The 60,887-nt window shown below is 38.4% G+C and overlaps 1 protein-coding gene across 1 annotated transcript; it reads right to left on the bottom strand.

Moving 5' to 3' along the window:
* Positions 1-521: 521 nt before the first annotated feature.
* Positions 522-49,463, bottom strand: prima1 (proline rich membrane anchor 1). The gene is made up of 4 exons (XM_036581946.1): positions 48,104-49,463; positions 45,794-45,944; positions 23,701-23,833; positions 522-2,681 (listed from the first exon to the last, which is right to left on the bottom strand). Exons 1-4 carry the CDS (start codon positions 48,194-48,196, stop codon positions 2,579-2,581), a joined length of 480 nt encoding a protein of 159 aa, XP_036437839.1. The 5' UTR covers positions 48,197-49,463; the 3' UTR covers positions 522-2,578.
* Positions 49,464-60,887: the final 11,424 nt, after the last annotated feature.

A 60,887-nucleotide genomic window follows, 5' to 3' on the forward strand; every position in this document is an offset into this window, starting at 1 on the left:
CACTTTTTCAAAATCATTGACATCCCAGTCAGGCAAACATGAACAAGTGCTAAAAAGAACAACATCAGCATCTTGAGGAAAAATCAATGGAATGAACAGAAATGATACAGTGACTGTTTTTTTAAAGAATGCCACAGAAAGCAGCTTAAGAAAATATATCCATAAAATATAACCAACCAAAAAATGCAGCTTGTTTTTGCCAGTTATGGAATGCCAGTAAAATGCCTATATAAGAGCAATATTTGTAATCTTACTTCATTTCTTTGCAAAGGCAGTCATTTAGTATACTTCTTGCTCTGTAATTGGCATATAAAATATTTCAACTTAGCTGAAATTAATCAGCACTGATGGTAACTGAAAATGAGTAGTTACAAACAGATAAATAAATCTGTTTTATGAGTCTAATCATCTGCAGGCTTCTCTGTGCTCCAGCAGTTTGGAGTAGCTTGAAAGTGCAGTTTATAACATGATTTATCCAAAGCAAGTGAGCACTTCATTACATTTTTTTGTAATAATGCAAATTGCAGAGACCAGGGAAGTGAGGGTGCTGTACCACCCCCAGATTTCAGGATTGTTTAACTATAACTGCGTAAAATAATAATTAAAAATAAAATAAGTAAATAAATAAAAGAACTGAGTTTTAAAACAAATCGACTGTGTAAATTGGCGTCTCTTGCTACATTATAGCGCATTATGACGACAAATAATTTTTGCAGTACATCAAGTATGTGCTGCCTAAAATGGTAGCACCACCAACTTAAAGGGCCCATATCCTACATCATTTTTGCAATTTTACTCCTTGAAGTACACTCATAATGTCTGTGGGCCTTTAGGTACCAAAAAAACAGTCATAATTCATTTTTCCAGGACCACTGTCTGACGTTATGCCTTAATTAATTAAACAGGCTGTTTTTGTTACTGTGCCTTTAAGACTGATATATGTAAATAAGCTCCATTCAAAAAGTAGTCTGGGATGAAACACTCCTTCACTTCAGCATCAGTGGGTGGGCTAAACTGCTGTGGTAGGTGTATGTAAATGGATTGTTTTCTGTGACATCACAATAAATTCATAATGGGCTGTTTTTGCAGCGTAGTTTTCATATATGAACTTTACAGACTTTGAAACAGTGTTTATATATTACTACATCAACCTTTTCTATTTCAAAAAATGAGGAAAATGTAAAACACCTTCCTGCATCCCTGTGCAATTATATATTTTAAGGAATTAACTTCTTCATCACATGGGACAGTCTGCCCAGGCTAATGCCTGCACTCAAAAACAGATTATTAACTCATGGATGGTGAATATTACATTTTAACACTTAATTTAAATTCTGTTGTGATAATTTAGTAAAATACATCATGTAATAAGGTGTAAAGATCTTTTAATTTGTGTGAAGAATTCCAATTACAAAACCTAAAATAATAATAACAATAATTTCACTGCTGTCAGAACAAAACCTCGCATCTCCAAAATGGTAACTTTACAGGAGAAGGAAAAAACATACTTTTAATTCAATGTAAGTCAATGGAACCAGGCTTTTTTCCAAGTAATGGAAACATGGTATGTTTTGGGCCATTTCTTTTGGTCCCTTCATCATGAAATTTGAGCACAATGTAAAAGACAACAGACATTTTTAAATTATGTAAAAAACTGAAAAACAGCAAAAACGGAGATACAAGGTTTTGTTCAGACAGCAGCGATTTGCTTCATGATGTAACTCTAGTTAAATAACAGTCTTTAATTTATGTATATGTGGCATGTATTCTAATCTACTTACTGATGATAAGCAATGACAGCTTAATTAGTCAATTACACATGTACAGTAATACCATTAGAGCAAGTAATTGGCCACTTAGTATCAGACTGCTTGATCGACATTAGAAATTAGCAATGCTGATTAGCAGCAAATGATGCTAACATTGTGTTTTTTATATCACGAACATGCACCACTACGTTTCAATCCTTTCCAGTTGCATAGTCATACAAAAAAAGCAATCAACGTCCTGCTTCTCCTTTAGCTTACACTTGGTACACAAACTACATCTCAGGATGCGCTCCAACCAGAACTCACAAAGCAACATGGCCTTCTTTATTTACATGAAGTTGGGAGGGAGGAAACTGCAGAGAAACAGAGACAGAAAGGAGAGCGAGGAGAGGAACCTTAAGACGTCATTGCATTCAACAGAAAGTGCATGCGTTTGATTTGTTGTTGGTGTTTACTGGTATACTGTCCTCCAAGGAGGCCTCGAGGTGTCTCAGGGCCTGACAGCCTCAGCCTCAGGATACTGACAGCTGTCATCTGGTCCAACATAACAATGAGTCTCTGGGCTCCATGGTTTCTCTGATCCTTTTTTATACTGTCATACTTCAATCATAAACCAGCACTTATTTGTCATTTAAGTGTTTTTTTAAGTATTCATATCTCCCACTCAAGCAGAGTCACTGTTTAAAGTTCCTTCAAAAGTTCATTCTCTACCTTTCATCCATCTCCAAACCCTTTCAAAGCTGGGAGAAAGAGATGGTGTCATGGGGTCAGGAGTTTTTACAGTGTTCCACTGCTTTGCTCTGGAACTACTATACGCCAGTGTTGTTGGTCTCCACCACCTGTTGCTTGCAGCGAGAGCTCATGGCGTACTCTCCTCGGCTTGTGCCGTTCTCTTCTTTCCGCAGTGGTTTCCTGTAGAGAGAACACAAACATTAAGATCCAGGAAGCTGATTAGACTGCTAGTGTATGTCTTATGGGATATCTTAAACATCCCAGTGTCTGTTCAGCTCTCTCCAGTGTTGTTGTAAAGCCTAGGGTAATCTGAAAAATGAATTTAAACTGAATGGACATTTTCATATTAAATTATGTAAGTCTACAGAAGGGGCTCTGTATTAGACCTGTTTCACTGCTTAAATGGTTGTCTTGCATTACGTGAGTGATGGCATAACAATATACTGTTATTTATAGGACCACTTTGTTTTTTATATAACACGTTTGCAGAATAATAACAATAATGTTAATAACAAAATCTCATATTTCATATCAAAACGGTTTCCATTTCCATTGGTCAGCTTGTTAGGAAATGTTCATATAATATATAGGGAAATAAACCCATGTCCCCCACTTTACACATGTTGATGCGATTAATATAAATGCAATTTCCTCATATTACACCTGTTTAATGGCAATTAAAAGACTGATAATGAAAAAAAGACGTTAAATTAATAAACAAACAAAAAAGCATGCATTTGATCACACTCCTGGTGTTTTGTTTTTTATTCTTTTTATAAGCTTGTGGATGATACACATTGCTCCTTCAGACAGTTTCCCTCAGAAAACCAAATTTTCACACATCAGAAATTTCCTTTCTATACATTATATATCACATATATTATTTGTATATTTTGGGAAAGTGCTTGAATGTGCACGTTCCCCAGAAGCAAAATTATGCAACAGTGGAATAGAGTCTACAGTAGCAAGTAAGTGTCACACAGCTATAAGCTGAGAGAACATTACAGATATTCTACAGTTCTTTTAGCATTTTTGTTTATTTGGGAGCCAACTTGTTAAGTAATTAACTTACTTATTATCTAACATTACTAAATATATAACATTTGTAGTAGTTATTTAGGATGTATGCACAATTTATAGAATCTCATTCTGCACAACTGTCACGTAGCAGTGAGCATATAGTATATTTACTAGTGTAATTAGGTTTGTTCAGAAAATAAGTGCCTATTCTGACTATTTTTACTGATTGTTAAGTGAGCTGTAAGTTGAAACATAACGCACGTTGCAAAATAAAATCCAATTGTTCTGTTTAACATTTAGTATTTAAACATTAACAAATTGATAATTATATTTTGATTTTTTACATAAATAGTCTTGTTTTTCATGTAATGCACTTTATAACTTCTTTGCATTGTTGCACAACGTTGCTTCAATGCAACAGACCCCACAGAGACCAATAGCAATTTCTTCTTTAAAAGCTACTAAGCTTTAAAATGAACCATTTGTATTTGAAGCATTTAATCTGAAAGTAGGTTATCATGCTTAAACTACTCAAACACACTACCACCCCAGAGAAACAAACAGACAGCTTACAACATCACATCACACAATGTGAATAAGTGCTATTTCAAACTACATCTGTAATAAGATTGGATCAAATTCATTCTATTTTTCTCTCTGACATCCAGTCCAGCATTTTCTGCTGATATCGGCCTGATACCCATCGATACTGACATCTCTAATATACACGTTCAGACTTAGCATATACATTTTTGTGTATGCTTCAGATGTCATTCTGTGCAGATTCCAGAGACAGCCTTAACAGAGTGTGGGTGACGAACAGCCGAGTAGGATGCCACCGTGAGTAATTCTCTGGTTTAAATGACTTCGCACAAGCTTTAATAGCTGATAGGCTTAAAGTTGCGGCATTTATCCCAGCTTGGCCCAGCTATATATTTGAAATGATTTGCCGCTCGCCTCCAGCCAATTAGTGTAGCACCCTGTGAAAGACTGTCTAATCAAACACCCAAACAGACAGACGTTATCCATCAACAAGATTTTGTTGAATCATCGCATCAGTGTCACCCAGTGCATGGGGGAGCTCCTAACTAAATATGTATGAAGGACAAAATCATTTGCAGTGAAATGTGAGGACTGACATTTAAGGAATATCCCTGGAGAAATCCCTGGTAAGCACAAATTACTGTTAAACATGTATATACGAAGAATCAAAAAGAAATGCACTGTGAAAAAGACACAGAAGAAGACCTTTTTACTTTTAAAGATTTTACTTTTACATAAAATAGCAATTAATCATCACCTAGAAGTGACTGAATGCTGACTCTGCTGATTGCACTTTGCTCTGGTTCCCTTCGACAGACAGGGACTTGTAACATGCGGTGCATTTTCTTTTTCGAGCGAAATGCCTCCAATAACATAAGTAAACGCTCCTTCCAGTCTGAATGAGATGCCACTCCTCATTTTGGCAGTGAGACGACAGGGATGAAAATGGACATGAAAAAGAAAACAACCTGACCTTTCGAAAGGCTTCTTCTACCGCATGATGGTCCTCTGAGATCTGTCTGGAGGCCAGGGCTAATTTCATAAACAGAACTACGGCTCATTAAAAATAACCTGCTTATTCCAGTTACGCATACAAGAAGCCAGCGACTTGTTGGATGAAGGATGTTCCTTACTGTCTGACTCACTAAGTAAGATAAAGAGCATTGTTTTCAGGTGACCCATCTTAGATCAGTATGTATGCTAAAGGAGTGTGTAACATAGCTAATGTCCATGTTTAGTTCAAGAACGTCTGTAGATCTATTCTATGCTCCAGCAGGCACAGGGTACCTGTTGTGGTGATGAGCCAATGAGCAAGTACATAGGAGTGCACAGTTTCAAGCAGTTATTTTCTAGACAAGAGAATGAGAATGGGGGCTCTTTGTATTATGCCAGTTCTTTCTCAATCTCTCTAAGAGAAGGCTGAGAGATTCTCACTTCTCAAATTCTGCTTGGTTTGAGAACTTCATCACAAAGATCATTATCATTATTATAAGTGGACAAGTCACAAAGCGGCAGTCGTCTTGTGATCAGCTGTCTTGTCCTCTGAAAAAACATACTGTGGCGTCTGCCACGAGCGCCGCTGTTCATGGCAGCTCAAGGGGTGTGGCGCGCAAAGTAGCGCTTGCACACGCCACCAGCTCCTGTTAAAAGGACATTTGTTGTGGTTGTTGTTGCTGTTGTTGTTTAATTAACTGAACCAGATTTTACATGTTGGTTGTGTTTTATTGGGTTCTGCTGTGAGTTAATTAGCGTGGTTGTAGTTTTCACCTTCAGTGGCTGTTGGTGACCTTCCTACACTATTTTCCCTGTGAGTCAGTGGCCTTTTCTGCTTAAAGTGATTTATTTAAAATGACTGTGAGTCCCTAGTTTAGCTTTGCTACTTTGGTAAAAAGCTATTAACAAAGCACTCAATAATCCAATCATAATCAGATAATCTGCAGTTACCCGACTATTCAAATGGTCATGTAAACGCCATGCTTTGGTATAGAAATCCAATTAAGAAATCCGATTAAGAGAGCTGAATTTAGCTCAGTAATCAGATTTCTCAGTGCATGTAAACTCATACTCGGATTTCTCAGTCTGTGCATGAGCAAGAATAGATGGTGGATGTCGTGAGATGGCAGTAAAACACTTTTGAAGTGGTGCTGAAACCAAACACGAAATAAAGGATTTCAATATTTTTCATCTTCTAGATGATGTATGTTCATATTTTCAGGTAAAGTGCCGTCATGTTTTAAAAAAAGACACAGCATGAAATTTTACATTACATTTACGTCACGTCTTCTTCTGTAAGTTTATTGGCTGGTTGAAAAGCAGAAATCTGATTACTGTCTGACTCTTGTAGAGGCAGACTTTCCCCATTATCCGATTAATCAAGTGCATGTAAATGTGTTGATCGGATTACTGACAAAATCTGATTTTCTGCAGTTATTAGATTATTAAGTGTGTTTAATAATCAACGAGTCAACTCAATGAGTGTGTTTAAATTAAACACACTCGTTGAACTAACCTGAAAGAGGTAGGGAGTGTCTGGCAGCTATCAATAAGTTTCAAACTTTAACAAGATATTTCTGTATGTTCAAAACATTTCAAGTCAGAAGATTTAAAAAAGATATCAAGTTTATGAATGGGCACCAAATTCAGATTAGGCTTGATCTTTCTGTGGACCACTGCTGGTAAGCTAGTATGGACAGAAACATCACTGCCATGGAAGAAAACCTGAGGTGATGTAGGCTGTCTGTAGGTAGCACTGCTAACTAGTGAATGCTTAATATACTAATATTACCCACATGAAAGATTGCTCACTTGATAACATTGATAACATAACTCGACTCGATCTGGAATACACTGAAGCAAATTTATTCTGCATTCTTAAACTGCCGTCACAGACAGCACTGTGCGTTTCCTTCTCGTACTGCAGCTGGGCCCTTGTTTTGTTGGTTTGGTCACTTCAGAATTTAATGTTCTTCCACCTCTACACCTGAAAATGTAAAGGTGTTGCTAAATGTATAGAGTAACTCAGAAACTACTATGGCTAGTTCTGTATTCTCAGCTGCCGTTTCCAATGTTTGTAAGTTTAAAGGAAACAGACTAGTGCATGGGAGTGGACAGACTGTGCTTGTCATGCTGGCGTGTTGATTCTTGTGAGCTGAGTCCTCCCTCTGCTCAGTACAGAACCAATGATGTAATTGGTTTCTTTTTTTTTGCTGGCGTTTTTTGGCTTTGATAGTAAAGGTTCTGAAATGACGCATCACTTTCCGCTATTAGAAAATAGCCGAACATGTGACTTTAACAAGAACATGTGGTCTTTTTCAGCTTTTCTAGCACCTCGGTTTCTATGCGCACAGCAACTAAACATTCTGTGGAGCTAAACTTTAAAGAGATTGATTAAATGTTTAAGAGTAGCTTGTGCTAGCCTGTCGTGACAAACACAATCTGTGTCCCTTGAGCAGGACTGATGAGACAATCCAGTTGCTCTGCAGGGGACATCTGTCATGAGAAAGAGTGGGAGCAGCCCTGGGGCTGCAGAGTTTTCCTATAAAGACTTCCCCCACCTCGCCTGATTTACACCAGGGAAAAATCCTGCCTCATCTGATTTCTCAGGGGAGGAGGCAGATGATGGGCGAAAAATAGAAGGAGAGAAAACTAAGAAGATTTTTTTTTTCAAAATAACCTGAAATGTTTAAGGCATACAAAATCTCTCAGCGTACAATACAATATGATGTGATGCAGCAAATAAATCAGTGACTAAAAGGAAGATGATCAATCCTGAAAATGGTAGAAATACTTTTCGGAACTGTGGCTCATATATGGCCTATAAAGAGGTTTGGTTTGGCCTGAAAAAATTATCTTTGATACAGATAAAAATTTTTAGATACACAAGAATACTGTACATTCTTTAGCTACAGTCATATGCAAAAGTTTGAGGGCCCTGGTCAAACTGTATGTTTTGTTGATTTTCTAAGTGAAAATGAGATAACACATCCTCTAACACACTTCTGCACATCTTAATGCACAATTACTATTTGACTGCTGAATATAATATTTAATACTCAAATAAAATGAAATTGTGCATTAAAAAAAAAATATATATATACATATATTTATATATATATATATATATATATCCATTAAAACAAGTCAATTGACAAGAGATATTAAAACTTTTGCATATGACTATACAGTTTTTTTTGTCTGAATCATCCAGTCCAACCTATTGAACTCTTAAAGCTGCATCAAAGCTTCGAAAAAGTTTTTTGTGTATTTTCATGTCATTAGTATTCATGTGTCTAGTGTCCTATTGGCCCACAAAGTGTAACTTTCCAGGTCACTACAAGATATTGTCCAACAAGACAATGCTGACTCATTTGTGCTGCCCACAGACAGTTCTGCAGGGCTCGACTGTGCTATACATGTTGAAAGTATCAGGTGTATCCAACGACATCACTGCTCACTGCTTACATTAGCTAATTATCACTCATTGAACTATGTCAGTATTGGAATTACTGTTACTGATAAACACACGTAAGTAATCTGTGAGTATCTGTAAGTAAGTAAATCTGTAAGTAAGCTGTGCCTCTCACAAGTAACATCCAGAGTCATTAACTTTCCACAGTGCTTGTTTTTGTCATTTGCCAGCCAGAAGCACATGCACACCAGCGGCTCCCTCTGATCTCCTGTTTCGTATCGTGGTGGCTGCGCTGCACTACGCACAGACGCGCAGCCAGTCAGCCAGTCTCTCTCTCTGTGGAACTCTCGGCTTATGTAACGCAGCCGGACAGGGAGCCAGCTCCCTGCCCCTAAATACACAACCCCCTGAATCAGCGCCACACTCACGCTATGTTCACTCGCAGCCCATCTCACTGTCAGCTTTTCTCACTGACTCTTAGCAGCACCTGAGAGTTCTCTGGTCCACAGGCTTCTCTGTTGTTGCTGCCCGTTCCAACCACGTAACCTTTTCTCTGAGATCAGTGCACCAATCCACCAGGGAAATATGGGCCGGGATGTCTCCCAGACAAAAAAAAAATGCTGATTTGAGTGTGCTGATAAAAACGCTGAAGAGAAGGCAATGTTTGTAAGACTAGCTCTCACTCCAATTTGGCAGGCCTCTTCCTGTAAACAGCGATAAAGCAAGCCGCAGTGACACAAACACACATGAAATGAGTGATTCAGTCTGTTCTGTCTAATGTCACACAAAAACATCCTTTGAGATACCGGAATACTGGTCAGTTTCAGAGGTCTGCAGCAAAGCTCTGGTTGTTTTAAACTGCCTACAGAAAAAAAGCAGCTAGTCCTGTCTTTTAATCTGCTTCATTAATAATGTGATGTTTCAGTGTGATGTTGCATTTATATTGTTATGTAAAGAACATGGTCTAATAAAGCTGAAAAAAACATAGGTTTAATTTTATTCATGTCACAAGTTATTGTTTAAAACAAGCAAACACATGAATAGGATTATACAGACAGGTAACAAAATAGAGGAAAAGTCAACATAAAGTGTTTTAGTAACATGTTGGGCAACCATAAGCCACCGGAACAGCTTCAGTGCGCTTTAGTTTAGATTCTACAAGTCTCTAGAGCTACACTAGACAGACGGAACACTGTTCTTTCAAAAGATATTCCCTCAATCTGTATTTGATGATGGTGGTGAGAGCTGCCAAACAGGTCAGGCTAAAATCTCCTAATGGTGTTCAGCTGAATATAGATCTTGTGACTGTGAAGGCCACAGCATTCGAACTACTTCCTATGCTATGGCCTTCAAAGTCACCAGATCAATACTCAGGCGAAGGCCATAGCATATGGTCTACATAATCTGTATACTCCTCAAACCATTCAGTGACCCTGCATGCCCTGTAGATGGGATAACTGTCATCCAGGAAGAGACCACTCCCATCAGGATAAAAACAATCATAGGTTATAGAGGATCATAAAAACCACACTGAACTGTGAAAATGGTATGGATTTGCAATGACCCTTCCCTCTCAGGGGTGTAAGTGGACAAAAACAATGCCAGCCAAATGCCCCCAACAGCATAACAAGGCCTCTAGAACCCCTCACTGAAAGGGTCAAACTTTCAGGCCTGCACACTGCACATGCACTCTCCCGCTTGTGGAAAATATGGTGAAGGATGACTCATCTGACCATATCACTGTTTTCCAAACCTCTGTTGATCAGTGCTGACGGTTTTTACATCACTGAACTCTCAAAGGTTCATTTGTCTTTGTAATGAGGTGCTTGAACTCTTCTTGATGACAGTCTGATCACATCCTGTACTTACATTCTTAGTTGCTCTTCCATTTTTCGTCACAGATTGCACAAAAGCATGAATATCATGACCACTGAATGTCATGGCCATGTAATTTTTCGGATGTTTTTCCCATAGATCTAAGCATTCTGTACACTGAATATGCATGCATGTTTGCTACAAAACTATTGCTGCACATCCAACAATAAAGGTAGTAATAGAAAACACTGCAGCATACAGAAAGCTCCAGTTCCACATACTGATCAATATTACTGCCCAATATGCACATACATGTCATAACTAATCTGGAGGCAGATTTTAGCAAGTTAACAGGGACAAAGCCAAGATCTCTGAATGTACCTTTACATTAAACTACTCGTGTGCAAAAAAAAAAAAATTTTTTTTATATCCAAAAATACATGTGCAACATATGTCAATATATGTGATGTCTTAACACTGAAATTCCACCTTTCCAAGCTGATACCTACTTCAGAAATTGCAAACATAATACAATCAGTCCTTGAACTGTTTCCAAATCTCTACCCTTTACAGGCTTTTCCCCAGTAGAGAAATGCTGTGTAGACTAAAACCAAATTAGCGGGCTTACTAATAGAGTATCAGTGAAAATTCTAGTGGTATTTGGCAAAATAAATGGTTAGATCCTTCCTGACATCAGTCACACTTGTTTGAAGAAGCAAAACCTGCTTGAGTAATCTGTTTTTAGATCCTGTGATTACAATAATGTTTTATTTCAGTGCTGTTAAATGTAATTTGTTATTAATGGGTAATTCAGTAAACTATTAACAGCACAATTTTTAAAATGATGTTAACACATTTTCCTAATGTGACCCATCGAACCACCCAGAAGTCCAGCTGCTCATGCTCTGTATGTTGCCATGACTGACTGTGTGACTGTAGACCTTTACTTCAAACACAGCTTTAAAAACAGGTTCCATTTATTTATCTTGCTGTGAATTTGTTTATCACTAAAGTACACTGAGTCTGAAGCATCATTTACAAGAAAAACACAGTCCTAATGCCAGCAATGCCAATAATATCAGTACTGTTGGCACTGGCGTATGCCTTTGACAGAGTTTGCTAGACAGTGCCTGTGGGAGAACTATGGATAAATCAACCTGCAACGAAAGCTCCAGTTCCCCTCGAAACAAGACTTTACATACTGGCATGAAAGCTAGAGACTAAAATGGCAGAGCAGTTGGAACATGCAACCACTGGATGTCGATGATGAAAATTAGAGGTCTGCACAAGGCGGGTTCACCCGCGGGTCCCACGTGATCTGCTAAATAATTTGAAGGCGGGACTCATTCTAAAGCACACTGAATCCTTTTTTACTTGGTTATCCATCTGAACTATTTCCACTGCCCTGGTATGGAATTTCATCAATCAGCCATACTGCATTATTCTGTACTAAGCATTTGCAAACAACAAAATATAGATGCTTTAAAAGCACTGTAGGAAGAATCTGGTGTCCTTAAAATACATCAAAAAGTTAAACACAGTCTAAGCCAAATCAAATTGGCAAAAATCCTGCAGCAAACTTATATTGAGCACATCTATGTAAGACTGAAGCATGGCTCTGCAGTGCACAAGGGCCTTTCTCATTGAGAAGAAGCTCAGAATATCAGAGCAGAGCCTAAAACAGGCACAGCCTCACCTCCAAATGAGGCTCTGAGCCATCAATAATACACGCCGTGTAGTACACACATGGCAGGTGGCTACACAAAACATCATAGGCTGATATTAATATTTCATACACAAGCTCTTTGGAATGTACACCAGAGTGTATTCACCCTCCCCTGAAACCAGATGGGGCTCGGCTGAGATTGCTGTTTCTGGGTTCAAAGTTGGAAGCACCAGGCTGTGGGCCATCTCTATGAGCTTCTAATAATGTGGTCAATTTAAGAGTGACCAAATGTGACAAGCAAGGATTTTATACTCAAATGACAAGGAGATGCACTAATGTGTCCTGATTTAATCTACCATTAGGAAACATCAACAAAGGAAAAGTCAAATGTGTGCTAACAACGAGTTCTATGGAAATAAACATGACACTCAATGGCTGACGTCAGGGGGAAAATACTAACACTGAGCTTCGTTCCAAAGAAGAAGAGTTTATTCTTTTAACATGGATTCCAAGTAAAAAGAGCTTTTCTTATGAGACTAATAATGTCATGTTTCCCTCAGGCCTCCTACGTAGCCCTGTCTGAAGCGGTACAATTGTTGTTGTGCACAGGCATATGCACAGAAAGACTTGGGGTGTCAATGAGGAGGGGCTTGAACCCCTGTCTACTTGCCCTCAGATGGTACAAGTGCCTTATTGGTTGGTGTGTATAATAACTATATTTTACAATAAATGTTCTTCAAGATCAGTTTCAGCAAAATAAGGCTCAGCAATAGAGCTCATGGGTCAGCTTATATTCCATAATGTGGAACATAAAAAAGTAGTGTTAATAATAAACTCCAAGTTTTCGTTATTGTAAAAAACAGGGATTTATACAAGACTCAACAGAGTCTACAAGAATTAACAGAGTTATAACTAAACATGGCATAGTGGTTAAACAGTGAAGCGAGCAAAGCCAGGGCTGTGCATGCTGAAAACTAGGTTTCAAATCCCAGTGTAGATATTAACTTTAGTGCCTTTGACTGCTTTCAGAAAAATCTTAGCACTCTGTTTGTTTTTATCTGAAACATATTTACACTGTCTCTCTTAATAAGAGAAATCACACCATATAGTAAATTAAATTATGCTGAACTTATGTTGCGTTCAAGCCCCTGCCCCCCAAAATGTCTGTGTATCTCATTTGTCCATGCCCACATGGTGTTCAAAGGGGTGCTCATTAGCTCCCTTAGTGCAGCCTTAGGACCACATCAAAGTGGACGGCGACCCAAAATTCTTTGAGAAACAGCAAAGAATGAATCTCAGTAGATCAGTTTTTACCATTTTACATGTTAGAGAATTTTTTTACATGTTAGAGAATTTTCAGATATTCAGGTGTGAGTTAAAATGCACTTGTTAATTCAACTTGTCATTGAGCAGTCTAGATGGAGCCACCGTAGATAAGCAGATGAAATCTTTTAAAAAGTAATGTAGGTATAGTGCTGGAATCTTTTGACATTAAGCTGGCCACAACTATCAGGAATTTGTTGGTTGCATTCTGATTGGCTACTTGTACATCTGGTTATACGTGCTTCTGTGCAGTGGGTTTTATCAGTCTAGGGAAAACATTTACACGTAGTTACCCACTCTCTGCATCAACATTTCAAAGCAAGACACTGTCATGAGACTGGAAAACTTTTGTGAAAACATACCATCTTTAAAAAGTGTTTAAGAAGTGTTTTCTCTGAAGCACGTAGTAGCTTTTAGGGGAGAAATGCTTGTGTTTGCCGAAAGACATAACAATCGGTCGGTGTGTTTTGGTTATAGCCGCACTTCAAGCATCGCCTGCACCTACAAGCCACACTCAAACAGCAGCCTGTGTTTGGTTATTTTGCATGTCAGTCAAACAGCCCTTTCCTGTCAAAGTCAGTGTTTTTTAAGTTAAGGGATAAACAGACGTCTGGCTTGTTGGACTAATTCGCTACTGACTTAATAAACAAATAATGCACATGTGCCTCCACGCCGTCTCTATGGTTACAAGTACAAAGACTTTAGGGAATATTGATTTTTTTTTTGTTCATTTAATTTTACTTTTGTGTGATGTTTCACAGTCTTTTGTACAAATCAGCTCCAAATGGCTGCCATGATTAGTCCAATAAAACGTTATTTGAGTTGTAAAAAAAACATTCATTAAAATTTCTTAAGAAACTGGAAATGCTTAGTTTGTTTGATAATGCATATTTTAAATTCTCCTACTTGTCTCTCTTACAGCAGAATAGGGAGCCTTATGGTCACACTGAATTATATGTATTTTTGCCACATACTGTGACATGCAAGTCTTTTTAAAGGCTTCCTAGTATGTAGATCATTCTACCAGAAAAAAAAATATGTATTCAGATATTTACATAGATAATTTTATAATCTATTTAAACTCAAGGCATTAATTGAGATAGTAATAAGCTAAATATATACAAAATAATATATACAAAATCATCATTTATAGAGTACTTTCTACTAGGAGGTGGATGTCCCAAACCATAACCCCTAAACTTCAACTTGTGAAAATAATACTTCTTTCTTTCATTTTGATTTTTTGATTTTACATTTTTTAAATGTAATTTAGCCACACCCCTGCAATCTACAGCAGGAAGTGAGACTGCATCCCTGTCCCTCATGGCCACATGGTGAGAAGTTAGATTTGAAGAAAATGTGTCCCAAAATCTGAAAATTAGTGTGTAACATTGAGAATTCTCACTACTGAAACAATATTTTCTGCAATTAAGTAAACATTTTAAACTGAACGATTTTATTTGTGTACAACATGACTAGCAAACAAGATGTGTTTAGCTTTTCTGAGTTAAAATTAGCTAAAACTGTCACTACCGGAACAGTCAGTTAGTAACAAAATGGAATGTTCAATCACTGGGTTAAAGAAAATAAACATAATTAAGGTATAGAGTAGCTCAAAGCAAAAGGATTTTAGTCTAAAATCCAACTCAGTTTAAAGTCTAAAATGTGTTTAAACCAATTTGGTAGAGTGGTCAATGTTTTTCCAATTTTTGGAATATTGTGTACATTTTTATTATATACAATTCTATACAATACTTGATACAATAAAGTATGCAGTCTATGAAAGGCTATGCATGATTTGTCACTGTACATTATAATTCTATTCTATTGTATGACCTTTTTTAAAACCCTGATTACTTAATTGTTAAAATAATATGTAGTTTATTCTGTTCTTTATATAATTAATAGTGACAGCCCTGCAGCTGCATAAGAAGAGCAGCAAAAAGCCCAGTTCCAGCAGAAATTCCCCCCACCTCTATGTGCCCCCACCCCACCCTAGACTGCCTGGCAATAGCCTGTCTTATTTTCATTGGGGAAGCCCATATCTGAGCTGCTGCAGTGCTATATATAACCGCAGCCTTTCCACTCCGCAACCTTTTGCGCTTTGTTATTGCCTGCGTGCATCCAGGCATCCAATTATAGTGGAGACAGAAAATGAAACTGTCTCCAGGATCCACCCATTTGCCATATTTATTCACAAGGAGAAAAGATTTACACAGAGAGAAATGCCCTTGTCGTCCCCAGGGGTAGGGCTTTATATTTTCAACGTCTGCATGTTTACACCAAAGATCAGTCATACTGCTGCAAAGTGAGGATGCACGTCTTTAAGAGGAAAATAGCACGGGATATGGTGGGTAGTTACGCTGTGATGTTTTACAGAAACAGGCATGATCACTTTAGCAATAATATCTTCTCTGAAGTCACTACATCAATACCAAAAATATGCTAAGCCTCATTTGCATTTCAAATGTAATGTAGTTCACCCAAAAAAAAAAGAAGTTATTTTAGGCCACAGAGCTGACTGTAGTGTCTAATAGTACTGCATATTCAGTGTGCTGTGAGGAGGAGGGAACAAGAGCATAATATCCAGCTTACCTCACCAACAACATGCAGAATGTGAAAGACATGGGTGATTCCATGACAGACAAAAACAGCCCTAAACATTCCAAATCTCAGAAACTCTAAGTTTGATTATATATATGTGCGGAAATCACAGCGCAAGGGAGCAAGGGAAACCGAATTGTCCTCGGCCTTTCTACTGAACCGCTCACCAAAAAAAAAAAAGCTTTGGCTTTCCCCTCCAGTGCCTTTAATTCCATTAAACTCATTACAATAAGTGATCCACACCAGGCTCCAAAGCACAGAAGCCATAAAGCACTGATTGGGGTAATAATCTGGGCCTTCTCTGGGACATTTCAGCGACTGTTTGAAGAAGCACCATTTGCAGTGCTTCGGTCAATGGCCATGGCTAAATGATGAGTTTGCATGCATATAAAAGCAAACATTAAACATGTTTCTCTCTTCATTTTGGCAGACTGGGCAAGCTCATTAGTGAGGAAATAGCTGCCAGCTGGGTTTCCCATCGGGAGTCGATTTCCTTTCACCAAGTTCTCGGGCGGAGCGGCAACATATGACGAATGAACTCGCCCGGTCTATTTCAAATGACTCCAACATGCAGAGGTAATAACACTCGCCTATTTAAAAGCCAGGAGGGGACTCGACAGCTTGCGAAAATAAATAATTAATTTCAGAAAGACATGCATGTGTAAACATTAGCTTGGATCCCATCTAGTTTTCCTGTAACATCTGTACAGTTTCACTTTAATGTGTTTGAGAGGTGGCCAAGAAAAAGGACGGCTGAAAGACCACATGAAATACAAAATGAAGAGCTCTTCATTTTTCATTTCCACAAGAAAGAGCACATTTCTAATCACATTTTAGATCCCACAGTCTGGCACTTTGCTGTTTTATCTAAACACTTCACACTTTGCAAAAACAAATGATGTGAGTGCTGTTCCTTCTGCCACCTACATCAACTAAACATGACTTGATGACAGATGTACACCACAGCTGATATTTAGTCAGTGAGTTGTTAAGCTGAGCAAAGGTTATCTGATTGTTCAGGACAGAGGGATACAGATTATAAAGTAGGGATGCACCAATCAATGCACCAATTTTCATGGCCAATTCTGATTCTTTGCAATCAATTTTTTGGCCTGATTTTTATTAGCCTTTCTTTTTTATCCCAAAGCTCATACTGACACTGAACATGTACACACTGACCAATGTCCAGTATGCTCTATTAGCCAAAGTTGCACTATAAATAACATTATTTGCTCTTTAATGGGTCAAATGCTCTTTTTAAATACTAAAACAATTTACATAGCATGAATAAAAAGGGCTGCATCAAAAATAAGATGCAACTGGCTTTTACTTGCATTTTGTCCTCACCTCTCTGTAATGTCTTCTGGGTTTCTCAAATGCTTGAGGGCATTCCCAAGCGAGTCCAAAATGAATGGGTTAATATGGAGCATTTGAGCAAAATCATAGTTTATAAATACTTAAACACTTTTAAGATAAAAAGAATACATTCATAACACAGAACAGCATAAAACATTTTCACACTGCTCATATATTTTTAAAAGCTTTTGACCTTGAGTGATAGGAGTTTAAAACGGCGCCTCATGTAAATTCATGACGTCAGTGAGCATGAATGGCCAATGAGTTGCTCTGGCCAATGATCAGCACTCAGTAGCAGTAATGCCAGCGTTCTGCTGCTCAAAACCTGTTTGCTGTAGAAATAAGAAAATATACAAGTATGTTTTCTTTGCTTTTTTAGTGAAATACATATTTCTACTTTCTAAAATTAAAGGAAGTCCTGGACAAGTGGTTAGAGACCATTTTAACTTTTCGTTTTTAGCCATTTAGCTCTATTCTCCCCCATTCATTTAGGACTCGCTCGCTGTCATCCTCTGGTGTTTTACAGTCATGTTTTTATATAATGGAGGAAATAGGAAGTGTCCAGGCTCCTCTTAAACCAGCTCTGCTCAACGACTGACTGATCTTTGAATATGCATACATCTTACATATGAAAACCATCGACCCCTAGTGGCCGGGAGCATTTCTGGTCTGAGCAACCCTCGAACGCTGCATAATTAAAATGTTTTTTTGTTTCAGTTAATGCTGTTGTGTCCTGTCTCTTAATGTTTCAGTGCTGTGAGTTTTTTTTATCTTTTCTACAAATGCATTGTTTTTAATGCTTTATTTCTGGTAATATATATGCACTCTTTCTTTTGTATTTGTATTCTCTCTTTTGTATTTGCGTTTGCGTTCTCCTTTAATGCTGATGTGTTCTCAGCTTTTGTTTGCTTCGTAAATGTTGTTGCAATATGACTCAGCAGGCCATAGTAGTTTAGCGCAACGAGATGTGTCATTATGGTAGCACATATTGGTACAGGTGAGAGTAGCATGAGTGCACTTGACTCACGTTAATTACTTTATAAAACTGCAACACAAAACAAAAATTGCAAATTGGCTGGTTGCAATTGTGCGTTTGGAGCAAAAATCTGCTGATTCTGACTGAGCATTATAAAGCACATCTCAGACTCAGATGCCTTGCCCACACAGAGCTACATGGAGAGTCAGACGTATATTGTACACTAAGATGGCCACAACTATTGTAAATTCTCAGTTCTCACTGGCAATCCTAATGTCTGTGTGAATGCATGTCCATGCACCGGCTTTTATCAGTCAGTTTATCAGTCCAAAAAACTTCTGTTTAACAAGCTAAATGCTAGCTAGTTGCCTGCTCAACAATCCATGTCAACAATGAGCCTTTCAGAGAAAGATACAATTGAGTTTGTGCCGTTCACAGCATCAAATCTTTCAAAAGTATTCAAGCGTTCTCTTTAAAGAATTTAGTAGCTAGTAAAAGAGATATCCCCACATTTGCCAATGCATATTATTTATTTCACTGAGGTCAATTTTTGTTATAGCACTGTTTTGATGATTGCTTGCCCCTAAACAAGACAGTCATGCAAAACTAATGGTCTGCAGTTGGTCATTCTGCATGTCAAATGGCTCCTTCCTGTCCCAGTAGGCTGTTCTTGGCCACGTTGAGCGTCAAAACCCACGAGACCCTCTACTGATAGTCAGTCTCTCAGATCTCAGTCTTCTACAGATTGAAGGCCTTTGCTTGCAATTAGTCCTGCAGTGTTTCAGCTGGCTGTCCCCAGACAGTCTGTATGTCTTGAGCAAAATGCAGCATTTCACAATGAACTCATAATTCCTTCAGCTTAATTCATGTGTTGTGGTAATGGAGTCTGGGGTGCATGGAAGAAGACCCAGGAGCCTCTTTGCTTTTTAGCTGCTTGTGTGAGCGATGCGGGCTGTCTGAGGCCATTTCTCTGTCTGCTGCTGATTTGACAGGCGTCTCAGCTGTTCCCCTGACAGCGCGTCACTGCTACCAAAGCTCAAGAGCAGCGCAGGGCTGACACGCCATGCAGCGCTGCTGCTGCCTTCCATTTCACCTCAAAGAGCTCCAGCAGCAATACAAAGCACACTACAAAGAGCAACTCGAAGCCCAATGCATGACTTAACAGAGAGCTGAGCAAAACCACAGCATTAGCATGAAAAGTTTGGAGACATCTTTTGAAATGTGAGTTTTCTTGCTGTTACATGTCAGTTAAGTACATTTCTTAGCATTAGATTTCATTAGCATAAAGCACAAAAGTTTCCATTAGCACTGTTGTATAAACATTCTGAAATGCTAAGAGGCCCCGAACTTTAGACAGCCAGGGACACAGGGAGTTTTATTAAGCATTACAACCCACATACATTCAGATCTCAGAAGCATTGCCTTACCTCCAATTTTCACATGGAGAGCTTATTTAGCATACATAAGGACTTCATTTTCATGCATAAAAGATGGAGAGTGAATGACTGTTCAGTATAAATACAGTATTAGTTCATAATTAATGACAGCAGCCCAAGTTTTAACTGCCTATGATGGAAAGAATTTATAACACGCCTACCACAACAGTGACACGCATCTGACCTGATAATCTCACATGCAGGCAAAAAGTGAAGAAACAGAGCCATCCATACACATCCAATCTACAGTAAGATTTTCTGTTTACAGCTGAAAGATGATATTTACCATGATGATGATGTGTCTGATTCAGTCTTGTTAGACTGGCTTATAGCATCCATCATTTGCACTCTTAAAAATAAGGGTTCCTGATCTGGATATATGGTTCAAGGAAAAACCTTGATTGACACAGAACCTTCATTTTTGTAGAAACTAATGGTTTGTTACACTTCTTTCTACGTTCTTTACACTGATTCTCATATGGTATCACTTCAAACAACTCTTTTTGGAACCTTCATTTTCATCCACACTCTCATTTTGAAGAATGTAGATAACTTAAAACATACCCATGAATTTCTATCCAAATGGTTTTTGCATCCTGTAATGGTGTTCCAGCAAAACTAGATTTGCCAAAGCTGTTGACTCTCCTTAAACATGTTGTCTTGTGTCTTTCTTCACACTTGCTCACACAGAATGTTCAGGGATATATGACTGATGATGATGATGTCAACATGACAAATGAATCATATTCCAGAAAACAAGATGAAGCACATAAACACTGTCAACAAATTTTAATACGCAATCGCACGTGATTTGTGGAACAAATGTTTCACACTAAGTGAAACTGTAAAAATTTATTAATGTAATTAATTTTCTGCCTGATTTCTAATTGCTAATTTAATTGGTTGCTAATTGCCTGAACCTCTAATTGTTTAGGAGTTAATCAAATCTGTAGCAGATTTATCAAAGATGTGTTGGGTTGTTTGGTTTGTTTCTAACACTTTAAGTAGCAGGAGAAATATATACACAGAGCTACACAGAGCTTCTACTATAGAATTGCATTTGTCTATGTCTATTTTGCATACATTTTTACATTAATAATAAAACTTGAGTAGCATTTCAGCATTGTAACGTTTTATAGATTCAATTAAATTAAATACTTAATATTAGGGGTAGGAAAATATTTCTGGTGAAAAACATTTCTGATAAAAATACACACAAAGAGCTATACTGAATACAATGTATGACACAAAGTACAAAAATATCATATAAACATGAAGATTCCTGTTTTTTAGATTTTAGTTTAAATGCTACTTTAAGGGCCCATAAAAAAATCCACTCCTTACCAACACAAAATAATTTGATATGTAAGTATGTAAATGTTGCTAAAGTTACAAAATGTACTGTTCTGGGCTAAGGGTTTTCAAATAAAAGTTACTTGTTCATTAGGTCTGGATAAACAAACTAACCTGAGTGAATAGAGACAATGGTTAACGTTAAAACCACTAACAATTAGGCTGGGCAACTAAAATAATAATCGCAATTAAAATAAGATACATCAAATACAACCCCAATTCCAAAAAAGTTGGGATGCTGTGTAAAATGAAAATAAAAACAGACTGCAATGATCTGCAAATCTCACAGACCCACATTTTATTTATGATAGAACATAGAACACATATCAGATGTTGAAAGTGAGACATTTTACAATTTCATGAAAAACATTAACTCATTTAGAACTTGATGGCAGCAACGCATCTCAAAAAAAGTTGCGTCAGGGACAACAAAAGGCTGGAAAAGCAAGTGGTACTAATAAAAAACAGCTGGAGGAGCAATTTACAACTAATTCACATGAGTGGGTGTAAAAAAAAGGGCATTTTAGAGAGGCAGAGTCTCAGACGCAAAGATGTGCAGAGGTTCACCAATCTGCGAAAAACTACGTCTACAAATTGCGGAACAATTTCAGCAAAATGTTTCTCAACATAAAACTGCAAAGACTTTGGATATCCCACCATCTATGGTACATAATGTCATCAAAAGATTCAGAGAATCTGGAGAAATCCCTGTATGCAATGGACAAGGCCAATGGTCAATATTGGATGCTCATGATTTTCGGGCCCACAAGCAGCACTGCACTAAAAACAGGATTCTGTACAGGAAATCATTACATGGACTCAGGGACACTTCCAGAAATTGCTGTTTGTGAACACAGTTTGCCGTGCAATCCACAAATGCAAGCTGTATCATGCAAAGAAAAATGTGTCAACAGAGATCCAGAAACGCCGCCATTTTCTCTGGGCCAAAGCTCATTTAAAGTGGACTAAGGCAAAATGGAAAACTGTTCTGTGGACAGATCAATCAAAATTTAAAATTCCTTTTGGCAACCATGGACACCGTGTCCTGCGGACTCAAGAGGAGATGGGACCATCCAGCTTGTTATCAGTCTATAGTTCAAAAGCCTGCATCTCTAATGGTATGGGGTTGCATTAGTTGCATTAGTACCTATGGCATGGGCAGCTTACACATCTGGAAAGGCACTATCAATGCTGAACAGTATATAGAGTTTTTTTTGCTGTCCAAATTAAAACAAGTATCTCCAAAAAAGTAAATTTACAGGAGAGGGCAAAAACATTCTTTGCTTTCAATGTAAGTCAATGAAAAGAGTTTTCTATTGGTCCATTCATCATGAAATCACACAATGTAAAGAGATACATGTTTTTCATTGGACAGTGACGATATGCTCCCATCAGACAACAACCCTTTTAGGTAAGGCCTTGCATATTTCAGCAAGACAATGCTAAATCAAATACTGCATCCATCGCAACAGCATGGCTTTGCAGAAGAAAAGTCCGGGTGCTGAACTGGCCTGCCTGCAGTCCAGACCTTTCACCAATAAAAAACATTTGGCGCATCATGAAATGAAAAATCCACCAGAGAAGACCCAGGAATGTTGAACAGCTAGAATCCTTCATCAGACAAGAATGGGACAACATTCCTCTTCCAAAACTCCGGCAATTGGTCTCCTCACTTCCCAGACGTTTACAGACAGAAGAGGGGAGGCTACACAATGGTAGGCCCTGTCCCAACTTTTTTGAGATGCATTGCTGACATCAAGTTCTAAATGAGTTAATATTTTTCATGAAATGATAAAATGTCTCACTTTCAACATCTGATATGTATTCTATGTTCCATTGTGAATAAAATATGAGTCTATGAGATTTGCAACTCATTGTATTCTGTTTTTATTTATAATTATTTACATTTTGCACATTGTCCCAACTTTTTTGGAAATGGGGTTGTATGTTTTACTAAATGATTTTATTTTGAAAGTACATTAGTCTATTAATTTTGTCAGTAGGTTAGTTTGATTGTTTTGTCTCTCAGTGATGCTTAACGTTTCCACCTTTGATGAGAGCCATGGACTCTGAACAGATGAGACACATCAGACTTGAACATGAAATGGGGAGAAAAATACATGTTTGTTCATTTTTAAACACATTGTTTTCATTGCCAGCTTTCCACTTTTTCACAAACCATGTTGTGGATTTACTACTCAGACTTGAAAAAGTAAATACAATTAAAATTTTTTCTGAAAATATACAAAATTATTGGCTTTCTAACCTGATATCTAGCCCTATAGCTAGTCTCTGTTCTTTTACATAAAGTGCACCAGATTGGATAAACTGCAACACAGAACTGCTACAGAAGCCAAGAAGCTGCGCTGGTTCATGTTCATGTATGTCGCTGAAATATGACCATATTTTGCATACGTTAATCCGCTTTAGTGCTTGGTTTGGTCAATATTGAGAAGGAGTGATATTGTTTCATCTCTGTTATAAATGTTTATTTCCTGTTTGAGGAGTGTTCCTGAAAAGTGCATAGCAGCCGCGACTGGGTGGAAACCAATAATTTTCCAAGAATGGGTTTTGTGTGGACATTTATAGGCCTTAGGCTATAACCTGTTTTTATTTTTACAGTCAGTAAAGAAATGCCATGTGGACGTTTATGGACATTGTCAGACACTGAAAATCCACACCGCCAAAGTAAGCCTTACCTCTTAATAGCCTTGTAGCAGATGATGATGGTCAGGAGAAGGAAGACTACTGAAGCACAGCTCACTGTCCCCAGCACCAAAATCTCGACCTCCCTTCCCCAGGGCTTCATAGGTGGAACAGTAGACGGAGCCACTATGATAAAGAAAGAGAGAGAGACAAATGAAAAGGGCACTGTAGGGACAGAAGCTCTGCTCACACTGTGGCTGTATCCTCTCTCTCACCTGTAAAGCTCCAGGGCCCAGTGACGGGGCCGCAGTGCATTGCACCACTCCATTAATCAGCTCCTATCTGAGAGGTGCTTCATTCGGCCCATTACGCAGCTACCTCACCCAGAAACGTATTAGCACTTCAGGGCCCTCCACCATACCTCCTGTGCCACTTTAAAGTTTGGATGAGTTTTTCTCTGGTTGGGGGAGTGGTGGCACTGCCGTGCTTTATTGAGTATGGATTTTAATGGCACTTATAAAAATGCACGAGAGAAGGCAAATTAACGGCCCCCGTCACCCTCACAATCACACACAAGTACTGCCTCTACGCTCTCTTTCTGTGTGCCGAGCTCTGGATTCAGCATTTTCTGAGCCTCATCAGCATACAGCACGCAGATATGCAATAGTCCATTAAAGCCAGAGCAAAGCTACTACTACTGTAGACTGACAGGATATGTTATCTCCCTACTGGCCATGCAAGTAAGAGAGCCAACCTGCATTTATACAGAACAATTTCTTTTCAAAACAGCCTGGGTTTAATCAAGAGTCAACACCGCTGACCTGCTGCTTCTGTATTTTACTAGTGGTGCACCAATACAATATACTAGATCAACAATGCATTTTCTAGAACAGCAGCCACCAACCCTGGTGCTGGAGATGTACCTTCCAGTAAGTGTAGCTCAAACCACAATCTGCCACACCTGCTTCAGTTCTTGACTGGCTGGATCAGATGTATTAGTTTTTGATCAAGAAGGTTCAGCCTGCTAGACACAGGTGGGAACTAAACTCTTCAAGTGAGTGGATCTCTAGTAGGAAGAATGGTGACTACTGTTTTAGAACAATATAATTTTAACTAATTGCATAATCCTACAAAGAATGTTGGTGTACAACAGTTTTCACTATTGTACACTGTAAAAGAAATCTGTAAAAATGGTCATTTCAATTTACTCTAATTCAATAGTGTCACTAGTTAAACTAGTTATCCTGACATACAGTATATTACCATAATAATTCCATAACAATAACAATAACAACCATTAAAATGTATGCAAATGTCTGTGAAATATAGGTGAAAATTCATGCATTCGTTACATGTAGAGTTGAATACTGTACTACTCTTCTTGCTTAGCTCCCTAAGAAAACAAACCACCCTCTACAACTCGTACAAAACGCAACAGCACAAATCCTAACACAAACAAAAAAGAGAGCTCTATCACCCCTGTTCAAAAATAACTGCACTGGCTACCTATATGTCTGTTTATGGTCCTGCATGTGATCTTAGTTCTGCAGATACTGGCCTTCTGCAAACACCCTCTACAAAATACAGAAAACAGGGTGAGGCCTCTTTCAGTTATTACACTTCTATATAATCACACCGAAGAAAAGTTGTAGACGCCATTTTAAAATGCCATTTATCTTTATATTATTAGAAAAACACTAATATTAGAAAAAATATTATTAACAATATTAATACAAAAATACAATCTCTCTCTCTCTCTCTCTCTCTCTCCTCTCTCTCTCTCTCTCCCTCTCTCTGGTAATGTTATAGTCTATAGCTGTGTTAGAATAACACCAGAGTTGGAGAACTCTGTAAATGCACCCCTGAATAAAATGGAAGAGCTGGGATGAAACATGATTTGAGATTGGTTAAATCTCATAAATTTGGGGCTATAGCCCTGGAAGCCCAGGCCAGATGATGCCACTGTTCAATTCCATCATCCCTCAAAAGAGATCAGAACAGAGATTAAAAACTGGTTCATTGATTTATAAGTCTACTCAGGCTTTAGCAGGAACTTCAGTGTTTGTAAAGAAGTTTTTTTTTGTCTTTACATGCCCTATGCTGACTATAACATAGTTAAAAAACAGGATGGTGTTTATATGGTGTATTTATTTTTTAAATTTAGTGGGTAAGTAAACTAAAATTATTCCTCTAAACAAGGTAACTGTATTCTGAATACTGCCTTTACAAACGTGGACTGAGTACAGATACTTATTTTCTGTATTCTGGAGAAATGAAATCTGGAGACTTCGTTCTAGCTACTAAGTAGATATCAGCTGACTTTTTTAAAATAGGAATTTCTTGTTACTTTTTACTGTATTTATGTTTATTTGCAAAAACACATTGCCAAGATAAATGTTTTTAAGCAATGTGTTTAGGCACCTGACTAAAGCATTTACAATGGTAAAAATGCTTTATATTCTTAATGTTTGTACTATGATGTGTTTCCACCACTGAAAAGCTATACTTTTCACATGACTGAAACATCCCAAGTGACCCAAAAAGAACTGGAGCGGTCCACCTTCATCAGATGGCTGCCCCTGATTAGTCAGAAGCTTGGCCCTGCTATTTATGATACAAGCGATCAGGTTAGGCGTGCAACATAATTTACCATGCTGGTGTTTTCCAGTAAAAAGTGATCCACCATTGTGAGACAGAGAATCCAGGATTAAATTGAAATGTTTTTAAAGTTAGACGGCTAAGCTAGAAATCCTGCTTTGTGAGACAGACCCCTGGTTTTGAACTAAATATCGATAAAAGAAACTCACAAATGCATCCTGCTTCCCAGCCTGCTTACCCATCGTTTCAGTAATGAACAACTAATAACTGTCTCATAATCTGACATTTTTTAAATCAAAACAGAATTTTTATATCAAGCCATTAGTGCCATTAGGAGATTAGCTGATGTAAATGTAAACAAACCTTTGTTTTTTTAAGTTTGGGGAATTCCGGCAGTGCTTTACCCAGAAGCAGGTCAGCATGTCCCAAATGACACTGAAACTGTAGTGTGAAAACAAGCGCAACCCGTGCAGGCTGTTTTTAGCTTTGACAGTGATTAACCCACATTCCACGAGTATTCCCGAGACGTTATCCCACAGCCGAGGAATATTAATCACTGAATTAGTCCTCTTTTGCAGATCAGCAAATTCATACACTCAGCACTGCCATTTATCATCCTGATCGATATTTACAAATCTCGCTGTTACAGCTGATTAAACCTAAACAAATGCATGAGGAAATTAGCCAACTTTCCTATTGATCAAAGACTTTTGTATCAGCATTGTAATGAATAAGAGGAAAACAGACAGGAAATGTTCAGGTTTAATAGATGGTACAATCGCATTGGCAGCGAGTACCAGTCCTGCTCCTGGGGGACTACTGTCCCATACATTTAGATGTTTTCCCCACTCTAACACATCAAATCCAAATATTCAGCTAATTAACAAGAACATCCCCCTTTGAATTGGGTGTATTAGAGGAGGAAAAACACAAAAAATGCACAATGTAGGTCAGTAACAGCGTCGGACTGCTGTTTTGTACAGATACAACAAGGTGGCCCGAACTTAAACTTTTCTTGGTGGGGGTTGGGAGGTGTAGTGACTAAAGTGGGTGGGCCTTATACCACTGCTACTGGTGTAAGGGCACTCCAGGAACAAAGCCGAGAACCTTTTCAAAAGTCCACCCTTCATTCATTTAATTTCCAGTCAAAATTCCAATTAAGTACAAGTTTATTTTTCAGCGTTAGGAAGAAAAAGCAGCAAAAGCAAACATTTTAGGCACTAGAGAAAATCAACCTTAAAAAGCTCTTTATCTGGGCTGTAAGTGTTTATTTGATCTTTTTTTTAGTATTTAGTGTGTCCACTCTTTGCCTTTATTACAGCTTCTTTTCAAGAGAACTGCTTTTAGTTTTCCACTGAAATCTGTAATGACAGTGCAGTTTTTCCACACCTCCAAAGTTCAGTCTTAGAAGTTGGTGGTCAGTGGTCAGTGAGGTTGTGAGAACAAGACCTTTTTTGTTCTTCTTTTCTGTCTATTTTCTTTTCTCAGTAACAACCTGACAGCTACACATCAGTTCAGACCCACAGTGCTGAGTTGTCTTCTCACAGTGGAAGGATGGACAAAAACACATGTGGATTTTTTCAGATCTGAAGCAAGAGTGAAGCTTAATTATCTCCTCTCTCTCAAAGATGACAGCTTTAAGTACTGTTTATCTGAGGGCGGACAGTTTTGGTGGTCTACCAGGTCTTGCACGGTTGTTAGTTAAGTCATGTCAAAGTTTATTTATATAGCACTTTATACAACAGGTGTTGTCACAAAGCAGCTTTACAGAAAAATCTGGGTCCAAGCCCCTATGAGCATCGCCAATGGCGACAGTGGCAAGGAAAAACTCCCTAAAAGCAAGAGGAAGAAACCTTGAGAGGAACCAAGTCTCAAAAGGGGAACCCATCCTCCTCTGGTCGACACCGCATAGCAAACAGCATCAATATAAAATATTAGAATACAAAACAGGAAAAAACAGGTGGAGCAATGGTTAATTAGATTAGTTTGAGTTTATGCAGCAGCAGCAGCATCAGGAGGGTCAGTTCATGCAGGTGAGGTTTGCACAGTGTTGTTAGAGTCCTATTTTCTCTGTATCTTTTCATCATTTTTTGAACTCCAGTTTTAGAAACTCATGGTTTTTCACTTCTTTTCTTTTTTCTTATTATGTTTTTTTAGTATAAATTTGTAATAATATTTTTAAGAATGATAATTGTAATAATATTGTTTTATTATTTTTATGTTTTATTGCTTTGCCTTGAGAATTAGTTATTATGTATATGATCTTCACTGAAATATCTCCTGAAAACTTGTACTTAAAGGCCATTCTTACTGGAAAGACAAACGAAGGGTGGTCTTTGACTTCTGCACAGTACTTTATGCTCCTAGAAACCAACAAAAGCTCTTACCCAATTTGTATTTATTTTAAACTAAGAATGACGATGAGGCCATGTTTGAAAGGTTTTGTACTAACTATAAACAGACTTTGAAAATTTGACAAGTGAACTAAGCTGTTTGCCTTGTTGAACTGTTTGCCATGTTGCAGCACTTAAAAAAGCACTGAACCATTTATATACTAATCAGAGATGGTGATTAAGTTGTAAGAATCTGAACTATTTTCTTTGATCAGAGGAATAAACACTGTGTTCAGATCACCAGGTGTTTTATTGCTTTGCCGTAGTTCTGCTTTGGTATTCAGCTCTGTGATACACTTGGTTTCAGCATCAAAGTGAAAATCTTGTACTAAAACACAGCTAAAACAGACTTAAAAGTGCTCATGTATGGGTAAAATTGATGATGCCAGCATTATAGCTTTATCAAAGCATCAGGTCATGCCTAGCCTCTCTTCAGCATGAAAAATGAGACTTCAGAGAAGAGCCCATTGCCATGAACGGTGTCTGACTGCTTGCGTAGGGCTCTCGCTGGTGGTAGGTTTATGGGGCTGACTCTTGCGTATGTTATCTCTGGCTGATGACCCAGAGAGAGGAGTGAAATGGATGATGTTCACTAATGAGTGTGGCGGCAGCCTGGGAGACGAGGGTTGTCCTCACAAGACTCCTCAGCCTCAGCTGGGCCAACAAACACTCTACTGTCACCAAAAAAAAACACACACACACAACATGGCTGCCTCAGAAGACGCCCTCTGGGACCGAGAAGCGTCTGGCTCGAGTGAACTCAGTAATTGGGCCCTCGTGTATCTCCAGAGAAGGAAAAACGTGTGAGTGAGGAAACAGGAAAGATGTTTCAGAGGGAATCATAACCATGCATGCTTCAACATCTCATCCTTCACAACCACTGAGGAATGAGAATGGTAAAAAATGCTTCTTTTATCTCTGAAAAGGCCTGAGTTGCTGAAAGTCAACCATGAAGGGACCATTTCTATAGAATTTTAAACATTTTTCGCTATTATGAGGACACATGTATTGTCAGTATCAGGGCCTGACTGATATTAAAATTTTGCGACTAATACCAGTTTTAAGGAGCTAAAAATTCTGATAATAAATAACATTGCCTGGTATCATTTTTACAGCCTGAACTTAAACAGACTCCAACAGTTTTAGTTTAAGAGACACTCTGGCCAAAATGAAAAATTTAACCATCATTATATCTGCTGCAAACATGCTTTCTTGCATCCTAGAGTAAGCCACAAAAATCTCTAGAGTGAGTGAACCTTTGAAAAACTACAACTGCTTTGGGGCCGAGTCGTAAAGCAGTTGTAGTTTTGGGGCGGCTTGATTTTTTATTTTGTTAGCTGACATTACTGCTAGGAAGCTGAATATCTTAGGCCCTGTTCACATTGGCAATTCCATGTGTCTCCAGTGATCAGATTTCATGACTGGAGGGAGGTACACTCATATTTACTACATCAGTCTCTCACTGCGTTTCTTGTGAGACAAAATGTACCACGAGTCTGTGTTTATGTAAGGCAAAGGGCTAAAGGTTTAGACCACATGAACAGCTAATGCGAAGTGTAAACAAACGGTAGAGGAGGTGAAAAATTAAGCTACGCAGCTGCTTTTGTCTCTGCTGGGCTGATGCAGCTGATTTAGGTGGTCCTTCTGGTCCTGCTGAAGATGCATCGAGATGCTTTAGCCCTCCATTTACATAACACTGTAAATGTGATGTGGTCCCTGATCACCTCCAAAGGTGGTCTGAGTGATCAGATCACAATCATCACATCTCGGCTCTCAAAGACACATTGTACGCCATTTACACGTGTACTGTAAACTGTCCACTTATGATCGGATCACCCAGAAGGCATGCTATTGCCACGTGTGTACGATGTCTTATAATTGTAGTAAATGTATTCAAATCATCATTACAATGAAATGACTTGTCACACAAGGAGGACAACAAGCTAAAAGCTGAAGTTTCTGGCTATCTACATACCTTACTTCAGTTTGGCTTCTTTTCTCTGGTTGAAAAGGTAAACAATTTGTCTCTGCCATCCATTTTGTGCTGAATAAAGATAGAATCACTGTTCTCTTCTGGATTTTGTTGAAAAGCTGAGGTCAGAGTTAATGCTAGCTTGGTTATTTTTATTAGTCTCTAGGTCAGTAGCTAGGCTAGCAGTCAGGATTGTCATTTCCAAAGGTTTTATGATGTGTTTATGTAATGCATGCTGGGTTTTGTAGTGAGAGAACATGAAAACATGGAAACAATATAGAATAATGAATTCTGTCAAACCAACGAGGCTGAGAGGTACAACACTGCACTACCGAATACTGCATAATACGAAAAATATCATATTAAACTTTTAGGCTGGAATGCCCCATTAACTAGCGCTTTCCTCACTGATATAATGTCAAATATGATTATGTCAGTTCTCAAATGCATAAACCTGCAGAACTTTAATATCAGGAGATATGTTTAACAGCTGAATTTTCTCCTCATTGTCTGCACAAATACATTCAAACAGCCCTGAACCTTCTGAAAAGATGGCTTGATTTATGTTAATTAGCAGAGGGCAAGCCTTCACCCTCTGATACCGGTGGTGCAGTACAGTGATGAGGCAGCTGATTAGGATGCACAAAGAGAGGAGATGAACTGATAAAAATGGTTAAAAATGATTCATGTCACTATTAAGACAGAACCTTTCCAATTTTGTCATTTTAACATTTTCACATTTTTTTTTTTATTTGAAAATGTCAGCTGCACTTTACATTATTTGACAAAATATCTAAAATCTTGTTACATTAACTCACATTAAAAGTCAGGCACATTTTTCATTTTACTGAAAACATGCACAATGGATTGTGATGAAATTATTTAGAATAAGACAAAACTATTCTTTCATAATGCAAGATCATTCAGAATGATCGATTGGTCATCTCCTGCAGCACTGTTCAAGTACTTCAAAAAAGTAAAAAAAATATAAAAAAAGGTATTATTTAAAAAAATAAAGATTTCAAAAAGGGTTCTTTGTGCAATGGCACAGAAGAACCTCTTTTGGTTGCCTAAAAAACCTTTTTGAAGAACCATGTCTGTAAAAGAGAATGTGAAGAATCTACAGATCTGTTGCATAACGTAAAGGTTCTAGGAAGAAACCTTAAATTGGTTTTAAACATTTACACTAATTCTTTATGTTTACTTTTGTCTTCAATTTAAAGGTTTTTCACAGTCACGTGTCTTTTTCCAATATACATCTATAGGTAACTAAAAGAGGTTCTGATATAGATTCACTCACAGAACACTTTGTGGTACCTGTGATTTAAGAGTGTACTGTATGAGAAATATTTATTAGTACAAATAGATATTTAATAAAAAAGATACATGTACACAGTTAGAGATATTTTAGGAACTCAGTTTGAATAAGATAAGAGGCCAGATAGTTCCCTTTTGTAATTCCAAGTTGAAGACTTTGTGTTATTTAATGTCTATATGAATTAGTGCAAAAGACAACATCCAACAGATAAATACAGTGATTTAGAATAAACATTATTGACCCTACCTTTCAAAACATTGCTTATATGAGCTTAATGGGAGTTATCTATAATGTGTAAACTAAATAGAGGAAGGTAGATTTGAAGTCTTCTTTCTGTGATTAAGAAGCAGCAGGCATATCAGAGATACCATGATGGCAGCTGGAGAGCCAGGCCTATTAGATTAGGCTATTTTTATACCTGCTTTCCAGTTTAATGGAGTTATATAGCTCTGGATTGCCTAGCCAAAACTGATTTCAAAATGAGAGGACTGACAGGCTGCCAGGTATCAAAACAAACAACGGACCTGCTCTGAGACAACTTCATCCAATGAATAAAATCTCTAAGAGGCTGGAACACTAGCTAAGCAGCTCCAAGTTTCAGCCTTTTTTGAAATATTTTAATTGAAGCCTAATTCTAAGCACTTCTCTAGTGTTTAGCAAAAAAACAGCATTGATTTAAGACCCATAGAGACGGATGTAGTACAGAGAGGATCATAGATAGATAGATAGAGAGATAGATCACTTTATTAATCCCAGAGGGAAATTCTACTATTGCAGCAGTACAAAGCACAGTAAAGAGCAAAACAAGAGCAAAATGAATAGGAGCAAAGTATTGTCTTACAGTATTCACAGATGCATAAAAAGAAAGTAAAGATAAACAATATAATAAAATAAAATAAAAATATACTAAAAACAATAAAAAGAATGTGCAGTACAAAAATAAGAAGTAAATTGCATAAATACTATGCAGTTGACAATGCAGTGGTGCATGTCCCCTCCAATGAATGAACAATTGACTATGCACTGTAAACGATAACCTATGTTAAAAGTTGTGCAATATAACATTTATAAACAAAGTGACAGTGCAATGTGCAATATTTGTGGACAAATAAACAAAGTGGCAGTGCAATATGGAGTATGTATAAATGTATAATCAAAGTAGCAGTGCATATGTGAGTGGAGAGATATAATGTAGTGTCCTGCTGGTGCCCAATGGGCCTGTCCTGTCAGTGGCTCAGTATACAGTAATGTCTCGGCACAGTAATGAGGTGTTGTACAGTGTGATCGCTGTTGGTACAAAAGATCTCCTGTACCGTTCCTTGCTACAGCAGAGCTGAATGAGTCTATTGCTGAAGGTGCTCCGCTGTCTGACCAGTAGGTCATGGAGGGGGTGTGATGTGTTGTTCAGGACAGCAGTGAGTTTACTGAGTGACCTCCTTTCAACCACCACCTCAAAACCACCCAGTGAGAATCCCATAATTGGTTAATATTATTTTTGGTTCTTGGTGGCCAAAAATCAGAAGACGTTTTAGATGCTGGCGAAAGTCATTACATTTTGATGGAAGATTTATTTGTGGTCACTCGATAGGGGGTTAATATGACCAGGAACATGAACTACCAAGGTAAACCAAGTCCCTTTTGATTTCAGGTTGACTTTAAGGACAGTTAAAATTATACAGTTAACCAATAAACAAATTAGGGCATCTCTTGAATATCAATACATTTTTAAAAAGTATTTTGGCACATACTCAATTTCATTTAAAATCGATTCATCCCATCACGATTTACATGGGGAATACTCATTTTTTAACAGAAGCACTGTAAAAATAAAGGAGGTAAAATATTTTTTCACCAAAAAAGTTAAAATTCATTTATATATGTAACCAGCCCATACCTAAACTGAATTTTCTAAAACTAAATTAAAATAATTTACTAGAAACATGATTTTTGCCTCAATATTACATGGGGTGGTATACAGAACTTTCCATTTTTCTGACTGATGTCATCTACAAGGTTTACTCAGTAGTGCATAGTTAAGTGACAGACAACATATGCGGAGTAAATTATTTGCAGCAATGTTTAACTCTGACTAAGCAGACTCTAAATGGTGATTCTAAATAAGCAGGGTCTATAAACAAATCTAACATGAACAAAACTATAAGAACACAGCTAGTGAAGGAAACTCACTGAACAGCTGTTTAATGCATCTTCTGTTGGTCACTGCTTGGCTCAGAGAGGGAGCAGCAGACATTATAAGACACATAACCATTACCAAACGGTACACATCAACTAAGCAGACAACAGAGCAGCTATGAAAACCAAAATAAATTGCAATGCCACTAAAATATTGTATTAGTTGTATGGAGAAGAACTCTAAAAGCAGGCAATTTAAGTTTGACTAATGCATGCTCATCTGAGCAATCCATGCTCCACCTATAAATACTATCTTTTATAGATAGAAAGAAAAGAAAATGTCAATTAAACGTAATTGTGCACAATTAAATCTTTGTCAAAATATGTCAATTTAGAGTTAGGCTATGCTGTTATGATGATCTGGCGCATTTTCTTTTTTCAAATCAAGGTTTTTAGAGATAAATGATTGATACGCTACGCTGAAGGTCACCAGCTACAGATCTTTTAATGTTGCTAGCTAGCTAAGCATTTGTCTCTAAGTCGCTTTCACTGAGTAGCTTGACTTTATGGACATAGCTTGAGGCTGAACATTGCTGCATTAAAATTGATCTTAATTGAATCTTAAACGTCTGAAATAAAGGTAATCATTTGCATTTTAGTGAATGTACATTCTATTTCTGTCAATTAACAACAGCAGTGTTAAAATACATGTATGTGTATATGTATAGTATGCATATGGTTATTAACTCTCGTTTAATCTTTTTTAAAAAACGAGTATTGACCACTAAATTTTAGAGTACTTTGACAGTGAAAATACTTTTCTTACAGTATATTTAACAGACAAAAGTGTAGTAAAATTAGGCAGGAAGCCAATCCCCAAGTGTTCTGTTTTCTGTTCCATCTTCTGAGTCACAGTGAGCCAAGGACTCACTCACTCACTCAATCATTCACTCAATACCTCGTTTACCATCCCTCCACTCCTTTGGCAATATAAGCTACTATCTGAGCTCCAGACTGCCAGTGCTGGATCACAAACACAGGTAAGAGAGGGTCTTCCCTCTGCTTGGCTACAGAACGAGATGCCTTGCTGGCAGATGAAGGGAGTGCTTGTGGGCTCCCATCCCCGTGGGTGGCTCATCCACGCTCACGACAGTGTGCAGCGGAGCAAAGGGCAGCGCAGAGCCTGCAGGCACTGCAGCCTCCCCCAGCCTACTACTGTTAGTCATACCGAGGCAGAAAACCACTCCATCACATCACTCCATCATACCGTAGCACAGAGAGTAAGGTACAACAAAGATTATTCCAAAAGCGGCGGAGGTGTTTAAAGCTGGTCGCCGTGGTGAGGGTGATCGATGAAGTCCCTGGCTCACTTCCTAAAGCCCACATTAATTAAAGGTCCAATAAGTAAAAATCCATTTACATTTGATGAGCAGATGGAATGAACCACAGTAAAAAGAACTGAAGGCTCATACCACATGCTGGAAAAATGCTGGAGTAACTTCGCTCATAACTTTGATATACACTGAGATATTAATAAATACACAACAACAATTTATAAACTTGACCAACTAAGCCTCTTTTTGTCTCTCTACACCACTGTTACCACGTAGCTTGACCTTGCTGACAATACTTGACAACAATGTCAATATATAGGGCAAGTACGACCAAAAAAGTGTGTCAGCAAATCTTTCAGAGTAGCTGCTGCCATCCAGTAGTAGCTAGTGATGTAGACTATGACTTAAATTAGCAGGCAGCGAAAGAGAAACCGCTCAAAAAACTCTTTGTAGTGCCTTTTTTAAAGAGTGCATGGCTTCTTTACAAGTTAAGCTTCAGATAATGTTACATGTTTTGTGGCCAACTATGTATATTTTTACACATGCATAGTCAATAACATTGAGAATGTTCAAACTAAATCCAAAGCACAGCATCATAAAAAGATTTTAATGTCTAGTCTATAATCAACCCAAAATTAAAAAGAAATAATCAGCAGAACGTAACTCGCAGCTTTATAGAGACTTGAGAGCGTTTGGTCTGTTTAAGGTTTTGGACTCGTTCGCTCTGTCAGCTTAACCTGCCTCGGACTGCCCTGAGCAATTGCATGGCTCTTAGCCAATAACTGTCAATCTGCTAATGCTCCTCTATTACTAATGTCCTCTCAGATAAGCCAGACTGGAGCACAGGGAATCGATCTGTGGCCCGTCAGCATATCAGCTGGACAATAAATTGGCAGAGAGAAGGTGAGTGTGTCTGGAGTATTTATGTAGGGGTTAGAGGCCTCAGATCCATGAAATCCCCTGACTTTATGCCAATCTCGAAACTTTCAGAGGAGTGCACTCTCAAAAATAGAGCTGCCAAAGAGGGTTCTTTGGAGCGAGGCCATGGAAAAAACACTTTTGGTTCCCTAAAGGACCTTTCAATGGATATAAAAAAAAACTCAACTGAAAGATTATTTAAGGAAACAAAAGTGGTTCTTCTACCATTTTTTGTAATCACTGGTAGGTATAACACCGGGTGGTCAATCAGCTACATCAATTCACTTAAGTACCAGTAATTTCAAAATACAGGACTGAAAAGTGGTTTCAAGGTTTAGAGCTAAAGAACCCTGTTCTATTGCGTTCCAGTAACGGATGCTAGTGACTAATTTGAATTGGTGGCTTGTTCCAATAAAGTTAAAGGGCCTATATCCACATTTTTCTTGCATTTAATTCATTCTTCCTCTGAAGTCTACTTTTCACATTGGTGTGGGTTTATGGACCGATCAGTTTTACACGACCACATTCCAACCTCTCTTTTCCCCTACAATTAAACAGGCTGTTTTTGTTACTGTGCCTTTAAGACTGACATATGTATGTTTTTTTGCTCTGTTTGGCTGCTCTGTATTGTGCCTCATTCAAAGAGCAGTCTGGACTGAAATGCAGCTTATTTCAGTATGAATGGGCATAGCTAATCCGCTGTAGTCTGAAAAGGTAGATATATGTAAATGATTTGTTTTATGATGACATCACAGAAGCAATTCATTCAAAAGGGGTTGTTTTTATAGCTTTGTTTACATATATGGACTGTATGGACTGGAGAGTGAACGAGACGTTCTAAAACTTTAACAGTATTTACATGTTACCACAATATAATATGTGGTAATATGTGAGCAATGAGAGGGTGGTTATCCAGCCCAGTGCAGGCGGGAGCAGGAAAATAACTAAAATTAATAAACTCATTCTAAATAACATGAAGCAACCAATCGTGAAGAATGTGTAAATTGAATTTTTGTAGGCTACAGAAACAGCAGAGCCTTCAGACAGTCCTATGGCCACGACTGTGGAAAGTGCTCTTAATAAAGGTGAATACATGACAATAAAGGTGACTAAAGGCAAGTCTGACATATGGCAGTCATTTTATTTGTGATTACAGCAGATGAAAACCCACTATTTGACTCCATGGATGGAGGCAGGACCAAATGTTCATGTTGCGGGCAGGACGTAAGGTGCAGATTTTCTGTGATAGCTGGAGAACGATGAAATCTTGTCCCACACAGTTATCTAGTTCCAAGTAGCAGTGCTGACAGTGGGGAATTTTTTCTTAGCTATAGACTAATGGCTTTTAAAGGTCCCATTATACCTCAACATTTCAATAGTAAAAGTGAATAAAACATTATATGTACATATTATTTAAATTACTTGTTACCTTTTTCTGAAAGTGTTTATTGTGACAATGATATTAATGTTCAGAGAACAATCAATATTTTGTGAATGCAATAAATGAAAATTTGTGAACACGCCATTGTAGTAAATGTATAATTGCACTGCACTGCTTCATTTGACTGGTTAGTGGAGATGCTGGTGGCTTAATGGAAAGTGAAAATCCACAAGATTATATGTTTGTTGCTAGAGTGTCTATTGAGAGTGGTATGGATAAAGAGGGCAATTCTACAGGTCCATAGTCAAGAAATATTTAGATGATGTTTTCCATATGTTTCTATGAGATAACACAAAATGACCCCTCTTTCATGAAAAAGTGCAACTGTTTGGCTGTTTTTTTTACAGCTTGGCACTAACGGAGTGTCTTACCATAGTTTCAGACATTCGGATCTTGAACCATGCCACCTACAATTCAGAGTTACCTAGGTGTGGTCTGAGGTCTAAAGGAGTTGTGATATAAACAGCAAGTGCTCTGAGATATCATCAATGCTAAACAAGACCAGAGTCCCCTTAATGTTCGCTTACATTGTGAACACTAAAAGCACTGAAGCCATTTACAGTTGGTTCCCGTTCATGTTCACTTCAGCAGAACTGAGTACAGTTCATTTAAAAAGAACTACATTAAAACACCTTCAGATAGCAAAAGTCTTGGGTCAGTCACTCTGGACGAACATCTTAGAAAACATTTTTTTTCAAGAACATCACAGAATAATAAAGAGTTTAATGAGTTGAATATGGTCCAAAATGTATATTAAGTGTAAGATCTTCTAACTACATGTTTTTACCATTAGATATTTAGATAGATCCCTGTTCAGTTTTACCACTGAAATGTCCTTTCAGATTATAACACAGGTAGGATCCCAAGGTATATTTATGAATGAACAGATCTGTTTAAGTGTTATCTGACTTTTCTTGTTTTTCAGTAGAAATTTTTTAACAGCCACAAAGACTGATGGCATCTACTTTGAGGACAAGTGAATTTATCCTAAATACACAATAAAGACATTAAACCTGCAGAACAAAATCACATCCAAGAACAGGAGGATCCTAGATTTTCTAGTCCTTTGTGGTCATTACTTAGAAGTTATCAGTTATCTGAACAGTAAATATGCAGGTTTAAATTGCACTGAGCCTAAATATTGGTTCCTTCAAGGCAGCTGCCTCAGGCTCAAACTGTTCTCTCTCTTTTATGACTGTACAACAACACATAATAACCATATCAAATTCACAAATGATATGATCACCATGCACTAGAAATCACAAGATTAGACCTACTTCTGAATCAGATAAAACTCCACAGCAGCTACAGTAAATAATTCAGATCAGAAACTATTTATGCAGTCTAGCAAGAGGTGCTGCAGGAAAATTAGAAAACTGAACATAGTCACAACCAACTAAACATTTTAACTGGGAGTATGGCACATTCCAAGAGCCACTTTGCATGGCCACACCCCTAAGCTCTAACGGCCATGCAGAGCCTGTGTCTGACACCACATTATATATTTTATTTCGAATAAAACCATTTTAAATGCTTTTATAGGTTAACAGTAGCTTATTATCCTGCAACATCCCTTTGCTTTTTAATAAGAACTGTACTTAACAAACAAAATAAATCTCAAATTGAACAATAATCTCAAAAAAATTATTGCTTTCTAACAAAAATTGTTTTAAATGTAGTTTCACTTCTGAATTTCTAGAACACTGAAGTTGGCTTCTCATTCGACAGCTTTAGTTTGAATTTTAAGTTCAGGCTTAAATGGAGCAGCAGGACCATTCTGGCAGCTGTACGTGTGACTACTTTTAACTGCTGCATCATTTAAAGTGAAACAGGAATTTTGAATAAGATGTCAACTTCCGCTTTGTTGAAGTTCTCAAGACATTTGTCTTATAAGTGAGATGAAGATGTAATGACAGGAAGAGGGGACCATGCCGGACAATGCCACGAACCGGCGGGGAAACAGAAGCCAGTCAGGAAGATTGGCTGCCATCACTGACTTTGAGTCAGGCATTCTGAAACGGCCATAAATTTTAATTATGCCATGATATACATTTTTTGGCCATACCGCTCACTACTAACAGTATGCATCACTTAAGCAACTCCTTTAAAACTCAAAATGCTAAACTAATTTCTCCTTAACCATCTTCAGGTTCTTGCTCAGGAACATAATGCAAAATATCACAAAGTATAATACTGTAAAAGGACAATCAAAAGATATCAACATAGAACGTACACCTCAGTGTTGTAGGCACATTTGGGCAGTTTAGTTACGGTGAGTAATGTAGGCCATTCTTTCACTTCCAAATCCTTGACTACAAATGTTCTGTCACTTATGGCGTTATGTAATGCACTAACATACTCCTCAGAACTGGGCTTGTTTGCATGCACCATTATCTGCCCATACTGTGAGGCAATTTTTCACTTCTGCTATAGCAATTTTCCCAGCTCTCAGGTAACACTATCTAACTTGTATGAATAATGGAATAATCCGAAAGTGAGATACGGGTAGGAATTATCTACAATTAGTCACAGCTTCTGCAAAGAGATCGCATCTGAAAGGCTCACGCATATCCCAGAAATGTATTTTCAGATCAAACAGCAGCATCACCTGACTGCCTACAAGATGAGATGGTGAGGCTGGACACAAATACGTTTCACTTTGTTAACGCATCACGATGTGTTTTTGCATTGGCCACGAGTAATTACTCGCCACGATGTAGAAGCCCTTAATTAATGTTGACATGCTTCGAATTAGCATAAACAGGCTGATACCTTTGCAAGACAAAATAGCCCTCTGGATTTTAGAGGAGGGGGGCGAGTTTGACTGACAGGAGGGGGAGTCGAGCCGACAGGCCTCTGGGGGACAGAGGTTGACAGGAAAAGCAGAGCACTAGTCATATCAAAGCTCGGTGTGTCATTCTGCTGTTTATATGTACAAATTTCATATTTCATCATTCAGTCAAATAATGAAGGTGGCAGTGGATAAAAATTTGCTCAGCTAAAGGAGCCCAATAACATTAAAGTAACAATGATATGTTGTTACTATTTTCATCTTGAGGTAATGATGAAACGAGTTGTTTTTAGAGAAATTTCTGATCAGACAGACAAAACAAATCTTTGATCTAAGCAAATGAAGACATCTAAATATATTCTTCTCTATTTATGGCTAGCTCTCCACTAGGCATAGCTAATTCAAAAGAATGCTGGATTTGAAGAGATGTCTATTGTCCCTGCTAACAAGAAAATGAGCAAATATCATAATACAGCAGGATCTTACAAGAAAGCCAAGGATTATGCCCGTCCAAGACTTGATTTAACATAACACAGGGCAAGGTTGGCTGTCCTAAGCCACACACACTGAGAGCACCTCTATTGAGTTAGCGGAGTTAGCCATGTGTGCAGCCTGCCACGCATGCCCTTTTTTGGGCTTAAAGGAACGTGTTCTTCCCCAAGAGCCTGGGAGCAATTCCGCCTAATCTACTTCCCCTCATCTACATCCTCAGCCGTTCCGCTAAAAATAGGCAGATTAATCTAGCGATAAAATACGAGAGCACTTTGGTAATATTCAGGGCTAAATCAGCACTATGTGAATGTTTAGATGTGATTAATGAAAATTTGCCAGTGGTAAATTATGATGTGTTAGTACTAGCTTCGTAAAAGCCTTTTCATTTGGCTCTCTGGTCATGATGGGTGGAGATGAATGACGATGCACATACAGCACTTGTGGCCTTTTTCATTCTTTCATGGTTCTGTACACTGTGATACAGTGCTGCCTTTAAGCTTTGCGAGGGTTGTCTATCGGGGATGGTGGTGGGGGGGTTGCTGAGAGAGTTTCAGTCCACAGCAAGGTCACACACAGTGAAGCACATTCTCTCTGCTCACCCAGCTATGCCACACTTCACTTTGGACGTTCAAACTAAGGGCAGCCAAAATGAAACTTCTGTTTTAATCCCCCTCTTTTAGGACAGCTGTGCTAATGCTAATTGTCCTGCTCTCTGCAGTTAAACGTCTTTTCTGTTCCTTCCCACTGTGTATTTCTCAGTTTAAACCTTTTATCATTCCCTCAGTAATAACAGGTGTGGGAGTCCTCATTAAGCACAACTTCTTCATGAATATTTTTGAGGAGGTAATTCTAAAGCCAATTCGGCCCTAAAGGCAAAGCTTACCACCTACTTTCTTATCAAAGGGCTTAAAAGTTAATGGTAATGCCAGCGGTGAACAATGACTATCACAGCTAGGCCTTCAGTTCGGGCCATAAATGTCAAAACTTGATCAAAAACTCGAAAAAACACCTCTACGATAATGCTAATTTGTGCTAGAGCCCCTTTGGGATTCTAGCAGTATGATCACACACAGAAAACGGCAATTAACAGGAACATTTTTTGGCCGTTCTAGATTAAACACATATTTGAAGCTTGAAAAAGACATTATATGTTTATTTGAAGCTTGTAAGTAAAGTATAAGTATTATACTATATATATATATATTACCTTGTAGCCATTTTACAGTGTCTATTTAGTAAACAGAGCTAGAGCTGCTGTTTTCCATATCTTGTATTCACACTCAGTGACATATCTAGGACTTCCAGTAGGCATAAAGTGATGTTTTTCTCATAGTATTGGTTGCACTCATTATAAATCAAAATGTGAGCTGTTAGTTCCTAATTATGTTAGTGGTGACAAGTTAGGCCCCCAGTTCAGCTCATTGGATAGTTTTCTGTTGGGAGTTTCAGAACTTTATCTTTTTATTTTCAACCAAACTTAACAATAAAATTAGAGTATTACTGTCATGCTTCCTGGTTCTCAGTCAGACTCTCACCTCACTACGAACTCTACCTCCCAAGATCCCTCAGTATGTAATGTGACACCAGGGAACTAGCAGATCCAAGTCACCTGAATACTGTTGGTCATCACCTGTAGAACCGTTAAGCCAGTCTGTTCCACTGTTACTTTGTAAAGTATTGCCCCTGTTCTGTCAATGCATACTGAGCTGGCTTCTTGTTTACTGCTTTTCCTGTGTTTGACCTTGCTTTGTTTCTCTTTTTTCGTTTTTCAGATTATCCGCTATTGGCTTTGTTTACATCCCTCACTTGTTTATGACCATGATTTCACCTGCTCCCATGTATTGTGCTTTTCTCTACTGGATTTTGATCTGGTCTGGTGTTAACCCTGTTTTTTGTATCAATCCTTTTTCAAATAAACCTTGCAAGTGTCTAATTCGTCAACCTAGCATTACCATTACTATAGTGCATGGTGATTATATTAAAGAAAAAAAAAAAACTTAAAATGACTTTTTTTATTTCACAGAAATCAATAGGCCTTTCTCTAACGGTGAAGAAGGCCCTGAAATGTCTTCACTAGATAATGCCCATGTAGCACTTCCTATCATACATAAAAGCATAAAAATATCAGACAAAAGATTCAAGCAAGTTAGTCAAGGTACTGGGCAATATATTATCTAAACTGCTATTCTTTAATTCGTGCGACATTACATTGATTTTTAGTTTTAGCAATATTGGTAGACAACAAAACTTACATAATTTCCTGGGTGCTTCTGGGTGCTTTGTAGCATGTCAGTTGTGTGTCTGTATTTCAGCAGAATGGACCATTACCCAGTGCAACTTTGAGTCGCGCTAGTCAGGCCTCACAGGACAGCTCATTGAAGAAAAACCAGGACTAGATCATGGATTGGAGAGCAAAGTGCTCATGCTTACAGAGTGGAAGGGTAAAAAGATCAATTCTAATCACCAATTTCATGGCAGTTTTCTATAATTATCCATAAATCGATAAACAGACCCAGTACTAGAATTCATTTAGTCTGCATTCATTTCAATCTGTTGACTGTATATGTGAGATAGGGATGGTTCAGATAGAGAGAAAGCGTGAGAAGGAATGAGAGGGTTAAAAGCTTTCAAATGCACATTAATATTATAAGCTGTTATAAATCTCAGGCCTCTTCACTCAAGCTTGTTTTTGTTTCTATGGGTCTATTGCTCATGTTTACTGAAGGTCTAAAACTGTAAAACTGTCGGAAGAGAGATTGATTATAGTCCTTTTCCATGCCCAGGCCATATTGATCCAGTGCCTGACAGGCACCCTCTGATGACTTAAAATATCCACCTCCTGTAATGAACTGACTGGGCTTTGTGGCCTTTATTGCTCAGAAAGAAGCAAGTGCAGGGAAACATTTGGCAGGGACAATCTGCCAGACCAGCTTGTGATTCAACCTTCAGCACAACAGCATAGAAGCCTGAATAAATGAACACTAAACTTGATTACAGTTTCATGAACATGTTTCATGCTCTCCTTGTTTTACACAGTGGCTTTCTGCAGGGCAAGCTGAGAGATATGGCACAAACACATTTCACAGATTTAGGGTGTCTGTAAAGCCCTAATGAAGGCCCTCTGGGAAAATATTATTTTTTGAGCTTTTGAAGTTGACAGAAAACTGGAAAAACTTCAGTACACTTAATTTTTTCCCCTGCGCTGATGTAAATCTGCCCCCAACACCCACACTCATAGATAGACAAAACCATGACAACATAACAGAACATTGCCTCACTGAGTTGTTTTTTACTGTTTTGGGACATAGTCATGGTTATCATTTCGGTGCACACAGCTGAACAGCTTAAACTGAGTGAAGCTGGCTAGGGTCCTAAAAGAAAACGCTTCAGGAGGAAATACTTTGGGGTTCTCCAGTTTCAGTGCAAAGTCAGAATGTAGCAGAAGAGCAGATGTATTACCAGCAGGTGCTGACTTTTAATTTCAGCACTGCGGTGTGCACTGAATAGTCCTGAACCTCTGACTCGGCAGCACTGCGTGTGAGACACACACAGCAAAATCCCCAGAGCTGATTTAACACCAGCAGTGTTGATTAACACCTATAGTGTTAATTAACTACTACATGTTTATATTAACATTTACAGCACTGACTTAACACCTACACTGCTTAATTATAATCTACAGTGCTGAATTAACACCTATAGTATTTAATGAACACCTGCAGCGTTGAATTAACACCTGCAATGTTGAATTAACACCTCCATTGCTGGAATACCACATTCAGTATTGAATGAACACCTACAGTGTTGAATTCATACCTACGGTGTTACATCATCATCAGTGTTGAATGAACACATACAGCGTTAAATTCATACCTACAGTGTTGAATTAACACATTCAATGTTGAATTAATGCCTACAGTGATGAATTAACACCTCCAATCCTGGATTACCACATTCAGTGTTGAATTAATACCTACAGTGTTGATGTAGCACATCCACTGCTGGATTACCACATTTAGTACTGAATTAACACCTCCACTGCTGGATTACCACATATGGTACTGAATTAACACCTACAGTGTTGAAATCGTACATACAGTGTTGAATTACTACTGGATACTGTACTGGATTACTACATTCAATACTAAATTAACATATACAGTATTGAATTAACACCTACAGCATTAAATTAACATTTGCAGTGTTACACCCCTATAGCACTGAGTTAACAGCCATAGTGCTGAATTAACACCTACAGTGTGTGTTTAAGTCCAGTTGAACACAAATGAACACTGCGAGCATTAATTAAGAATTTTGCACCTTTGTAACCCACCAATAGCTTTTACCACTACAGTAATACTACAGTTATTATTCCCTGTGTTGAACCCCAAGAAACCATTCAAGAGATATCTGGCTACATCCAGATCCCCATGGCCTTATGATTATCCCCTCTGGTGCTCCATGTAATCATGACTGAGAGTCTAGCTATTGTTCTCGTGTAACCCACCTGCGTTCTGGTCTTAGCTTGTGTTCAAGCAGCTCTGATTACATGTTTTTCTTGAAAGGAACACTACCAAGGTGAGACATCAACACATCTGCTCATTTCCAAACTATAGCCTGTGGTTACGCTGCTCCAGGAACAAATTGCAACCGACAAAATAGCTTCTCCTCTTCAGTCCTGTACTACGTTAGTAGTGATCTGATGTGAATATGTGCATATACAGCAGCAATACAGCACTAAGGGCAAGATTCTTACCAGTGGGAGTGAGCAGTCTGGGCGGTGGTGGTGGAGGGGGTGGGGGTGGTAAGGGTGGGTAGCGTCTGCACTGGCATGGCAGCTGGCAGATGTCTTCGATTGGAGCTGCTGGGCTCCGAGAGCATGACTTCTGGAGTTCTCCCTGGGCATGCTGGCGACGAGAGGAGAGCACAGTGTCAGAATTCGTCAAGATAATTCTCCAGTCTCCAATATTCCCTTTCCATTGTGATTTTATCAGTTCCTCCTCAATAGAGCAAGTAATCCACTACTTCCACAACACAGGTGACTTAGAATAGCATATTGCTGCTGCCAGAACAAAACCTCGTATCTCCACAATGAAAACTATACAGGAGAAGGTAAAAACATACCTTACTTTTAACGTTAATCAATGTAACCAGACTTTTTTTCCAAGTCATTTTGGGTCATTACCGTTGGTCCATTTCCCATGTAAAGGGCAACAGGCATTTTCAAATTATGTTAAAAACGGACAAAAATGGAGATACAAGGTTATGTTTTCGACAGCAGCGATATATTGAACTGAAAATCTTTTTCATTGATTGATTTCATTTTCATTGATTTAAAGGAATTTTTTGTGTGAACTACTGTCTACTGTCATATCAAAATATCCTAATTTGCAACCTCATAAGTTACCATTTTGGAGATACAAGAGTTTGTTACAACAACTTTAATCTGAATATATTTAAATGAAATGGAATAGATTTAACTGCAATGGTACAAGTATGAGCGTAGATTAGTCACCAAACCACTGTTTGGTATGCATAAATTGTGACAAAATGGTGGAATTCCCCTTTAAGATTAATAGGTTGAACGCTAAACTTGCTGACATATTTCCTAATCATTAGAACACATCAAAACCCATAATGAAAGTGAGCTGTACAATATTTAACCAGGAGTTCCCCAGTTACTAGTATCACCGTAAATATCACAGAACAACACAGCACACTTCATTTTCATAAAGGCCTGGTCTCTTCACAAACACGTTTAATAGGAGCTCCCTCCCACTAGGAGGAGAATGAAGGGTGTGTGGAGGCTAAGGTCTTTCCAAGAGCGCTCCTACACACACCTCGGCCCCTCAGCTCCCCAGAGGAGTGGGAGTCGTGTGGAGCAAAGCCTGACTCTCCTTCCTTCTGACAGACCAAGCAGGAAACCCTTTCGCTAATGTCCTGTAAGCTTGCTGCCGCAGGCAACAATGGGTGAGGACTCTGAGTCTTTGCACATCAAGTGATCCGTATCAGCAAATACTACTAGTAGTAGGCTGCTATTACTAGGGGTCTAACAATACAGTCAGCCCACGGTTCAGTTCACTTTACAGGGTTCATGATTTGGGAGTCTCACAATGTAAGAAGTGGAGAAAAAAGTGATTATATTAATTATGTTGTTGCACAACTTAGTAATGACACTAGAGCTGGAATGCAGGACGAGTGCTGGAGTGAGCTGTTGATCTGAGGTGATCGTTTGCTAACTTTGGTGCTGAGATGAGCAATTGCATTAGATGACATAACTGATAGAACATATCAGCTCTTCGTGATTCACTGCCACAAGTGTCAGTTGTTTTAACACTTGTTGAGGTGAGATAACATCAAAATGGATAGAAGCAGCTTTTACGACAGCACGTATTGGAATAAGACTTTATAAATGTTTATGGAGGTTTATGCTAGTTGTCATCAAAAGCTTACACAGGTGATGGAGCCTCTGGATTCTGCCCTTCAGGTAAGTGTTACTGTTGCTGTATAATGCACATAACCAGCTGTGTAAAGGTTCACATCCTGGTGAGATTGAGCCCTAGCCATGGCGTAGCAGAACCACTTTTGGATCCCTAAAGAACCCTTCAATAGATGTCACCTTAAACAAACTCAATTGAAACCACCCAGCTGAGAGCTTCTTTAGTTCTTCTATGGCATCACTCCAAATAACCACAATATCTGCACCTTTATTTTTGAAGACCGAAGAACGTTAACTTGCATTACTATGTAGGATCCACTACTACTAAGTCTGCTCAGAAGTTACTTTGGACTTAACAAGTTAGTGATTCTCTTTAGTTTTCAGAATGAAGACTGTTTTTTTTTTCTAAGCCGATCAGTAAAAAACTCTACATCAAATGCAGCTGATGTAAAATAAGCTTCACCCATTCATCCCATACACGTGTAAAAGAACAGTTCTTTATTTTCCATCACAGAAGAACTAAGCAACTCCATTTTCAAGCCCATTTTAAACCCCATGCTCAAATGACATGCACATCCCTGGTGTAGTATCCCTAATGACCCTCAGCGCCCAGTTCCAACAACCTACCTGTAACAGTGGCAGGAACAGCGACAGAAAGCAGTGGTTAAACAAAAAAGGCAGAACCCCCAAAGCGGTCGACGGCAAATTTGGAACAAACATTCCTCCTGTCTCTTCACAGTCCACCTGGCGAGCACACGAGCGCGAGGCGCGGACAACTCTCTGCTCTGGAAGGGTTCAATAATCCAGCCTCTCGCGCTGAACGGCGACTTTGCCCTCGAGCTTCTCGCAGCGTGGTCCTCTGAACATTCCTGCCCAGTTAGCTCATTGGTGGGTGGCATGAAGAGCCCAGAACAGTGTGGGATCCGAAGAGGAGCTCCGCGTGCCGGGGCTTAAAGTTGGAGATGATGCTCTCGCGCTGTGGTGCGCTGCAGGCTGGACCCAAACTTCTCCAGCCCGCGAGACCGAGGCAAAATCCTGGCCGCTGGAGCCCCTCGATCAGGCTTCATCTCTTGTGAGAAGCATATGGGACTGGACCGTTTCACCGGCGCGACGCGGGAAAAAAAAGTTACCTACCGACGCTCTGAAACGCTGATGTAGAGCTGGAGCTACGCGCGAGAGAAGACTGGCCGACGCACGAGGGCTTCACCCTAAACCGCAAGCTGGAGCTTTCCTCTCTTCGTTACTTCTGGAGCACCACCTGAGCTGAACGGACACGTGCAGAAACAGGGATGATGTTCTGAGAGGTCAGCCATTGGCGCGATCGATGTTGTCTCCCAGTGTTGCCCCCCCCTCTTCTGGACAGAGCTGAGGCTGTTCCTACTCAGGGAGGGCTGAGGAAAACGTCTGGACCACAGCGGTGTCCGGTGAAGACTCTTGTACAGCTGCCCGGTTGGGAATCCTTATTGCGTTTTTTCGCGCGAGTGTGCAGAGAGAGTTGAACGTGCAGAGTGGAGAAGAAGAGAGTTGGAGCACATGGAGAGGAGGAGGGGGGCACTATGTCTAATTACTGTGCATACACACCTCCCAGTGTCAGTACAGCAGCATTCACTATGGAAAATATATCTTGGTAAGTGAAGCATCTGAAGTGCAGCCAACATATATCTAAGATTCTGCATTAGGAGATCATTGATGGATTGTACAAAATCTACCAGTGCAGTAAGATAGTCTGTATCTATATCTATATATACAGTCAGATCCATAAGTATTTGGACAATATTTGTACACCATCTCAATGGATTTGAAATAAAGCAGTCAAGATGTGATTGAAGTGCAGACTTTCAGCTTTAATTCAAGGGGTTTAACAAAAATATTGCCTGAACCATTTAGGAATTACAGCCGTTTTTTACATAGCCCATCCATTTTAATTAGACAAACTAACGTGATTATAAATACAAGGATTATTTTTAATACTTGGATGCAAATCCTGAAGTCTGGAGCTCATGGACATCACCAAATGCTGAGTTTCCTCTCTTGTGATGCTTTGCCAGGCCTTTACTGCAGCCGCCTTCAGTTGCTGCTTGTTTGTGGGTCTTTCTGCCTTCAGTTTTGTCTTCAATATGATGATTTGGGCTGAGGTCAGTGACTGACTCGGCCATTTAGGAACATTCCATATTTTTGTCTGAAGAAGCTCTGGGGTTGCTTTCACTCGATTTTTTGGTCATTATCCATCTGTACTGTGGTGCGCTGTTCAGTTTTATAGCATTTGACGGAATCTGAGCAGGAAGTGTAGCTCAGCACACTTCAGAATTCATCCTGCTACCTCTATCAGCAGTCACATTATTAACCAACACCAGTGACCCAGTTCCATTGGCAGCATGCCCACACTGTAACACTACCTCCACCATGTTTGACAGATGATGTGGTATGTTTCAGATCATGAGCCCTTCATTTCTTTCTCTATACTATTCTTTGTCCATCATTCTGTGACGAGATAATTTTGTTTTCATCTGTCCAAAGAATCTTGTTCCAGAACCTGTCAGGTTTTTTTAGACGTTTTCTTCTTGAGTGTTCTTGAGTGTTTCCAGTGGTTTGCGTCTTTGTGGTAAACGCTCTGTAATTACATTCATGAAGGCGTCTCTTGAATGTAGACTTTCACAATGATATGCCAACCTCCGCTGGAATGTCCTTGACTTAACTAGATGTTGTGAAGTGTTTTTTTATCACCACAGAAAGAATTCTGTCGACACCTCTCTGGACCACATATTGAGAGTTTCCATGAACAGCTACCAAGTGAATCAGTTCCAGAGCTTTTTAACAAGGGAACAGACCACATTTGGCTATGACACTGCTTACCAGTCACCTGTCAAAATACTTTTGAGCCTGTGAAATTGGAGTGACTATGCAAAAAATGGCTGTAATTGCTAATAAACTGGTAATGCAATATTTTTGTAAAACCCCTTGAATCACATCTTGACTGTTTCATTTAAATTCCACTATGGTGGTGTACAAAGGCACTAGGCAAATACTTATGGACCTATATATGCATATACATAGATATACTTTGTCATCATACAGTAATTCATTGTCTTTATGACAGTTTTCATTCTTTTCAGATATTACAAAGAAATCTGCAGGGATATTTATCAACATCTCCAAAGTTCAGTCTTAGAAGTTGGTTGGTATATATCCTTTTCTTCTAGTCAGGATTCAAGTTATTCCAAACACATTCAAAGATGAAAGCTTTAAGAACTGTTTTTCTGATGGTAACAGTTTTACAGTGCTCCCTGACTCTTTATATACATATATGGATCAAACTGGCTTAAAGTCAGGGATGAAAACACATTTCGGACTTTTAACTGACTTGGACTTTAGACTAAAATTGTTTTGGTTTGAGTGACCCTTTACCCTAATTATGTTCACTTTATTAGAATAAATGATGGAACATTCCATTTTGTCACTAATAGAACAATCATAACACAAACAAAACTTCACCAATACACATTTGCATCTTTCAGTTTCACTTTAAAATGAATCAAATCATCCTTTTACAAAACAACATTAAAAAAAATTAAAATGTAAGTATTATTTCCTCAAGTAGAAAATTAGAGGTTAGGGTTTGGAACAGCCTGTATATTCAGCTTAGTACTCTCTCTATTAATGCCTTTGGTTTAAATAAATCATAACATAATCCTTGTACATGTGTAAGGTCTGAATACTTAATTGTTTTTTAAATAGTTTTCAATCTTCGTTCTAAGAATGACTAACTTGTTTGCAAGATATTATTTCTGCAGTATATCATTTTGTCTTTGCGCTTTCTGTGCTTATATTTCAAGAGACGCAGGTAACATTGCGTTTATCTGTAAATTAATTAAGTTCATAATTCAAATTACAGTCCTTATCTGTGTTACCAGCTGCAATTTTCTGAGCTTTTCTAAATACACATAGTATTTTTCTCACAACATATAGTAAAAACTACAAACCATAGACATTGTAATGAAGCTCACTTCACTTCTACAATCAAGTGAAAGACCCTGAATTCAAAGCTCAACACTGAGTGACAGATTTATTCCTTAAAACAGCAACAGGATTTTGAAAGTGGAGTATACATGTTCAGTTGAAGCTGGACCATGAATTGTTTTTATTTTGATGTTGCACTGATCTTGAAAAGTGGACATGTCTGGCCATTTCAGTCCATCTTTACAAGAGCATATATACCCACACCAAATGGGTCTGTCATATAATTTTTTCCTTCTAAAATGTTAAACAAAATTTCGCAAGTAGATTAAACCATTTAACATCATTTTATTGTATTGTTCATATCTGTATCAGTTATATCGTAACAGTTCTGGATGGAAGTCAGTGCTGCTGTTGGTGCTCCTTCTACTAAAATTAATGGCTCTGGTCTGTCCAGACTTTCCGTCTCGTTCTCTGCCAGGCTGTGGCTTATGGTGACGGCTCAAGTTTTACTGCGTTGCAGAAAATCCACACCTTATTTTAATTTAATTAGACAGAAGTGCTCTCTGATGTGATAATCCTGAATGAGGTTGCTCCATTAGATCACCACAGCCATAAATCCCCTCGCAAATAAATTGAATCTTAATTTATAGACCTCGTTTTACGTACTGAGACTGTAGCTGCCAACACCTGGCTGTGTCTCTGGGATTTGGTGCTTCTTCTCAATTGCAGTGATCACCCAGAAACTGATTTTACAACCTTCTGGGGGAGAAATTAATTTACTCAGGTGGTAAACACTACAATTATTGACTTGAGCCTCAAGCCTAAATTGGATCTTTGGAAACATTAATCATTGTCAATTCATTAACTTCTGAAATAATTAACCTATAGAAAACCAGGTTACCATTGAATTTTCATTGCAATATCTGTGATTTCAGTATGTTTGGTATGGCCTGAAATGTGTGATGTGGACTACATGTAAATTGTGTGGACAGGAACAATGTTTATGGTTTTGTCTCTACTTCAGATTAGATTTGAAATGAATCAATGTTTATGAAGTTAAGGAAGTCAAAATGTCAGATTGAGGGCAGTTAGATCTATATTAAATGCATTCTAAAAGAACCACAGACCATTAATAACTGGACAAATGGCTGCTTAGTGGTTTTTTGGTTGGCTGGGCTTTTTTGCATCATTTGTTCATGAACAAGACAGCTCATGGAAGGTGTAGAGCTGATTATAGGAGTGATTGTATTTGCATCTGGGGTCAACTGCTTCTCAAACACAAGACAGAAGTGTTATAAAATGTAATGCAGGCCATCGTGAGGCTAAAAAATCTGAATAAATGAATTGAAGACATAGCCAGAGCATCACATCAAAATCAGCTGGAATAATCAAAGTTAATACACTGGTAATATAATCAAAAAGCAAGTGGGTCACTGGCAGGCTCACCACTTGTAAACAACTCCAGAGATCATGAGGACCACAGGAAAAACTAGAAACAATCAGGCTTTGTAAATGGCTGCATTACTCTGACAGAGCATCACCAGGGAAAATACTCCATAATTCGTAATGGGCTATGGGACTGTTACACAGTCATTATTTGTAAAAGGTTCAAACAGAAGTACTTTTTCAGATTATGTTAATGTGTCCAGTTACTTATGCTTTATTGTGGTATCAAAAAAGGGCTGTTATTCCAATAAGGTTCAATACAGCTGACTTTCTCCGCTGTAATTTCATCGTTATTGTTTCATTTTAAATCCAATGTGCAGAGCCAAAAGCAAACATGTCATTGTCCAATTACTTATGAGCTGAAATTAATATTAGACTATTAGATGTTTAAGGCTGGCCTGCACTGTTGCTTTTTGCTAAACTTGGCATATTTGTTTTAAAGATGTAATGGATATTATTCCTACAATGGCTTAGAGAACTACAACAAAAGTCATAAACGTTTTATAAAAAAATTATAAAAGTTTAGATTTTTTAGTAAAACAACATGTTTGCCCTGAGATCAGTGGCTTGGGTTATGAACACACACTCCTTCAACATTGTTCTTAGAAATTTTATTTGAAATTCACTCTCATAGCTATAGATTCACACAACATGAGTGATTACATGCTGGTCAGCTACTTAAAAAAGATCAAACCATCTAGTTTTAGACAGGCTTATTATAGTTAACTACAACTATTGCTAAAATGAAAACTAGCAGTAAAAAATGCCCATTAACTGCAATAAAAATAAAGAACTGTTTTCAAAACGCAAAAACTAAATCAAAACAATAATGTCAACCGGAAAACTAACCTAAACTAAATATACTTAATGAGAAGTTTTTGTTTTCATGTTTTTAAGTGTGTGAATGAAAAGTTAGAAGTGGATCCCTTCTGTCTTTGGCCATCTTTAAAAAAAATGGAGCTGAGCCAAGCTCACTGTACTGTTGTATTAATTTTATTCTACCCTTATCAAATACCTGCTATCACAGCACATACAATAATACTGAACTAAACTAAATAAAACTAAACTAAAACCATTATTTTTCAGATAATAAAAACAAAACTAAAACTATTCATGCACCCTAACAACCAACTAAAACTAAATCGAAAACCAAAATGAAAAAGTAAGTAAAAATAAAAACTGTCAAAAAAATTTCACAACTGTAATAACTCTGCTTTTAGATAGTGCTACTTATGCCATTCTCTGAAATAACCTACATGCTATTCTCTAAAATAGGCTAAATTACAGCACAAACAACTACACAACAGAAACTAGCTATTTAAAAAGAAACAGTTCCTAAATAATATGATTAGCATGCTTTCGTGTGCCAAGTTAAGGAAATCTAAATGGATTTCTGCTACTTAAAACAATCATTTTTTAAGAACGAGTGACTTAACACTTTTCCAAGCAGCTCGTAAATCACAGCCAATGGGAATCAAAAAGAGGAGCTGCCTTTAGCAAATAGGCAGGAGGCCAAGTCAATGCCATTTCATTAGCTGAGACTTGGAGCATTGCAGAGTAGATTAGAAAAGGCCAGAGTGCTGCTGGTGGTGGGGGGTATATTGTGACAAGAGCTGATCCAGCTGCTTGATGCCAGGAAGTCCTGCATGGTCTGCAGCGATGTTCTCCCAGCCTGCTGACGGACCTTAAAGAGCACTCTAATCTAGTTTAGGAGAGCGATGGATGACTCTGTGTAAATTAAGGTGGATCTGTCTGATCTTTCGTCTGATAGAGCCTGGCCCATTAGGCTGCTGTTCAATCAAGATCACCTCTTGCTGAGTGCCTTTATTTCTCTTGGCCTATTCAGGCTCTTTCTTTCTTAAATCCTTATCTGTTCCTCTTGGCCTGTTTTAAGAATTTTCTTGCTACCCTGACGTGATGAACCACAGCACTTTTATTATTTGCAGTGTTATGAGGAACTTTGAACCCCATTGTTTTGCAAGTCTGCTTCTGACAAAGTTAGCTCCAGTTTTGCGGCAGTTAAACATAAATGTAGACTTAGTGTCTCCTCAGTGGACATGACGTCACTGATGTTGTTCCAAAAGAAACACAAGAGAGCTTTGTGAGTTATGCGCGATGACTTTAATAGGCATTATCGTCCAAGATCTTTAGTGTCTTGGAAGTGTCAAGGGAGGAACATTGTGCGCTTCACAGTGCTCTGCTGCTTTAAAACATGAGGCACCACAGCTGATCCCAATCAGCCCTGTCTTACTGCTGACTCCATGGTGTAATGTGACTTAATGTCTAGTGCGGTACGGTCTTAAAATGCACCTTCAATACAATTAACAGGCTTTATCTCTGCATTTCAGTGTAAAAGATAGCCTCAATCTGTTTCTTGCCTTACATTTGTCAGTAAAACAATTGAACTTCTTCCTTGCTTTTAAAGCCCTGTTACTTTCTTGATGATCTGCCAGTGATTGGCAGGGTAAGATTATATTGTGTTGAAGTCACCAGTTTCGGTTGCCGTTTTCATTTCGCTGAGTTGATATAACAGAAAGGCTTGAAGCCTTTTGTGTCACAGGAGATAAAAACTATTCATTTTCGGTTCAATTTGAAGAAAAGATGTTGCCTCATTCATTTCCTGATGAGCAGGGGAAATGGAGACTCCTTTGCAGTGCTACATAAATGGCAAATAATTACATTTGCAATCATTTGCATCTCTGGTTTGAATTGGTCATCCATGGAAGACTGCTACAAAGCCATCTCTCTTGTCTATTTGCAGAGAAAAATGAGGCAATTTCATAGCATGCCAGAACACAGTTGGTGATAAAAATATTGCAATGCAGGCAACTCTGTTGGTTAGAAGAACAATCCTTTACACTTCAGTGAAGGGCAAAAAGAGAGAAGAAAGAAAGGAGCTGTTGATTTGAAAAAGTTACTCTTTGTTTATTCATCTTTGTCGCTGTGGACCAGATTCATGGGCTGTAAGGAGATCCCAGCATTACTAGCTCTATAAATGTTTTCTGGCATTTGAGGGGAATAAATCACAAGTGTGGCGTTAAAGACAAAACAAGCAATATGTGTTCTCGGTCTGTCATTTCTATTTGCTCTTACTGTGTCTGAGACGTAGGTGAATTATACACAGTAGCATAACTGCGTGTCAGCTCTAATAAGACACTGCCAAACATCTCTGTAAGCTGACATGGTCTTTCCATTACTCAATGATGTAATGGTGTGTCACACTATGTGGAGAGCCGTGGATATAACTCAGCTTGAAGCACCGGGGCCGGTGTTGTCCGAGGGCAGCGCGGGGAGACTGTGTCCTGATCTGGACGGTGGTTGATAGATGGTGTTGTGACAGCCGTTCGTTTCTCGCTGGCCTTTTTTCCCTCCAGGTTGAGGAGTAAAGTGGAGTCAGCAGAGCCATGGCACAGTGATTTAAGGCCTTTGCCTCATCAGGAAATCGATCCTGTATGGAAGGGTCCTCAGTGGCCAGCTGCTGCAATGCTAATCCGGCAAGGTGTCCCACAGTTTCTGCAGAGAGAGCGCTACCTTGGCCAAAATGGCAAAAGGATCTTATTACGTTTATGAGGAGATACATTGTGCTGTGTAACATAATAATCTGATACAATGATCATTTTTCTGCTCCTCTAAGTAACTTCAATTTCTCATTAATTATTTTGTAATTAACAGTTTGTTGGGCTTGGATCCTCACCATAGTACACAGGGCCTTGGCCAATGAACTGTTCTTGGTGCCAGACCAACACTTACAATAGTGATCTGTCTTCTAAGTCATCATACTGAATGTGGAATCACCTTAACCCCTATGTGTCAAAGACACGGCCCGTGGGCCAATGCCATTCAGCCTGCGAAATTATTTTAATTCTGTATTAATGTTAGCCTGTTTAACACTGCACCACAATCCCCAGAATGCACTGCAACATGATGTGCGCTACAACCCCTTTCCCGCAACAACAATCTATGGGACGGCAGTTACACTACAATTCCACCACACCAGTCACATCACTCAACACACTAGTTGCAGTTCAGCAGCAGTACAGGCAACAGAAAGTGCCAGAGATGAAGAAAGGTGTTTTCTGGTACACAGATTTTTTTGAGATTTTTTTATATGGACCTTGTAGTGGTTGAGTTTGACACCCCTGCCTTGACCCCTCAATCTTAATAGCTGTCCACATCCTGAGACTTATTACTCAATAAATACACTTAAAAGTGAGATACATCATTGGGTTATTATTGAATTATATGAATGAAGAAGTCTGTTGGGTAAAAGGGGGCTTAAAAGGGGGTTCATAAATAAATCCTGACATTATACTTAGTTTTGATTTCAAAAGCACAGAGCTGAAGCTTCTGGTACAAGACATTCAAAAATGCCAGTTTAGATGAGGTACAAATCAAAATGTGATCCCGTCTAGATACATTTCCTACTCTTGGCTTTGATAATGAAATTGCCTTCTAAAGACATGTAAGGTAAATCATGATGCTGGGAGAAAAGTTTTATACAATGTAGCATCGCAATGTTTTAGGTGAAAAAAATATAATAAGACACGGAAGTCCAAGTATCAATATTTAAAGTGTAATTTGTTTATTAGTATTGTCATTCTAACCCAAATTAAGCCCAATGGTAGACTAACAAGATGTCAAAAGTATTGTTTTTCTAATCCACAAGGTGGCACCAGTTAAAGTCCTTGGGTTAGACTCCTAACTCTGCATTCACAACACTATAAATTACTCAGAACAAGAAAATCTACATTTTTAAAATATTGCTTTGTCTATTACAGTTCTGTTTTGTTTCTGTTTAAAGGTTTAAGTGATAAACAAAGCGGAAGCATCATTAGATACAACAGAGAAAGATTAATTTGCAATCACAAGTAATAATCATAAATCATATTGGAATACTTAGCATAGTACACATTTCAAATAAAAAAAAATACAATAGAATCATATTGTAGCTCAAGTGTCATGAAAATATAATATCTCAGAGCCTTGAGTGATTCCCACCCCTAGTAATTCAGACTCTGTAGCAGTTGATTTAACTCTGGAATCCACTGAACACTGGTGTTTTTACTCTGTGGAAGGCAGTATATACTAATTTGGTGTTTCAGTCACTCTTTAACCATATAATTTAACCATGTTTTAGTCCCCCCTTAACAAAAAGAGCAATAAGGCATATTGATAAGCTCAATTATCTTTAGCCTGCATTAGCGCACTGTGCTAGCACTGTAATTAGTGGCTCTTTGGACCTCTTCTTCGTAGACACTTCAATGATGGTGTCCTACGCACCACTGTAGCTCTTTTCTTAGCCTCAAGGTCACTTTTAAAAGGCATCTAAGCTGAGAATAGCTTCAAGTGCCATGAAAAAAACATCTTTCATCTGCTCCAGGGAGAGATAGTTGACGCCACTCCACAGATAACAGGACATAAGTGAACTTCTAGTGCTTTTAGCATTATAATAAAGAAGGAACACACTCAGCAGCCCTTTGACAACAGGTTTGTGTTGCTATAGGCCTATCTTTAGCCTTCTCGATGGCCATACACCAGTGTTCTCTCCTTGTAGTAGGCCTAAGCATCAAACAACAGCCAACCTTATTTCTGTGTCAACAAGTTGGCTCTTTCTGTTGCGCAGGCTGAAATAAACCATAGACCTCTAATGGCAGTGAAGTGCTCTTGCTTCTCAAGAATGTTGAACTGCCATTCCCATTAAAGTGCTGTTTTTCTCACACTAAGATAACATCCATGGACAGAATTGGATAGTTTACTAAATGGCTGATATTAAGAGGATCTCTGTAGCTAAACAAAAGCTATGACCGCAAGTCAGTGTTTATACATGGTAGGTCAAAAACTTGTGGGTCCATGTACTCTCTTGGTTAAGAAACCAGCCAGAGTTTAATAAGTTAACTTTAGAAAGTCAAATCCCTTGTAGCGTGAGACGGCACGTTTTGGAATGTGGAACTTATCTTGCTGCAGATAAAAATAATCCAAATTTCTGTTTTTTTATACAAATCTGTTAAGTATATAAATCTGTAGCTATAATTACATGTTCATGGGATTATGAACATAACAGACAGAATATACATTGTAGAGCAAGTATACCTTTAATTACTGTAATTTATATGCTTCTTCACAGGCAACACAGTAGGTGGTAAGTGTGGATACAGAGGTTTTACAAAATATTTTTAAGGTTCATGTACAGTACTGTGCAAAAGTCTGAGATCACCTTTTCATTTATTGAACATCCATTAAGTACAAGTTAACATTTTTCAGTGAAAAAAAAAAAAACAGAAAACATATATTTAACAGAAAATCACACAACAACAGTGTGTCCACCCTTTACCTTTATTACAGCTTCCATTCTTTTCTTTTTCTAAGAAATTTGCAGGGATATTTTTCCAAACACCTCCAAAGTTCAGTCTTAGAAGTTGCATTTTCTGCTTCTCACTATCCAACTAATCCCAAACACATTCAGTGATGTTGAGGTCTGGACTCTGGGGTGGCCAGTCCATTGCCCTGAGAACACCAGCAGCTTCTTTGTTTAATAAGCATGTCTTGATCTTCTCAGCAGTGTGCTTTAGGTCTTTATCTTGCTGTAGATCCCAGTCATATGTTTTCCAGAAAGGCAATTATCAGCATTCATGATGCCTGAAGGTTCTAGGACTGAACTGAGACCATACTGAAAGTGGTTCTATATATAGAACAATGGCTATGTAACATGGCAGCAGCACCTAACATTACCAGTCAGAGCCAGTAAGTACAAAAGCAAAGCACTTGCCCTTTTTTGGCTTCGTCTTGCTCTAATAATGAGCTGTTAAAAGATGCTCAGAGCAAATTATCTTTCAGACATCACCAACCTATTTTCATGGATTGCTGTGGTAACAACGAAAGCATCAGTGATTATTTGTCTACACTGGTGACGCAGATTTCAAACGTGGACACAGGAGAGATGGAGGAAATCCGATTTGAGCGTCCAGAGTGTCCAGACTGAGATGCAAATTTGATTGGAATTGCATTCAAAAATCACTGTGGAATCAAACTAGATATACAAAAATGGATTTGGGCTGGCAGTCTGAACAAGGCCTTTGTGTAGCACTAATATATGTCTGTTGACTGAAACTGCCTTGTTTTGAATCTCACCTTTGCACTTGAGCACCTATATCTGGCAAATAAAGAAAAACTTTTGAAAAATCTCAACCTAAACTTTTTTAACCTTGTGGCTTTTTTAGGCCGACTTTATGGTGGACGAGTCATTTGGTGACTTGTTATGTGTAATCGGATGATCCTTATTCATCATGCTGAGTCTCAACTGTTTCTCAGTGCAATTTGACCAGAAAAGCAAAACCCCTGTCCCCTTTTACCCTTTCCCTTCAAAACTGATCATCAGACATCAAAAGACCAAATTAACATCTCAACATTAGGATCCAGTCTTTTTTGTTAGTTTGGTCAGGGTTTGATATATTATTTAGCTCCTGTGATATCATTAGCGCTTGGGCCTTTGTTCTTTTGTCTACACTAATAAGTTCTTTTATTTTAAGCTTTCAACAACATATTTGAATCTGCAGCTTGTTTTAGTGAGGTTGTCTGTAAGGTGAAACTCCCTTTGAAGAGACGGTTGCATCATAAGCCCAGCCATTCTTGATACCAGGCTAGACCTGCATGATTAAAGAGAGTGATCACCTGAATATGATGAATAGGTTATGCTGCTTAAAAACAGATGACTGTGGAACTGAAGGCCCCAAAGTTATAATGAAGGTTGGATTTGAACCCATAGTTTTTCCACAGTGCATTACTGGGTTTATCTGGTGCATTTTATCACTTAACATGGCCAGGAACCACTTTGACAGGAAATGGCTGTTTGACTCACATGTAAAAACAACCAATCGAAAGACCAAATTAACACCTAAATATTAGGATCCAGTCTTTTCTGTTTGTTTGGTCATGATTTTTTTTTGTGTGATGTGTAAGTGTTGGACCAACCAAAAAATGGGGCTGCAACAAAACCATATCTGCATGGAGC

Source organism: Colossoma macropomum, unplaced genomic scaffold (assembly GCF_904425465.1).
Source record: "Colossoma macropomum unplaced genomic scaffold, Colossoma_macropomum, whole genome shotgun sequence".
Lineage (NCBI taxonomy): Eukaryota > Metazoa > Chordata > Actinopteri > Characiformes > Serrasalmidae > Colossoma > Colossoma macropomum.

Bases quoted from the DNA above. Each gene is read 5' to 3' on its own strand.
- prima1 (XM_036581946.1), bottom strand. From the start codon at position 48,196: ATGTTTGTTCCAAATTTGCCGTCGACCGCTTTGGGGGTTCTGCCTTTT. The intron at 45,945-48,103 runs GTAGGTTGTTGG...TCTCGTCGCCAG, and splicing joins TGTTCCTGCCACTGTTACAG to CATGCCCAGGGAGAACTCCA. The intron at 2,682-23,700 runs GTAAGGCTTACT...TTCTCTCTACAG, and splicing joins TGCTACAAGGCTATTAAGAG to GAAACCACTGCGGAAAGAAG.